At 35.0% G+C, this 72,089-nt stretch overlaps 1 protein-coding gene across 4 annotated transcripts; it reads right to left on the minus strand.

The window, feature by feature from the left end:
• Positions 1 to 29,819: 29,819 nt before the first annotated feature.
• LOC132303378 (pyruvate dehydrogenase E1 component subunit beta-1, mitochondrial-like) lies at positions 29,820 to 54,048 on the minus strand. Of its 4 annotated transcripts, none has more exons than XM_059800616.1 (15): positions 53,888 to 54,048; positions 53,421 to 53,494; positions 53,236 to 53,310; positions 42,738 to 42,818; positions 42,633 to 42,659; positions 42,434 to 42,496; positions 42,161 to 42,247; positions 40,669 to 40,794; positions 39,922 to 40,055; positions 39,757 to 39,829; positions 39,551 to 39,616; positions 33,519 to 33,557; positions 30,530 to 30,654; positions 30,289 to 30,403; positions 29,820 to 30,144 (listed from the first exon to the last, which is right to left on the minus strand). In XM_059800616.1, exons 2-15 carry the CDS (start codon positions 53,469 to 53,471, stop codon positions 30,076 to 30,078), a joined length of 1,131 nt encoding a protein of 376 aa, XP_059656599.1. In that variant the 5' UTR covers positions 53,472 to 53,494; positions 53,888 to 54,048; the 3' UTR covers positions 29,820 to 30,075. The 4 variants fall into 4 exon arrangements, with proteins under 4 accessions (XP_059656599.1, XP_059656601.1, XP_059656600.1 ...); XM_059800618.1 differs by having other exon boundaries at positions 39,569 to 39,616; positions 53,837 to 54,048; XM_059800617.1 differs by having other exon boundaries at positions 53,906 to 54,047.
• Between the last annotated feature and the right edge of the window lie 18,041 nt (positions 54,049 to 72,089).

A 72,089-nucleotide genomic window follows, 5' to 3' on the forward strand; every position in this document is an offset into this window, starting at 1 on the left:
ACTTCGTGCAAAGTTGCATTTTTTAAGTTTTTAAGCCTATTCTGATCTAGGGGCATTTTGGCCATTTCACAGTGTGTTTTTTTCATTTTATCTCACGCTGCCGGGTAGAAAATTTGATTTTAGGAAAAATTTGATTTCACAGTGGGTTTCTTTTTCATGTTTTTCCAGAAAAATTCATTTGATAACCCGTTTTTGCTCTCAGATGTGAACAAATCCTATAGCAGTTTTTTGACCTCTTGACCTCTTCTGATCTAGGGGCATTTTGGGGATTTCTCAGTGTGTTTTTTTCATTTCATTTCTCGTTGTCGGGTAGAAAATTCAATTTTAAGAGGGTTTTCTTCTTTGTTTTTTTCTACAAAAATTCGTTTCGACCTCGTTTCGGCTCTCAGTTTTGGCTTAATCTTTTTTTTTCCCCCTAGCATGTCATGGTACTTGTCAGGATGCTCGTGGTGCCCCGTCTCGACGTCGTGACATCGATTTTTGTTTTCGCTCGTTCTCCTTTGTCCGGACTCCAAATCGAGTGAACTTTTTTTTGAAACTGTCTAATTTTTTGCTATCTTTCCCACAGTTTGCTCAGTTGCACTCAGATCTTTCTAGATAATTACCAATTTACCCTTTTAGCCTTAAGTGCTCATTTCTCTTCGTCATGCCATTTCTCCTTCGTCCAGACTCCAAATGATGCGATTCTTAAGTCCATCTTGATTAGTTTTTTGTTATCTTTCCAACGGTGTGCTCTGTGGCACCTAAATCCATATTTTCAAAAATGACTATTTTACCCTTGGGGCTATTTTTATCCAGTTTTTCTTGCTTTCTGCTCCCGCTACTTTCTTTTAAGTTCCGTGACTTCCCCAAGTCACGAATATGTTTTGGGAATGATATATATTCTAGGGACGTCATTTTCATGTAAAATGACTATTTTGCCCCTGGGGGCTAAGTTGTTATTTTTCTGATCTTTTGCTTCCGCGTCAATTCTCATTGAGTTCCGTGACCTCATGGAAGGTTGTCAAAGTATCTTAGAGATGTGTTGTGCCTTAAGAGACCATTGTCTTATTTCTTGCTTTCGCATCTGGATCCGCTATCGGGTCAATCTTCGGTTCATCACAGAAGGCACTGGCTTAAAAAAATAGGGTTATTACAGGTGGTATTAGAGCGTCCAGGTTTGAATACCTTAGACGACGGGTTTTGGGTGCATATTATGCTTGTGTTACCATGCTCTACATGTTTAAATACTTCTTGATAACATGTTTTGATTTGATAACATGTCTGTTTGCTTATGTGGTAACTTGTTTTGATACTTACCTTGACTGTCTTAGCATATGATGTATGCTCGTTTACCTTAGCACATGGTACCTACTTGTTATTTTAGCATATAGTATATGCTCGTCTATCTGAGTACATTGTATACGTTTGTTCATATTGACATGATTATATACAGCATATCGTCATGCCTTACGTTCTTCTCCTATATACACTGACATACTTTATGTGATCTTACTACTTGTGTGAGTAGATAGCCTGTTGCTATGTTGCATGCTAGCTGTTTACTTTTATGTCTAGTTTGACATTGTCACTTAGGGTCTATCGTATCCCTTGGGTGTATTCTTGTTTTATAAAGTACTTCCTTGGATAGGAGAAATTCATTCTGTAAGGACCCATGTCGGGAACCTACTTGTTTGTTTTGTTGGTTGGATGTTTCAAGACCTTAGTCTGACGGCTGATGCGAGTAAAGTTCATGTGAGCGTAAAATCGCAGTACTTATATGATGGACTAAGACGCGGGTCAGTTAGGCACCGTTTCATTTCCTTTTCCTTCGTGACTTTACGACGTGGCCGGGGAGTGTCATGGGTGTTTTGTACTATAGAAGTAAATATAGCGGTGCCTATGACATTGTTGTCAGAGTTTTGGGATTAGCTACCCCAACTCTCGCAGATGCCTAGTTCCCGTAGTGCTTTTGGTAATGATCATTTTTAACATTGATGTCTTCGTATCGATAGGTTTTCCGAGTTGACCTGGTTGGGGTAGGTGATGAACTAGTGCCTTATACTGTCACGCTACCGTACCAAATTGTGTGTTGTGGGTGGGTGCTAGTAACCATCGATGTTACCTTACTAACGAGTAAGTGTAGGCAGGCGTTAGGCACTGTCATTGCTACAACACATTTGAGTATGTTGTGGGGCGGGTTATAGTCGTTGTTTGTGTTGCCTTGTCACTCTTTTCTTTTATCGTGTTTCAACGTTTCATTGTCTTGGGATTCTCTCGATGGTTAACACTGAGTTAACGTGCCGATTCGTATGAGGTGTTGTCTCAGTTCGTGGTATCGCGTTCCTTTAGTTAATCTTTAGACATATGGAGTTGTCCTTCAGTGCTTTATGAGCTGTGCTTTGGTTTGATCTTTGTTCGGTCCTTACTCTATTCTTTTCTGGTGTGTTCCTAATTTCGGTAGGTTGTAATGACCCAATCATTTTCCCTCCTTTCCTTTTTCTCAAATTTTACGGATAAATTTTTTCCATTTAATTTTCTTTTCCGAGTTCTATTTCTCATCACTAGGTATCATCTTGAGTGCTTGGAAATGGTTTCCGAGACTCTTTCGTTTGGATTGACAACTTCCTTTAAGGACCGAGTCATTTCCACATTTTCACTTTTTGGACACTATTAACTTTTTGTCTTTTTCCCCATTTGTCACTTTTTGGCACAACCTCACTTTTCGTGCTCGGAGTTGATTTCTGACTTCACGTACCTTTATCCTAAGCGATTTCCACGAAATAAGTATCTTTACTTTTGTAGAAAAGTACTCTGGTTGCTTCTGGTGTCCATAGGGGCATGGATGCATAGTTCTTCAGAAACATTTTCTTTTCTTGGGGTGTTTTTCATAAATATATTTTGAAGATATTTATCTCTGGGGTTTTTAAGAAAATATCTTTTGGAAGATATTTTCATTCTGGGCAGTTTTACAGTAAACCCTTTTGTAAGGGCCATTGTGCAATTAACGAAAGTTATTACAAAATACTTCATTTTGAGCCTAGATCCTCGTACGGGATTCATTTTCACATTTCGTTGACTCATGAACTCTTAGAATTTCCTCCCGGTCGTTTTCCCCAGTTTTAGGGATTTCTGACCCCGGTTGCCGCCGAACTTGTTCGGGGCATATCTCTCTGGTCGGGACTTGGTTTTTAATGCCATTTCTTCTATTGTTCATATTTTCTCATTTTGGTTCTTTTTCATTCATGGAGTTTCGCTGTTTGAGTGCATCTGCTCAAATTTCACTTTTCCAAACTTGGCGGGGCACTTTTAGGGTTTTACTATAAATAGAATGTCTTAAAGTGAAAAATCACGTTTTCATCATCTTCTTCCTCTCTTTGGCCGGGAGCCATGGGAGCCCAAGGGGCTGCCACCACTCTTTCTTCTTCTCCACTTGATTTCCTTTGCATTTTTGTCTTCCACCTTAACGTTTATCGTAGGCCTCGTCGTGCTTTACCTTTCCCCCTTATTAGAATCCATTTCTAACCATTTTTGCATTCGGGTTTTGAGTTCAGGTTTGGATTTTCATGGTACCTCAAAAGTTAAAGATGTTCCTCTCATTGTCCCCGACATAACCCCGTGGTATCATCGGATTCGGAGCACTTTTCTTTCGGTGGGGAATTGAGATTTTCATCTTAAATTGAGGTAGGGGATGTCTTAGGTTTATATCTTGGTTATATTGGGTGTATTTCATGCTTATACAACTTAATCACATGCCTTTGTATTAAATCTAGAAACTTTGTTATTTATTTTTCTTGTATGAGATTTAATTCTCCCAGTTGGTTATAGCTTAGTTTAAACTTGCGGCATGCTATTATATTACACATTGATATGTTTAATGACATATATTAAACTGAGAGCATTTAGACAAGTATTGAAACTTTTATTTAATATTTTTCTTGAATGAAAATTTAATTCATATAGCCTTATTTAGTTTGAAATCAATGTATGATGTCATATTATATTAGGCCCTACCATACTCTTCAACATATGTGAATTTGAGAGTATTCGAAGATGTTTTAAAATCTAAAGATAATTAATTTATTCCAAGTGTATAATTCACTCCATCAGATTTCTGACTTGATATTATTGATGTGCTAGCCATATACCTTCACATATATTAAATTGGGAGGATTTGAATAAGTATTGCAACTTTTATTTAATCTTTCACTTATATGAAAATTTAATTCACATGGTTGTAACTAGCATGGAATCAACTTGTAATATGATATTAAATTAGGCCTTAGTACGTTCTTTAACATATGTGAATTTGAGAATATTCGGAGTTGTTCTAAAATCTAGAGAAAATTTATTAATTTGGTTAATTAATTTTATTTTAAGTGTTCTACTCACTTAATTGGATTTTTAACTTGATATTGTTGATAAGCTTGGCATGTTCTATCATATACATTAAATTGAGAATAACATAATAGATTTTGAGACTTTTATTTAATTATTTTCTTTGTATGGAATTTAATTCATATGGTTGTACCTAGTTTGGAATGAACTTACAATGTGATATTAAATTAGGCTTTAATATGTTTATTAACATATATGAAAATGAGAATATTTAAATGAGTGTGGAGAACTTTAATTTAATTATTTTCTTGTATGGAGTTTAATCTACCTAGTAGTAGGTTAGGTAGAAATAACTTGTAATGTGATATTAAACTAGACCTTGTTATGACCTTTAACTTATATTAATTTTAGAATATTTGGAGTTACTTTGTAATCTTGAGAATTTAATTATTTAATTTAATTTAATTCCATTATATGCTTCCATTGAGGTAGTTAGGTATTGAAGTTGTTTCCATGCTTAACTTGTAAATTTGGAACTTGTTGTATGATTACATTATAGTATTCCATGAGTAGAAGTTATAGTTTAACTTACTTATATACACATTATACATTTGACATGTTGTATGTCATTGTAGCTTGAAGACATAGGATGAATATTGTGTGTTTTACTTGACATGTTTGTGCATGGTAGTTGACTAATATATTGTGTATATGTATTATACCTTAATGCACAACTTGTTAATTTTAGGAAAGCTTACTAGGCATTGTAATATGTTACAGTTAGGGCATGGCTCTAGTACGGGGGATAAGAACTCGCCCTATAACATTTAGTGCGCACTGGGTGATTCCCTGAGGACTAGTAACCCTAAAATACCAATATATGGTTTGATTCCAAGTTTAGTGCGCACTAGGTAGTACCTTGCGGGCTAGTAACCTGCGATCACCTTGCTTGGTCATTAAGACCGTATGTCCTTGTCTTTCCGCCACTACGTGATTTCGCATTCAATTCTAAGTTGTTTAATATAGATTATTCATAGCTTGTGATATGGTTTTTAACATTTCAATTAGGTATAGTATACATGTGCTTAGTATACTTGCATGCCTTGTTTCTTAATACAAGTTAATAGCACTAAATTGTCATAACTTGATATTTTCGTAGTTTAGATTACAAGTTGTTAACTTTGATAATCTATACCTTGATGCGTTGTATTAGAAGTTCTAATGTTAGTTAAAATTGCATTGATACTGTAATTTGGGTATTAATTGTTTAATATAGCCTAAGATGATTCCTTAGACTCATTTGAAACATAGACGTTAGGTGGTATGAACCGTTTCGGTTGTTTTTGCATTTTAGGTCATAAGTTGATAACTTTGAATACCTATGTCTTGTTACATTACACTATATGCTCCTATGTTATTAAATTGCATGAATGATGTGTTTATGCTAGAAATGCTCTAAGGTAGCTTAGGATACTCCCTGAGTCTCACTTTGACATAGACGTTAGGTGGCATGAGCCCCTTTAACATGTTTCACCTTAAGTTGATATTATTGTAAAATGTTAGGTCTATGCATGCTCATCTCCTACGAGTAGCTTTATGTTACTCACCCCAAAGTTACCCGGGACATTTTTCAGGTATGAAGACTTGGTGCGTGATGCTCATCATTCCTTGGATGGCTTGTAGTTTTTAAGTTTCCATTTCATGCAAATGTTAGCATGAAATGTTATTTTGTAGCCTTATATGTCTAAACTTGTATCTTTGATTCCATACATGTAATGTGTACATAAGTACACCTTTTACGATGTATTTGACTTGTGTGAGATGAGGCCGGAGGCCAATGACATTTATATTGCATTTTATGTAATTCTTGATTTCAAAAAATGTTATGAAAACCTTGAAAATTCATAAGCCATTGCTTCATTACTTTTACATCAGGTGTGAGAATTCCATTTTTATTCTTTCATAGAGTCTCATTAATCTTATATGAAGTATGACCAAGGGTCAAATGGTAATTTGACTCTATTTTATATTTTTAGTTCTCAAAATTCCGATTCCAAGTTCATTTTTATCATTTTTGGCCGTTAGGGGGTCGGATTTTGAGTAAGGACTTCTCGGGAGCCGCGTACCATTCCCGCACCCTTAGAATTATTTATTACACTTGCGTACACATTCATTTCAACCTAGAAATGCATTTAGGGTCAAATGCATACTTGGTGCAAAATTGCATTTTTTAAGTTTGTAAGCCATTTTATCCTGTGATACTAGGTAGAAAATTTGATTTCGGGAAGAGTTTCTTCTTCATGTTTTTTCAGAAAAATTCATTTGATAGCCCCTTTTTGCTCTCAGATGTAGACAGATCCTATAGCAGCTTTTTGCCCTCTTGACCTCTTCTGATCTGGGGGCATTTTGGGAATTTTTCAATGTGTTTTTTTTGTTTCTTTTCACGGTGTTGGGTAGAAAACTCGATTTTAAGGGGGGTTTCTTTTTTGTGTTTTTCCAGAAAAATTCATTTCGGCTCTTAGTTCTGGCTGAATCTTTTTTTTTTTTTTTCCCCTAACATGTCATGTTACTCGTGGGATGCTCGTGGTTCCCCGTCTTAACATCATGACGTCGATTTTTGTTTTTGTTCGTTCTCCTTCGTCCGGACTACAAATTGAGTGAATTTTTTTTTTAACTTGACTAATTGTTCATTGTCTTTCCAACGGTGCACTCGGTTGCACACTGAATCTCTCTGGATAATTACCAGTTTATCCTTTTAGCCTTAAATGCTCGTTTCTCTTCATTATGTCATTTCTATTTCGTCCGGACTCCGAATCATGCGATTCTTGAGTCCATCTTGATTAGTTTTTTGTTATCTTTCCAGCAGTATGCTCGGTAGCACCTGAATCCATATTTTATAAAATGACTATTTTGCCCTTGGGGCTATTTTTGTCCAGTTTTTCTTACTTTCCGCTCCCACTACTTTCTTTTGAGTTCCGTGACTTCATGGGAAGTACGGATGTATTTTGGGAATTATATACATTCTAGGGACGTCATTTTCATGTAAAATGACTATTTTACCCCTGGGGGGCTTAGTTGTTATTTTTTCGATTTTTTGCTTCCGCGTCAATTCTCATTAAGTTCCATGACCTCATGGAAGGTCATCAAAGTGTCTTAGAGGTGTGCTGTGCCTTGGGAGACCATTGTCTTGTTTCTTGCTTTCGCATCTGTGACGGTCCAAGTTTTTCAACCAGGTGCGTCAGTGATAACCCGAAAGTTGACCTAGTAACGGATCCGAAATGCGGAAATAAAAGATAAAACCATAGTCCTTTAAGATATAAATCATCTCTAAGGCACCAATGTGACATTCCATGAAGTCACGGAACTTAAAGAGAGTAAAATAGGAAACTAGAGTTAAAACGGGCAAAATCCGTTGTCAAAGGGCAAAGTGGTCAATTCACAAATTAAAAGAGAGAATTGACTCTAAACAAGTCAAACAAGGTGAAAACAACCCAATCTAATCATTTTACAACATTCTAAGAGGTTCTAAATGGTACGCTCCGACTGACCATCAGTTTGAGGATGCAATGCCGTGCTGAAATAATGCCGCATGTCAAGAGCCTCCTGAAAACTCTGCCAAAAGTGAAACGTGAACCTAGGATCCCTATCCAAAATAATGAATACCAGAACCCCGTGAAGCCTAACAATCTGCCTCACATACAGTCCACTAAGTCTCTTTGCGTTATCTATTACTGCCATAGGCAAAAAGTGAGCCGTCTTAGTCAATCTGTCAACAATGACCCAAACGGCATCATTCCTTGCCTTGGATCTCGGAAGTCCCGTCACGAAATCCATAGTGATGTGCTCCCACTTTCATTCTGCCATTGGCAGTGGTTGCAACAAACCCGCTAGTCTGATGTTTTGCCTTCACTTGCTAATAAGTAAGGCATTTAGCCACGAACTGAGAAACATCCCGTTTCATGCCTTTCCACCAAAACTATCTCCGCAAATTATGATACATCTTCATACCACCAGGATAAACTACGAGTCGAGAATGGTGAAAATCCTAAAGAACAACGTCACGACAAGACAAAGGAACAAATATTTTTCCTCTGTACCTGAGACCAATGTCTGAATGCATGGTCCAACCCTCTATATTCTTGGCGCCTGAAATCCGAACATGGATGGACTTCATCTCCCCATCCTCCTATTGTGCTTCAATAACTCTGCCAACCAGAACTGGTTGAGCCACAAGGCTAAAAAGGATAGTCGGTGAAACATCCTCATACAACTGTAAACCAAGATCTACAAGCTCTTCTAGCGTCTTCCATCTATGGACGGAAATGCTAGCAAGAGTACTCCGCAACTTCTTACTCAATGCATCAGCCACCACATTGGCCTTTCTCGGATGATACTACAACTCAAAGTCATAGTCCTCCAAGAACTCAACCCATCTGCGCTGTCTCAAATTCAAATCCTTCTGAGAGAAGAGATTTTTAAGACTCTTGTGATCGGAGAAAACTTTAAATTTCTCCCCGAACAAATAATGTCTCCACCCCTTCAGGGCAAAGATAACTGCTGCCAACTCTAAATCTTGTGTCAGATAGTTCAACTCGTGAGTCTTCAATTATCGAGACCCATAAGCAACCACCTGTTCAGTCTGCATTAGAACACAACCCAAACCTTCTCGCGAATCATCGTAATAAACCACGTAACCCAAACCACGTTCAGGTATGATCAAAACTGGAGCTGATGTCAACCTGATCTTCAACTACTGAAAAGCAAAATTACAAGCCTTATTGCATATGAACTTGACTCCCTTGCGAGTAAATCGAGTCATAGGTGCCGCTAAATGAGAGAATCCCAAACAAATCTCCTGTAATAGCCTGCTAGGCTAAGAAAACTCTGAACTTCAAACACTATCTTCGGACGTTCCCAATCCATTATAGACTCAATCTTCGATGGATCCATTGGAACACCGCCCCATAACATGACATATCCAAGGAACCTCACCTCTGGTAGCCAGAATTCGCATTTCTCGAACTTGGCATACAATCGGTTATTCCGAAGGATCTGCAAAACTGCTCTCAAATGATACTCATGTTCTTCTCTCGAAGCTGAGTACATGAAATGTCGTCAACGAACACCACCACAAATATGTCAAGATAGTCACTGAATACACGGTTCATTAAATCCATGAAAGCTGTTGGAGCATTGGTTAAACCAAATGGCATCACTAGAAACTCATAATGGTCATATCGTGTACGGAAAGTAGTTTTGGATAAATCCTCATCCTTAACCCTCAACTGATAGTATCCCGATCTCAAATCAATCTTCGAAAAGCATGTCGCTCCCTTCAATTAATCAAACAAGTCATCATTCCTAGGCAAAAGATACCTGTTCTTGATCGTAGCGTGATTCAACTTGCGATAATCGATGCAAAGTCTCAAAGACCCATCCTTCTTCTTCGCAAAAAGAACCGATGCTCCCCATGGTGAAGCATTAGGATGAATAAAGCCCTTAGCTTTCAAATCATCCAACTGACCTTTCAACTCATCAAACTCTATGGTGCTATGCGGTACGGTGCCATAGAGATGGGTGCTGTATCAGGAATGACATCAATGGCAAAAATAACTTCCCTTAAAGGAGGTAACTCTGTCAATTCCTCTGGAAAGATATCAACAAAATCCTCAACAACTGCCGGAAGAACACGGCCCAAACTGTTATCCTCGTCAACTAGCAAACTAGCCAAGTAGGATCTGTGGCGACTCCAGTCACCAATGCTGAAAACCATAGCCTGGTGAGAATTACTCCGATCCCCCATAAAATGGAAACAATCTCCCTTAGGAGTGTAAACGGACACCCTCCCTAGATGCAATCGATCATAGCCCGAAAGAATGACAACCAATCCATCCTGAGAATGACGTCAAACCCCGTCATGTTGAGAACAACGAAATCAAACTCTAAGGTCTGCCTAGCTATCCCAATAGCACAACCCCGACAAACACGATCCAAAGACACTGGACCCTCAACTGGTGTGTCAACACAAAGAAGACTATCCTAAAGTGTGACTTCCAGACCGAATAAATATGCAAATGATGCAGAAATGAAAGAATATGATGCACCTGTGTCAACAAGAACCCGTGCCCAAGAACTAAAAACTAGAAAAATACCTCGAACTGAAGAGGTGACTGCGGAAGTATCCGCCTGCGGAAGAACGTAGGCTCGTCCCTGAGTCCATGAGCCCTGCTATGAACTTCCATGATAGTCTAACTGACGTGAAGAAGCAATAGGTGTAGAGCCCCTTGCTGGATAAGAGCCAACTGGCACCACTAGCTGTGGTGCCTGAGGAACTCTGAAACCAGACTGAACCACTACAGACTATTCTAGTACCATCTGTGAATCTGCGCCACTATGTGGCTTATTCAACAACTTTAGACAATCCTTCTTAAGATGTCCTGGTTGCCTACAATAGAAGCAAGCTCCCTGCCGAGTTCTCGTAGAAGCTGAAGTCTGATTGGCCTGTGGTTGAAGCTGTGGGCAGCGAGGCTTGATATACCTCGACTGCTAACAATAGTGATAGATCACACCCCGAGTTGATCCCAAAGATACAGGAATTGTGGGTGCAGAACGATTCTGCTGTGGAACCCCCTGTGAGTGTGTACTGTTCCCTGCCTTAGCCTTCTTCCACTAAGTTTCGGAAGATGATGGAATGTCTCCTCGAGGCTGCTTGTGTGAACCCCTGATCCGTAACTGATCCCGTTCCTCTGCCTCAGCTAGGTTAGCCCTCTGGATTAACTATCTGTAAGTCCTCAAATTAAGAATTGAGACCCGTGGCCTGATGTCAAGATGTAGTCCATCCTGAAATTTCATTGCCCTGGCCTCATCTGTCGCCACCATATCCTCGGCATAACGAGAGAAAGAAGTAAATCATGTCTCATACTCAATGACACTCATAGTGCCCTGATAAAGACCTGTGAACTGTATCCTCATCTCCTGCCTCATAGCCTTCATAAAGAAACCCTCAAATAATAAATCTCTGAACTCATTCCAAGTCATCAACTCAACATTATGGGCATTGGTCATAGACCTCCACCAGATATCTGCATCGAACATAGAAGCAGTCAAGGAAATCCTCAACCTGTCCGTAGGTACTGTCATACTATCCAACTTGCAAACCATAAGGTCCAACCAAGCTTCTGAGACTAACGGATCCGAACTCCCCTTCAAATGGATTTATCTTAACCCTCTATAGTAACATAAAGTACTCTATCGCCTCATTGACTATCGGTGCCGGTGCCGGTGCCAGAATTTGTATCCCTGCCACCTACCTATATATCAATTCCTGTAAGGATTTAGCGATCCCCTGATTGATTCCCTGAGCCACTCGCTCCTCATAAGTCGGTGCCCGTGGTGGATTAGTATCCATGCCACGAACTGGAATCCTGGGCTTTCCTGGACCCCTCGTGAACTCAGTGTCAGCCACCTGCTCCTCAATGCCCTGGCGTGAAGACTCTCCACACGTGATGACCATGATGTTAAGTATATGAAAGAAATGAGGTCAACAATAACATAAGTTATTATGACTAAGTGCAACTCACACTATGAATGCACGAAACATGAAGCAAGACATGGTATGCAATATACGGTCATGCTAAAGCAATCAAAGAAAGCTATTTAAACAGTTAAACACTTAACCAATTAAGCATACATGTGAAACAAAGATGCTCCTAACCACATAGGCATATAAGCATAAAGACATGTCATACTACCAAACGTGTTATCAAGAAACACATAAACATGTTAGAATGCCAAAACATATTATCAAAGGCACGTGAATATATCAAAGTAGATCAACAAAAGCATGATATACACCCAAAACCCATCGTCCTAAGGTATTCAAACCTAAGAGCTCCGATGCCACTTGTGACAGCCCAAGTTTTTTAACCCGGTGCGTCAGTGATGACCCGAAAGTTGACCCAGTAACGGATCCGAAATGCAAAAGAAAAAGATAAAACCATAGTCCTTTGAGATATAAATCATCTCTAAGACACCAATGTCACATTCCATGAAGGCATGGAACTTAAAGAGAGTAAAAGAGGAAACTGGAGTTAAAACAGACAAAATCAGTTAATCAAATGGCAAAGTGGTCAATTCACAAATAAAAAGAGAGAATTGACTCTAAACAAATCAAACAAGGTGAAAACAACCTAATCTAATCATTTCACAACATTCCAAGAGGTTCTAACTTAAAATAAGGTGAATAACTCCCATTGTGATTTGAATCTGAGAATGGAATTGGTACCATTGGAAAGCTGACTTAAAATACTTGAGTTTAGGCTCAAGAATTACCCCATTTGGATTAGAAATGAAGAAGTTATGACCCTTTGAAGTTGGAACATTAAAGTTGAAACAAAATTTGGAAGGCTGATGAGTGAAGGCTATTTCGGACAACCGAACTGGAGTTTCGAATGACCGAACAGGACAGAAATTTTCCTGAAAACATATTTTTGAGGGGAGGCTATTTCGGTAGACCGAAAAAGAGTTTCAGTCGACCGAAATGACCCTGAACAGTGCAAAAGGCTACTGGAATGAGTGATCTACTGTACAAAGAATTTTCCAAAAGCCATCGGTCTACCGAACTAGCATTTTGGACGATCGAAATGACTCAAAAAGCTGCTGAATGACCTGTTATACTCCAAAAATGTTGAGGCTTAACACAAGCCTTGAATCCCCTCATGAATTGGTTCAAAAACAATGGTTAAAAGTTGATTTTCAAAGAGATGTGAGTATGTGAACATGTCAACAACCTTAATATGAATAATTGAATGTAAAACAATGGTTCATGGCCTCATACATGTTAATTACTAAAATTTCATATGGCAAACCTCTAAAATTGGTTTAAAATACATTTTTGAAGCAAAATTTAGTACCAAATGAATACAAGTACTAAAGTAAACATGCTTATAATGTCAAAAGTAAATATTTAAGTATCATTACACACCAAGGAAGTTACATTAGCTTCCAAAATACCATACACCCATGGTATACAAAAATATAACATCAAAGTAATGCATGCTAAACACTTGCTTGTTAATATACAAAAATGCTTTAAATTACTCATAAGCCCCTAAGGATGATGAGCATCTAAGAACATAGTCTCCTTACCTGTAAAACAACCCAAACCACTAAGGTGAGTAATCAAGTTACTCGTAGGAAGAAGCATATGTGTATACCCTAAAGTTTCAATATCATTGCAAGATCAACATAGACGAATACAATGGAGTATTCCACTTAATGTCTATATTCAAGGTGTTCTAAGGGATCATCTTAAGCTAACTTAAATGATTCTTTAACAACACATATCAATATCAATGTACTTAACAACATTAATTCGCCAATAGCAAAAATTACAAGTTACAATTAAGCATTGGTTGTCAACTTGGAATTGAATGCGAAATCAATTAGTGGAATACTTGGACATCAAATCTTGGATAGGGCCAAGAACTAAACGGTTATTCCGGGCATTAACCCGCTGGGAATACCACCCTAGTGCGCATTATAAATGGGGAGAATTCATACCTCCCGCACTAGAGCAGAACTCTAACCATGTCACGTGTAACAATGTCCCAAGAGAATCCAAAATATATCAAGCTCAAAACTTATACACAATATTAAGACATATATACCACCTTCCATGCACAAGTATTTTGAAACCACACAAACCATGTCTTAAGGTTCCAAGTCTAGAATGGCATAATAAATGACAAGTATTCACCATGATATAATGTATAAAACAATATCACCAACTTATCAATTTAAATCATGCCTCAACAATAAGCTTTATATACTAATCCTTGACAATTTAGCAATAAGCTCCTAAAACGATTACAATTAGTCATCAACAAGGATATAGAATTATCACCACTATGAATATAGCAATTTCAAGACAATAGGAATTGTACGCAACATTGATAATTCTACAAGCATTCTATATCACTACCACATGTGAAATTACTAAAATTTAGTATACTACTAAATCATATAATCCTTCTACGCATCGTACATACATATCATACATGCTTAAATCAATAAACCCTAAGTCAAGAAGTAAGGGTTTCCTATAATATGCAAGACTATCCTATGATATTATGCATCCAAGTCACTCTACCCCAATGCCAACAAGTAGCACCATGAGAATGTGACACTTGTCACATTTTTCAAAAATTACAAAAAGTCCTTTTTCAAAATATCTTCAAATTAAATTACAAAAAGGTCCCTAAGACGAAAAATAATTATTTTATATAATTACACTAAAACCCCAAAATCAAGAATAATTTCAATAAAGTATGCATCCATGCCTTTTACGAAAAAGTAAGCAACTAGAATCTATTTTCTACAAAAGTAAAAAATACAAATGTCACGGAAATCAAATATCATGAATGCAGCAAAACCGAAATCAAATCCGAGCACAAAATGTGAGGTTATGCAAAGAAAAACGATAAACAGGAAAAAGACAAAATAAGGAAAAGACAAAATAGGAAAAAGACGAAAAAAGAAAATCACTAAAAAAAAGGAAAGGGAGGAAAAATGACCGGGTCATTACAGCATCTGGATCTGCTATCGGGTCAATCTTCGGTTCATCACAGGATGCACTGGCTTGAAAAACCAGGATCGTCACATGTTGATTAAATTTGTAATTGTTTTGATGACATAATATGCAGTAAAAAATTAAAAATGTATCCTCCGTTACTGGTACTTATATAAAATTGTTAATGTGACAATATATTTATAGTTTTAAGGTTCGATACAACATTAAACCTGGGTGGAACAAATGCTCTATCTCCAAATTCATTAAAACAATATCCAAACTTGGAGAGAAAAAGAAGAAGGATGTTGCAGAAATAGGTTTCGGCTATTTGCTGAACCTACAATGTGAGCATTTATCCACCCCACTGTTTGACTACATCATTGGATATTTGGAGTTAGACAAACGTTGCACTAAACTTTATGATAATTAGTACCTCCCAATTAATGCAATTAATGTCCATAACATCCTCGGCTTACCTACTGGAATCATGGCAGTGCCTACATGTCTACAATTTGATGCCAATTGGATACATGAAGGTGGATATCGCAATGGGTTGCATGTAAATACTTTAATGGAAAAGGTAGAAGAACCCGATTTCGGCGAAGATTTCAAAAGAGCGTTTGTTTTTTGCATGTGTCGCTTTTCTAACAGCTAATGGACATTACAGTGCACATGTACAAGAATTAAAGGTTGTTGATAATGTGAATGAAATAAAGTCATACAACTGATGCACGTATGTGCTTGAAAGTTTAATGGATCACTTGGGTGAAGCTGCAGGTGAAAAAAAAAAAAAAAAAAAAAAAAAAAAAAAAAAAAAAAGGAGTATATTGATTACGTGTTTTTCCTCTAGGTAAATAACATTACCTACTTATATTTTGCAAAATACTTTATTAATTATCTCATAAATATGAATCATGACTGATTAAACATGGTGCAATTTAATTCAGCTTCTATATGTCATGAGATGTAAAGTCCAATACCCTTTTTATCCCACCACCGGCGATAAAAACAACCTTGGTTTGACACTGCCCTTGTACGCGAATGCTTAAAATGGGCACTGAAAATGGATGGTTTTGGAATGAATCAAGTATTAGAGTAAATTTAAAAAGTCTTTTCAATTTCAATATTTGTTGTACTTTATGATACAATTTCGTTGCTTACTTACATAAGCTCGAAAATATTTAAATGGAACAGTTAGTTCCTCTTAAGGGTAAAGAAGTGCATAGCAATTCCAATCTATAATCTTCGAGGAATGCGAATGTGTCCTATTTTTTGTCGTTATCGTGGTTGAGATGTGAAAATGACAATGGTAGTTGTTCAGAAAGTGAGTTTGGGGTAAAGATATATTACTTTACGGTTAGTGAGTATGTATGAAATTGTAAATATGTAATTGATTAGTGCCAACCAATTATAATTTTGTATGCAGTGTTGTGTGAAAGATCTTCGCAATGAAATGAAAAGAGAAGAAGAAAATATAAAAAGGTTGAAGAGGAAGGTGAAGGAAATGGAGAGTTTGATGAGAAAAAAGTCAAAAAGGGGTGGAACAAAAGCAAGTGTTTCTGAAGATAAGGAGGGTAGAGCAGATGGGCAAGCATCTATTAAGGAGAAAGATGTGTCACATAATTCTGAACTTGAAGTGGAGAGGGAAACCTTTTACTCCCCTGTTCACACAGGTGAGGACGAACAATTTGAACCAGAATTTGGAGATAGAGATGATGCCCGTTTTACTCCCATCAGCAATGAGTTACTAAATGAGGATAAGAGGACACAGTTGAATGATGTTGTGGGCATGGCTTTGGAGGAGCACCTAGGAGCAGTAGCAACTCCCACTTATCCAACCCCTAATATTTCCCTACAAAATTTACACACTAAAGGAAAGTATACGGTGGGAAAAGTTAGAAGAAGTACGAGGAGAAGAAACCCGGCACCATATATATTACTACTCTCCATGGGTATCTAGGGACAGTGAGCCAATTCAATTGACTAAAAAAATTATTGACTTATGCTGCTGCATGAGGGCATGATGAAGAGTAAGTGTAACCCACATGAATTTCCTAAGTATTTTTATTGTTGTTCTTTATTTTTTCCCTCAGTAATTAGTTAGTAAGAACAATTATAGTACTGCATGTATAATAATTTGATCTTTTATAATTACATTTGTCAGTCAAATTTTGGTTTGCATGTACGGTCGACATCTTTCTCGAACGGAGATAGTTGAGTTCTTTTACCCGAATTGGATCTCCAACTTGGTGCGTGGATTTACAAAACACATTTAAAATAATTGATATGTATTTATATGGTTATGATATGATGAAGCTATTACAATTTTATTTGTCAATTCAGATTGTAAATTTCTAGGCAAATGTGTTAAACCAAGAGCAAGGAAACAATTTGAATAAGTACTATTTCGAAAGTTGTGCCATCTAGTTTCTCAAAGAACACAATGTCATCAAATATGAAAGTCCAAAAAAGCGTAGGCCTCTGATTCCAAAAATGTGGGAATAATACAAGAAAGTGTGTAAACTACAAGATTCCATGGTATTCAAGAATTGTGAGTTAGTTAGTTGAATGATTTTGGAGTACTTTTTTGTGCATTACATTAAAGTAGAAAATGTATAACGTACGAATGATTGTTTTATTATGTTTCAACAATCTATTTTGTTGTCCTTAACGTTATGTTCATTACCATGTAGTTATTTTTCCCTACAATCATTGTGAAACATTGATTTTTACTCGTTGTCAATAGACCGGAGAAAATAGTGGACTACTTATGCTCATTCGAACGACCACATAGATACTCTACATTTGGCAATTGTGTGGTACACATCTATCTAATGAAAATACCCCATTTGTTAATGTTTGTTTTTTGAAAAATGTATACTATGAAGGTTGATTTGTATGATAGAAAGAGTTTGTTGAGGTTTCCCTAGAAGAAAACAAGTGGTCACCTTACAAAACAAAGCTAGACCATAAAATACCTCTGTTGGATGATGCGTATGTAAACATCACTTTCAATACAAGTATGCAATTAATTTTTTATTCATCATATCATAAATCAAATAATATCCCCTACTGAGTACATCACTTAAAAAACCTGGTTGCATATCAGGAATAGTTGTGGTTATTCTCAATGAGGTACATAGAGTTGTGGAATGGCAGTAACTTTAGTCGAAAAATTTTTGTAATTAGTCTTATTATTATTATTTCTATGTATGTGTAAAATAGATAAGGTACACCTTTTAGTATTGTTTCTTTGTAATATATATTAATTTTGCAAGTAGACTTTAAGGCAATGCATTCTGAGATTCTTATGCAACTATTGGACGATCCTAAGAATAAAGTTGGAGAGGATTTGTATAGGGTAGCCAATGTTAAAGAAAGAGATGATTGATATAAATGATGTAATTATAGGACCATTTTAGGAGTGCTCATTGGAGTTGTTTTACATGAGTTTTGTGGGTTGCAACTATTTTGATGACATAGTGTAAAAGTATTATCAATTACCTTCCTAATTTTGTCAGTAGGGAAGAATTACAGTTGGTTGATATGTAAGGTTACACAGGAAATTTAACTTGTACAAAATAATGATTGGATTGCCAAGTTATAATTTTGTTTGACAAAACATGATACTTGGCATGGTTTTAGTATTAAACTGACTATATAATAAAATCTTATGATTTAATGTGTGGAATTTTGCTGTCTTTACATTTTGATAGGGTGCAGTGTTAGACCTATATAAGTAGATAAATATATTTACAATTGTCATTCTTTTGTTAAATAAGCTCAGAAGGTAAAATCCTACGTCGATGACACCAAAAGAATGATGATGCCAAGTCTCTGATCTGTACGAACAACTGCTAATCTTGTTACTAACAAAGACCTAAAAATATATATAACAATGGTGGGTCAAAACCCACAACAAGTCCTTTCTACGACAACCCAAACAGAAACCTAAATAAATTACACATTTATAGCTAACTTATGCAATAGCTACATAGTTGACACATATAAGTATACACATTAAAGACTCTCATTGAACCAAGGCAGACTCAACCGGATAGTGAGTATCTCATGCAAATTGTACACAAAGGTGGTCACGATTCCTACACACATCCCTAAATCTAGCTACCTATCTTAACTGGCAATATACGCCTCCATCCTAACCACTGATCACAAAATCTCAAGCTTGTATCATGGTACACATAATATCCTTATAGATATAACTAACTATATCCTAACATGGTATACAAACAACAACCATACCCATATCCCAACAGTGGGCTGAAAAATATATAAAAATATATAATAGCCATATCCTAATAATGGCATGTCATCCATATCTTGACAATGGCATGATATAGAACCACATCCTAATAATGGTTCTCAACTAATTCAAACATGTGTATATATATATCTTGTTTAATACCAACAAATACAACTATGCACTTGATTAAAATCATAACATATCATAACAGTAAATAACATACAATTTTCATGTTATTAAATCATAGGAATAACTTATAATTATTTTAAGCTTCCTATATCATATATCTCCACATAATCTAAACCCTAAGCATGCTAGTATTTTATATTTACTGCTAATTAAGAGTTCCACAAACATATATCATGCTAAATATTTAATCTCAACTGTTAAAACAATTTAAAAGATTAAATCCATCAATTCATAATTAAATAAATTCCAATTGCATGCATCATTATTATCATACCTGTTTAAATTCACATATCACCTTCCCTAAGTCCTTATACATTGTTTGGGACCTTAAATCATCAAATCGGGCCTTAAAAACCCCTTTTCGCCTAAATCTACATAATAGTGCTCGAGCGCCCACAGGGCTCAAGCGCTAATCCAACAGCGCTTGAGCACTGCTACCTAGAAAACGGCGCTCGAACTGAGAGCTATTTCGAGAAACAGTTCGAGAATACCTGTTTTCAGCCCTGTTATCCATTGTTAAGTGTCCTAAAGTATGTTACTAAGTCCCATAAACATTCAAGCATGAATTTCCATCATTATAACATGTAAAAATCCATTTAAATCATATATAAGCCATGAATTTTCCAAATCATACATCAAGAACAAATATGAACATATAATCACAAAACCTATACTCTAGATTAATTTAAACATGGATGTAGATTTTATTAATCTTTTAAACATCCCTAAAGTTATGCTAGAGACATATAGATCACAGATCTAAGGGAGAAGCATTGAATAGAGGACTTGCCTTAAACTTTTGGATCGAACGCCAAACTTCTTCTTCCTTGTTCTTCTTCTCTAACTCTGGTATCCTTCGGGTTACCATTGTCCACTCCGATGATCCTTTTTCTTCTTCTTCTTCTTCCTTTTCTCTCTTTCTATTTCTCTCTCTTCCTCGCATTTTCTCTCTTTCTTGCACCCCCCTCTCTTTTCTTTTCTCTTTTCTCTTTCTAGATCTACTTTATATGTGTGTGTGTATATATATATACACACTACATATATCCTAGACCTAACATACATCTGACAATCTCAAACTAACAAAATAATTTAACATAATATATATATATATATATATATATATATATATATATATACACCTCATTATATATAACTACTAATCCCCATGGGTAGACCTGTAAATGGATTGGATTTGAACCGAATCAGGTCTGATCTGATCCAAATCCGATAAGCATTCTAGTCAATTTGATCCCATTCGATAATCCGACGGATATTTTGTAAGTTAATCCGAATCCGATTTACTAATAAACAAATATTCAATCCGATAATCCGATCCAATAAAAATGTGGTTTTTTTATAATAATAATAATATATATATATATATATATATATATATATATATATATATATAATATCAAAAGAGAATTAAAAAACAAAAAAACAATGATTATAAGAAAAAGATATAAAACAAAAGATAAGTAAAATATGAAAGGAAAAGAAAAAAAAAAAAAATTTATTTACTCTTTGTTAATGGATAAAGAGTATGATATTATTAGTACGTATACTAGGAGATTTATTAGTATGTGAATGAGAACACAACACTATTGTACATATAACATTATGATTTTTTTTTTTTTTTTTTTTTTTTGGTTTTTTGGGTTACCTCTAATACAAATCTAATAGGAGTATTGATATATATATATATACATATATGTATGTATATACATATATGTAAAATTATTGATAAATAATTATATATATAATTTTTTTAGATCGGACGAATCGGATTATTATCGGATCAGATCAGCATAATCCATATCCGATTTGTTAAGCTAACGGATTATTAGATTTTTTGTTCAATCTATATCCAGTTAATAAGATCGGATCCGAATCAAGATCCGCTCCATTGACAGGTTAGCTTAACCCAAATCAATAAACTTTTAAAATAAAATAAAAACAAAATAAACAAATCATTTAACTAACACAATTAAACATTTAAAATAATTTAATTACATAAACACGTCACATGAAATCAACTAAAATACACACACAATTAGCCAACACAAATAATTTAATTAACTCAAATAAAATAATTAAATAAAACAAATAATGAATTAATCTTATAATAAATATAAAAACAAATAATCAAATAGCCACATAATTAAATAAAAATGAAATTAAAATACTTAAATAAATATCCAGAAATTAGGGGTGTTACAACCACTAATAAACTATTATGGTGTTATAGTGGTCTTTATTTAGACCACACTCTCATAAACATGGAAACATGCTAAACCACCATTAAATCGTGACAAAGCAACATGATACGTATCCTGACCTGGCGAACCAAAAAATCGAACTAATCAAACTAGATCATCAAAATCGTGGTGATGGTTTAACTATCCCATCCCAGATTACATACCATATTAATGCATGTCTAGGACCAATAGATTGGCTTGAACTATATATATCTCCCAAATCTTTATGGCCACATGCATAGAACATCGCTAACACCCAATAGTGTAGAAATATTAGGTGGTCGATCACCTACTTGTGTCACTAACTAAGCCATATAACAAAATCCCTGAATACCAATAAAAGTAAAGCACATATAGCATAAAAAATAACACATAATCTATCTGTATCTAAGACAACGTTCATTTTAAAGAATATCTCCTCTGAAGTAAAACTTATAAAATCGATTCCCGCAAGTTTCTTTTATAACTCTGTGGTAATCGTCCAATCTCAACACAATATAGTTAAAGGCAAAAAAAAATTTGTTTGCCTACCCAAATACCAATTTCTTAACCATTAGCCTCCTTATTATAACGATGTAAGACTTTCCCTCATGGCTAAATAAAACCAATAATATGAATAACACATAATTAATCTCAGGAAACACAATAGAGATATAAAACCAAACAGTTCACTTTATTTAGAACTTCTTTAAATCATAATCGTCAAAAGAATCATTATGTATCTCTTTAGAAATAAGGTAAAACTAGTGTACTTAAATTAAAGACTACCAACCATACTAATGGTACTTCCATTACAACTAAGAATAAACATCACTTTTAAAAAAGCATTTATCCTTGTGATCCGATACCCTCTTTCTTGGATGCTCCGGTATCTCCTTCATTAGGATCTTCTTCAGAATACTCCTCTCCGTTTTTCTCTTCTTCGAGCACCACCGAAGTTTGCGTTAGGTCCACAATATGGTGGCCAATCACACACACAAGAAATCTTCCTTACCTTATACTCCAAAACTGTTCTTATCAGAATTAAACCCTCGGTCTTCAGTTCTGAGTTCTGCCTTCTTGGTTTGCTTTGGCAGAAGGATCATCGGGGTGATCTTTAACTCCTTTATGTCCTTATTTGTTTTCATCACGAACCTCACCCTCTTCCTATTGCCAACCATTCTATAATCACAGAATAAAATTGACATCAGTACGTTCTAATGGACCGAATATAGAATACAAAAAGTCCTAATGCTTAGGCTCTAAACATCAAAGACGCACCGCGGAAGTCACATAACGAAAGACACCCTAAGAACACTTAGAACCTAAAGTGCTCTAATACCAACTGTGATACTCCCGAATTTCCACGTGTAGGTTGGCCAGGCCCACACCCGAAGACCCGGGGATATAAAAAAAAATTAGGAAGTAAACGAATACATAATACAAAAAGATAAATAATAAAAGAAATAATATTGCTGAAAGGAAACTAAATAATAAGCAATCCCTGAATAAATCCGATAATTACCAAAACTCCATAATTGATGTAAACCTCCACAATACAACTAGGGAATCCATATAAAGTGGACCCCTAATAAAATAATCCAAACTGAAAATCCAAATGATAAACGATTAAGTTTGTAAAACAATAATATGAAATAGAATACTACGTCGATGACACCGAAAAAATGATGATGACTAGCCTCTGCGCGAACTAACTATAGCCTAGTACTGAGGAGGACATGAAAATATAACAACAAAGGTGGGTTAAAATCCACGAACAAGTCATTTCTACTACATCCCAAATAGAGACCCAATAAACGATACATCATAGTCAAACTCATGAAATAGCTACATAGTCGGTTACTTATATATATCCACACTAAAGACTCTCACTAAACTATAGGCCAAACTCTACGGGATAGTAGGCATCAAGCAAATCACACACAAAGTGGTCATGAGTACCATCTTCTACCAGGGCACACATAATCTTCTATATCCAGCTACCCATCTCAATCGGTAATATATGCCTCAATCCTAACCATCGATCCCGAGACCTCAAGCTCGTATCATGGTAAATAAATACATATATAGCTATATCTCAATAATGACACATCAACATAAACAATATAACAAGCAATATCCATATCCTGACAATGGCATGTCATCCATATCCTGACAATGGCCTGTCATAGAATGAGTCTAAACTTATTAGCCAGCTCACCCTTAATATACAACTATATCCTGACAATGGTGTATAATAGAACCATATCCTGACAATGGTCCCCAAATAATCAAACAGATAACGAATCATATATATAAGATCATAACACACTACCATAACATGATTAAAATCATTAAAAGCATCAATTGCAATTGTTATAACAACATAAGCATAAATAGGCATTATGTAAATAACTCACAACCCAAGTAAAGTCCATTATACCTTGAATCTTAGCATATAATTGTATATTATGCATTCTGGGATTTTATCAAGTCCATATAATTCATTTAAATCAACTAATATGAGCTACAGTAGCCTTGGGACCCACAAAACAAAATAAAAACAATAATAAACTCAGTTGCCAGCTTTTCGAGAAGGGAGCTGGCTCTGTCCACATGGGACCCAGTGTTATTTCACAAGGGAGCCGACTCTGTTCCTTCTAGGCTCCTTCTTCTCTGACTCCAACCACTATAATTTGCTCTGTTCTCCCTCATTAAGGGTCCTAAACGTGCATTCTAAGTCCCGAATGATCCCAATTAATTATTTAAAGCCTTTATGCATAATTAGAACAAGTAGAAACAAGATTTCATGCATCGAATCAAGAAATCATACAAAACATAAACACATATATATACCTTACTATTCTAATCTATTTTAACATGTAAACAGGTTCGTTTTTACTGTTCAATCATCCTAAAGCCATCCTAGGCATTTATTGAACACGAAATCAAAGGAGAATAGTAGAAGAAAAAACTTGCCTCAAGGGTTTCGGATCGAAAACTCAAACTCCTCCTTCTCTGATATGTTCTCTTCTCTGACGCCAATAGCCTTCGGGTTGTCGTCGTGCTATCTGCTGGTCTAGTTACGCACTATGAACAACCTTCTTTTCTCCTTCCCTTGGTTTGGCCTCCTTCCCTTGGCCTTGGCTCACAGTCTCTCTCTCTCTTTCTCTCTGCCGAATTCTCTCTCTTTATATATGCGGGTTCTCTAAAACCCTATATAGACCTCTTATACATATATATATAGACTGCATAAAATACAACCCTAATCCTAGTTCAACTACACGTCTAGCTTAAAGAAAAAGAAAAGGAAAATAAAAATAAAAACAATATATTATAATAATAATACAATAAGAATAAGAATATATGATATACACACACACATATATATATAACTCAATCCTTGGGCCGATACTCCATACCCAGCTAGGCTTCCATCCAAGTGGTCCACGACCCATTTAGTTGGTCCAAACCCCTGGCCCAAATCCATCTTCTTAAGATAAAATAAAAATAAATATATAATCTAACAATTAAACACTTAATAAAACACAATTACAATATACAAATAAACACATGCATAAATAATTCAATTAGCCACATAAATTCACAATAATTATTTAAATCATTAATTTAAACACATAACACATAGCCAAATAATCAAATGAAATGCAATTAAAAATAAATAAATAAATAAATGCCTTAAAAATTAGAGGTATTACAGTCTCTAAGTCCTTGGAATTGATCTAGGCCATTATGTAAGTGTCAATTGAGTTCAAGACCTTTATATAGGTTGTTTAAGGAGCAAATATGAAATGTGAATGCATATACATGATCCTTTAGAAGTGAGATAATTTTGCCCAATCCTGTTGTAAAATGGCAACTTCGAAGAACCATATCTCATTCATTTTAAATTCAAATCAGGTCAAATTTGTGTCCAAAATGAAACTCTTGAAGTCGGCTTTCCAATGGCACTAGTCTCACTCCAAATCCCAACTACAGAAAAAGTTATGGCAGTTTACAGATCCTGCATTTTTCTGGGTAGATTTTGCCTATTTGAGAGAGAGCCATTTCTCTAGCAACTAGAACCTTATTGGATGGTTTAACTAAGACCAAAGCCTATTACTAAAAGTCTAAGGGCCATTAAAATAATTTCCACAAAGAGCATTAGGTCCAAGAGTCATAAATCAACTTTAGGTAACCAAGGCCTTATAAAATGAACAATTAATTCCATGGCCTATTATTAAGTGTCCAACAACATTAATATAGTATCAATCAAATTGATTCAAGGTCCTTTTCACTTCTATAAGTGTAAATATTGAGATTTTGAAAATGTTCTAATTTAAGGACTTTCTCAATATTTGAAAAAGACTTTTCAAGATTGAAACAATTAAGTTCAAATCCTCATACACTAATTTTAGAGACCAATTCAAATGGTATGATTAAAATACATGGTCCTAGTTTTTGTAGCTCAAGTGTTGAGTTTTTCATAGCTTAAAAAAGCTTGAACTAACTCAACCTTCGCAATGGCCTCATATACTAACTTTGTCTTCAATAAAATTGATAGTCTTTTGCCAATGGTTTAAGGACATTCGAATGATATTAATAATTAGGGAGCCGAGCTTCAACTTGTTCGGGCTTGGCTCGCCAATGCCAAAAGGGTGCTCAGGCGAGCTTAGTCAAGCCAAGCTCGGGCCCGGCTCGAGCTTGCCTACATATCCAACAACATAATATATATATGTGTGTGTGTGTGTGTATGGGTGGGTGTATATATATTCAATCGAAGAGCTTCAGATCTGTATAGAATTGTATTCGAAGATGGAAAGAAATCCTTGTCCTCTCTTTCGCCAACCTCTGATCTCCGATCATCTTCTTCAAGAAGTCAACGACAATAATGATTCCATTAACACTAAAATGGGATTGAGAGACATGCAAGATATCCATGTTGAAGACTGGTTGACAAAGAGTGAGAAAGAGAAAGATCTCTAATGGAGAACCGTTGTCGGAGAGAGAAAGGAAGAGAGATCTATTGGAGAATCGTCGCCAGCGAGCAAAAGAGGGGATCTGTTAGACAAACATCGCCAACGCTGATAATATTGTCCATAAATTTAGGGTTTCCATACATACATATATATATATATATATATATATATATATATATATATATATATATATATATATATTGTTCAAGGGATCCAAAGCTGATAATGGAATTGAGCTTAATTGAATGTGTGTGAGTTTGGGCTTAATATGATGAGTAAAAGAGTCGCACTAGTGAAAGTGTGCGAATTTGGGCTAATTAATATGGAATGGGCTAAACAACTGTGCCGGGTTTTTAACGAGCTGAGTTGAGAGTTGAACTTTCAAATGAGGTTACTATTTAAACTAGCACAAACAGAAAATTATTCTACCCAATTCTTTGATCTTCATTTTCTTTAGGCTTTGTTTGGTTAGGTGGAAACAGGTAGAAAAGAAAGGAAAGAGAAAATTTTAAAATTTTCTTAGACTTTGGATAGATAGAAAGACTTAATGAAAAATTTAATTTCCCGCATTGAGTATTTTCCATCAAAAATTTTCCTGCAAAAAACAAGTGAAAATTTTATTTTCATGTGAAAGAGCGCTTATTTATTTGCATTTCCTATTTTACCCAGTAACTTAATCATGGCGCTTATTTATTTGCATTTCCTATTTTACCCAATAACTTAATCATGGAAAGTTCTCTCCAAAACAACTTTTATTCTGAGATAAGTTCTCTCCAAAACTTCTATTATGAGGTAAATTCGCAAAGCAAATTATACAATTATATATACAAAATATCAATGATAATTTGGGTAAAATTGCTCAAAATAGGTCATGCTTCTAAATAGAATTTTTTTTTTTTTATTTATTCGTCTGTTCTATGTTGCAATTCTAGCCATTCATAATCCCGTATGGATATATATATATATATATATATATATATATATATATATATATATTACATGTTGAAATATTTGATTTTTCTCCATTGCCTCTTCATCTCTAATTTTGATTTTTTAAAATTTGTTTATCTTAAACTAATAATTAGTTTTACCTAAGGAAATATTATGAAGCCTTATTCTAAATATAAATAATATAAATGAATATAAATAATTATATATTTAAATTTAATAATCCATCATTTTACTTCACAAGGGTAGTTTTAGTATACATAATAATTTTCTTTTCACTTTCATGCTATCCAAACTAAAAATAATATTTTTTTACAATTTTCTTAGATAAAATTTCATCCTAAGCAAATGCATGCTAGAAAATCTCTTTTCTTTTCATTCACTTCACTTTCTATTTCTTTTCTTTTCTAGCTTATTTCCATATAACCAAACAAAGCCTTACGAAATGAGTTAATGTCTATATCTTTCTTTTGACTTCAACAGGAGGTGCCTTAAAGCTAATTGCAATTGTTTAATCAAAGATAAAACACAACTTATAATAGTACTTATAAGCCCTTTTTTCTTGGAGCGCTTGCTTGCTATTCTCAATAAACTACAATGTGCAATTCTTAGGTATAAACTAAACATAAAGAAACTCAAAAATCAGATTGAAGATATATTCTACTATACACTCCAACAATTTTTTATTTCATCCACAATCAATAAGATGAATATCACTTCTTTAGAGTCATCCCATTTTTTTAAGACCAGTAGTCCCAACCTGCATCACATTATTCTTATTTGGCAACTTGTTTTGATTATTATTATTATTTTTTATTTATTTTTTTGACAATCTAAAAGACAAAAAACTCGAACCATCCATCTAAATTGAGAGAGAGAGGAGATACTGCTTAAACCACAAGACCCTTCATAAAAATATATATATATGATTACAATCTCAGTTTTTGAAAATGACAATAGAAAACAGAAACTAAAAATGAAAACGTTACAAAACAGGGTCGTCTTAATGTTTGTTTTGGATGTTGAGAAAAATAGGAAACATTTTTTTTTTTTTTTTTAAATCGTGACAAAAAAGTCGCAAACGTAATTTGATAAATTATATCCAACTTCCAATTAACATACTTAGTAATAATCTTAATGGTCAAAATGTGTTCATTTAAAAAAGCACTTCTAACTAGGACTGCAAGTTGGGTTGGCCCAACCCAGCCCAATCCCTCGGGTTGGGTCAACATGGGTTAGAATCATAACCCAACACGAATATTTTTGGACGGGTTGAGTCAGGTTGACGGGTTGAATTTAAAAAAAAAAAAAAAAAATTTTTGAAAATTTATATATATATATATATTATATATATATTTGATTATATTATTATTAAAAACAAATTTTATATATATATATATATATATATAATATATTTTATTTAAGAGAAATTATTTTAGCCTCCCCAATTGTCTCTCTCTAAACTTGCGCCCCCTCCCCCCTCTCTCTCTCCCTCTCTCTGCAACAACTGCAAACTACAAAATCTACAACAATCCATTCCCCCCCCCCCCCCCCCCCCCTCTCTCTGCAACAACTGCAAACTACAAAATCTACAACAATCCATTCCCCCCCCCCCCGCGCAACAACTGCAAACTACAAAATCTACAACAATCAAAACTTCAAAACCCATATATTTCAGTTTCATCTATCTGACTGCAACAATCAAAAGTTCAAAACCCATATTGGCACACACTTCATATTGTTCAAAAAATCAAAACCCAGATCTTTCAGTTTCCATCGCCCGCTGTTCCAAATCGGGTTCGCCGTTCATCGTTCGCAAGCTTCAATCGTTGTCTCTCAACCATTTCAGATTGTTCAAAAAATCAAACCCAGATCTTTCAATTTCCATCACCCGCTGTTCCAGATCACCGTTCGCCGTTCGCAAGCTTCAACCACTATCTCTCAACTCTCAAGCTTGCCCCCCCCTCTCTCTCTCTCTCTCTCTCTCTGCAACTGCAAACTTTTTTTTTTTGATGACCAACTGCTAACTTGAATGTATGGGGGCGGTAGATAGAGAAAGAGAAAGGGAAGAGAGAGAGAAAGAAGAGAGAGGAGAGAGAACGGAGAAAAAAAATATATTATTATTTTTTATTTTTATTTTTGGATTTTGAGTTGGGTTCGGGTTAACCCAAATATGTCTGGGTTTTGACAAAACCCAACTCGAACATGAACCCAATTTGTAATTTAAAAGTCCAAATTTCAAATTTTCGGGTTGGGCTTGGGGTGGGCTGGGTTTGCCCGCCCAAGTTGCAGCTCTACTTCTAACAAGTACTCTATGGTCGACTTCGTGTATTTCTTATTATGGTTCCACCCAAATAGGCAGACAAATTGTACACACATTTCCGGAAATAATTCAATCATTCACCTACTAAATCAATAATAACTTCGAAGGCAACTAAAAAACGAACTCAGCATTGCCGTGAAACAACTTCAAAACGCATCGATGTGTAATTTCAAAACGGAAAATTTACTGAATACATCTCACAGATAGACAACCTGAATTCGGAAAGGTTTGGGTTTCTGATGATAAGTTTAAGCAGTTGCAGCCATTGGTACAGATCTGTAACATGCTCTCTTTGCCGCTCGGACAATATCTTCCACCTGCACGATTTATAGCAAAGAAACTCAAGTGACCAGTTCATACAATTTGAACTTCTATATAGTTTTGTTTCTGTAGCCATAATTAATGGTAAAATATGCATGAAAACACTGCAGTTTGGAATAAAACATCAGAAGAAAATCAACCTGTGGAACAGCCATTCTCTCAAGATTAGAAGCATATGGCATAGGAACATCAGCACCGGCAATCCTCTCCACAGGAGCATCAAGATAGCCAAAGCTCTCTTCAACAATTGATGCACTATTAGAAGCAGCAGCCGCATGTTAGAAAACATAATGCATTCTAGACGAACAGTTGTGACCCACAACATATAAAACGAAATTGTATCAATATCAGTATAAGGTAATTGAATGGCAGGATGCCAACCAGATTTCAGCGCCAACACCATGCTGAGGCAACCCTTCTTCAACTGTAACCAGTCTGTTAGTTTTTCTGACTGAAGCGTTGATTGCAGGTCTATCTAGTGGCCTAATTGAGCGCAAATTTATAACCTGAGTAGGAAGGATCAGAAATTGACATCTTCAGAACTCGGGTCAAACTGCTTGTGAGTTCTCCAATATAAAAATCATAAGGAAAAATGCACTAATATCCCCTAATGATTAACAAAAATATAGGCACCTCCCTTGTGTTTTTGAAAAATTACATTGACCTCCCCTGTTAGATCAAGCTTCTTGGTTGACAGTGTTACAATTTAACCCTCGCATTTAAGTAATGCTTTTTAATATAATTACAAAGACTAAAAGACCAATGGTAAAAACCATATTTTCTTGGCCTAACATTTCATTTTTCTACCATTTTCTTCTCTAAAGAATCAAAAGTTAACATATATATCCACGGTGAACATACAAAACACACACACATACACACAATATATAATACATGTGCACCCAAATTCTTAAAACCCTCAACCTATACACCATCTCACTGCTGCGATCTCCACCTGCCATCGTCATCACCCCACCCACCACCATCACTACAGACACCATCCTTTTGTGTATATAATGTAGCTCTTGTTTAGAGGTGACAAATTTCAACACGACTCAAACACGACACAAAATTAGCGCGTTTTTGAGGCTCAATGCATTTAACTCAATTAAACCTATTTAATTATGTGTACAGTTTAACCCGTAACCTATTTTAACCTAATTATTATTATGGACATTTTTGTCATTTTAATATATACCCAATATGGTTATTGTATTGTCATTTTTTTTTTTAATTGTATTGTCCAAATTATCTTTATTTTCATCATTTTAGTCTTCTGTTTTATATATATATATATATATATATATATATATATATATATATATATATTATTATATTAGCATTTTATACTTAACAATAGGTTAATAAACGGGTTACATGACTCCATTTAATTTAATCGGCATAAACATGATATTAAAGGAATTGTACTGTGTTTTGAGTTACAAAAGTATTTATAAAACGAGTTACACAGGTCATGTCATGTTAAATATTTAATAAACAAGTCATGTTCGTGTCAAGGATTTCTGACATGATTATTAACCGGATAGTGTTCAAGTTGACCTTTATTATATACTTTTAGGTCAACATGACACAACATGTGTGAAGATGATCTTTAAATGCGCCAGTATGAAAAAGTGACATAGTCCACATTTAGGGTAATATTATGAAAAAAAGAAAACCAAAGTTAATGTGGGTAGAGTTAGTAAGGATATAATAGCATATGGATTGACATGGCCCATAAAAGAGTGGAAACATAGGTTCATGTAGCCGACCCCAAGTAGTTGGGAAAAAGGCTCGATTGTTGTTATTGTTGTTGCAACACGAATTGCCACCCCTACTCTTGTTGAATGCTTTCCCAAATTTATGAAATCAATACTGGAACCATTATATTCAGTAAACAAAAACCCTGACCAAAAACCAACATAAAAATAAATAAAAAAAGGGAAAAAAAATTATTTTTCGAAAATCACATATATACACACACATATACACCCAGTGAACATGTAGCTATATATATATATTCATCATCCCTAATGCTATGTGTGGTTGGAGGGAAGGATTGAGGAGGGATGGACAAGAGGAGAGATGGCAAGAAGCTTTTTGTGTTTGGTTGAAGGGAAGGGAAAAGAGGGAGGAAGCAAGGAGGGATGAAGCATCCCACCTTCTTTGTATTTTGTTATCCGCCCAATTTTGAGGGGAAGAGGAGAGAGAAAGTAGGATAATAACTAACAATTTTTAATTTTCATTTTTAACCTTTTCAAAAGAATTCACTTTACCCAGTGAGATGTTAATAATGAGGGTACATTGGTAAAAAACATACAAAAACTAACTTTCCCTTCCTTCCAACCAAACACAAAAAAAAAGTCATCTCATCCATCCTTTTTCTTATCCGTTCCATCCAACCAAACAAAAAGTGATGGAGACAACTTATCTTCCCTAAGGATGCCTCATCCATCCCTCCCCCTCTCTCTTCCATCTATTTTTCCATCCCTCCAACCAAAAGGAGCATAACATTTGCCACCACCACAAATTTGAAAGTTGATTTCATGAAATATCCAACAAAAGCGAGCCTTTGCTGGTGTGGTGTTGATAGAGGCGATGCTAGTGGAGAAGATAATAGAGGAGGGGATTACAATTGATGGGATTCCCGGATCGAGTGCCACTAGCAATATAAGATGTGATAGCGAGGAGGAAGCCAAAGATGATGAATTTTTTTGCAGATGCATGGTGGCAAAGGATGGCTCGAGGGCCGGTGGAAATTCAAGAATGGCAAGATTTAGAGAGAGAGAATCGAGTATCACCGAAAATCAATGGAAGCTCCGCCCATCACTGCGGATCAACAGAAGAAGCTCACCTCATTCTAAAATGCTTCACCACCCCATAATGCAACATTTTGAAAAGCATCAATAAATTTCCATTTTTAATGAAGTCAAGGAAACCAAACATGCTTGAGGATTCCTTGAGGTTTTTGTTCTATATACATATGTTATGTTTGGTCAACTTAGCAAATGGAGGACAATTTCGTCTTATAGTAGAATGTTTTACGCCTGTTTTGCCTTTTCACTTCTTTAAAGGACAAAATAGGCATTTAGAAATGTTTGGATGCTAATGTCACCATTTTTGACAGTAAAACCGTTTAACTGTCACAGCAAGGGGGTAAAAAGCGTAAAGCAAACATAGACGTTGGGAGATGTTGCTGTAATTTTTAAAACACAGGAATACACAGTATTTTTCATTTTATATTTATCATTATTTTCTTTTTTTCCTTTTCTGGGTGTGTGTGAGTGTTGGGGGGAGGGGGGTGTGGGGGAGCTTAATTTCCCAAAAACATTTACATATATATATGAAAAATAATAATTCTTTCTAATACCTCAGCATTGATTCCTTCCTTTGCAAGTATCTCAGCCGCCTGAACATCAAAGTAACACAGTTACATTCAGATGGAGGGGGAAAAAATTAATGCCAAATTGTAAAGCAGTGATAATATAAACAGAACTTTCAAAGACTGCAAAAAAAATTATTAATTTATTTATTATGCAACAGAACTGGTTCTATTTTTTATATGCCAATTGACAAAGAAAATGAATATTAACGCCGTCATATGAGCTGAATGTGAAGCATGTAAGTTCTTGTGAAACCAAAAATTGACGACCAAAATCCCCAAGAGAGAGAAAGAGAAAGACGACAAATAGATTTGTTTATTGATAGAACTCGGATGGTCTTATAAAAAGAAAAGTAGGACTCCTTTGTAATTTTTTCCAAAAAAAATATCTACACCATTTGACACAATAGACACAATGAGCCGAACCTTCTAGCAGACTTCTTAATAGGAGATGTTCCTATTTATTATACGAGGCTCAGGTTTCCAAATTTTATGGAAATTAGGCAGCGGAACAATGCCATAATGCACAGTGCAGATGATCAACAAAGCTAAAGATGATATCCACGAGTCTGCCACTCATTTGATAATTCGTCTTAGAACAATAGGTAATTTAAGCCTCAATTCCACAGTAGTGAAGGTAGTTAATCTAGAGTTGTATATACTATATACCACCAGTGTTGCCTATAATAAGGTCTTTATGGTATGCCAAAAAGGAACAGCTAATGCAATGTGGGACACTGCATACTCTTAAGTATGACAAAATAATAGTAGGGATAGAAGGAATGTGATTGGGAAGTTCTAATTGTTATAATTCTTTTCGCCAGAACAATGAGAATTAAAATGAAAATTATAAAAATTCCCAATTGAAAATTTAGGGTTTGTTTGACATGAAGATGGAAGTCCATCTTCACATGGAAGTATGGAACTCATATATGTACTTTTAAGATATAATTGATGCTTGGTGAAAGTATTTGCAGTTCCTTTAGAAACACGATCTACTTCCACTCATATAAGTGGGGAAAAAAAAAAGTCTAAATATATTCCAATTTATAACATTGACCTTAGCTTATGGACCCATATTAAATTTTTTCAGATCACTAAATTTATATAAGCAAGCAAACTATTGAGAAATTCAAACAATAGCACACATGAATCGTACTCACAAAATAATATTAATTCTAAAAAATAAATATTAGAAATGAATAGGTGTAATTAAACTTCTTTGGCTTCCCTTGATTAATGGCCCCTTCTAAAAATCTTATAAATGATAACGCACTTCTTTATAATGACGCAAAAATTCCTCACATTTTGGGAATCCAACATCAACATTATACTTACCTAGAAAACACAATATACTAATCATGTAATTCCAGTAACCATATCCTAATGGTGCTCCAACCAAATAAGTCTTCCACAGATTTATAAATAAATAGATAAATAAGAACCATAAAAACCCAATAAATGACATCTATATAAATATATGCAATTGTACATTTGTTGTAGCTTTTCCATTCAACACTCTCATATATACTAAAGTTTTGAGCCATTAATCTGAAATGATTAAACAGTTACTTTCGGTTTCATTCTTAAATAAGATGTGTTGGTCACATCTTCCTTCAGCCACTGATGTAAATGAAAAACAGGGATTGGACTCATAAAATAAGATAAGAGTATAGGCTTGAAAGCTTCTAATGCAGTGATTAACCTTATTGACTTGTGCAAAATATTGAATTTTGTTCTAATCCAAATATTGAGCACGATGAAGAGGTCGCAAAGGTTTAAAAAAAAAAAAAAAAAAAGAGGTCGCAAAGGGTTGTTATAGGACCATAGGAGCATAACAAGCTTTGTCCCAAGCATGGATGTGCAAGACAAAATTATTGTGGATTTGACAATATATTAGAAAGCCAAGTCTTTTGAGATGGCAATGGCTATTAGACAAAGATGAACCAGGGAACCAAGTAAACTAGTTAATCATTTTATAGTTCGATTAATATATTTACATATTTCGAGCTAATAAGTTATAATTGACAGCTCTTGTGGGCTTCATAAGGTTATTAATTTCAAATATGCAAGACATTGTTGTTAAAATTCTCAACATCACATGTAGTGCATCCAGTTGTGTACAAAATTGATGTTAGAACATTTAAGTTACTAAATTGTGATTAGAACTCCCCTTTATTTGCATATTAGAAAGAGAACACATCAGGGGATGTGCTTGTTTTAATTTTTTTAAGGGAAAAGTAGTCGTTGAATTGAAACTTCAGATTTTTATTTACATTTATTAGTGATATTTGAGTAGTTGCAACTTCATTTCAAGAAGAGAAACAGGTGTTCATCAAGTATAACAGGGAACTAAAGCATCATAACAATAGGCGTGACACTATTAAGATATTTATGGGAGCAATGAGTGTTGACTGGAGATATGGATAGAGGTTCAGATCTAGATGCAAAAGATGATTTATGTTTGATAATAGTTCTTTGACATAGCCTGTTTTTTTTAGTGCTGCTGGAGTTGGGGAGAATAATCCCCAAAGAGAACAATGGCTTCAACATTGTCTTCAGTATAAAATATAGATAAGGAAGAGGAGAGCCCAAAGAAGACAGAAGAGAAAGATAAAAAGGGTAATAAATCTCATAATGAGGAATATAATGATGCGATGCTTGGTGAAGAGGATGATTGCTAGGACCTTTAGGATGATTGTTTGTAAGATGGATGAAAACTTGTGCTGAGACATCCACTGCTTTAAGTTCCATGATTATTCGGTTAATCACTTCTTGTTTTCTTTTTTCTTTATATATTTATTTTCTTTTTATTTTGTTTTTTAAACCAAGTTCACTTCTTGTTTTTGGATGTACTAATTATACAGAATATGGACTTACCAAGTTACCAACAAAATTCTTTGGAGTATGGATGATATTATTTTCTTTTACATTGTTGGTATGGTGTTTGGAAAGCAGACTATGGAATATGAATGTCTGTTATTCCATTGTTCAAATTTGGAATATTCTGATGCTTGATGATTTATTAGCACGTAATATATAAGGTGCACTTGCTTCACTCAGGCTCACACCTCACCTTGCATCTAGGCTCCAAGAAACCTTGGCGCCTTGGTGTGCCTTGCGCTTTTATAACTATATAGCTGCACCGTGAGGGTAACGTAGAGCCAAAAATGAGTTGGTATTAGAGCAAGGCTTGTTGTATAGGGAGATTTTGTTGAGATCAAGGGAGTCAACACATCAACATCTGAAGATGAGGGAGTGAAATCTATCTCACCCATCCTTGAGCCAAGAAGGGGATAAAGTCGACCCTGAGGCTAAGTTCATTGAGGTAAAGAAAACCTTGGAAAGTCAAGAGATTGCCACATTTGACTATTTGAGTACAACATAAAGGGGTTGTCCGTCCAAGATCATTGGTAAGTTAGCTACAAAGAGGGATGCAACTACCGTGACTGCTTATGTGTGGCCTTTGACGACGAGGTCGAGGGGATTGACGGCTTTACCTTCAAGAGGATTGAAACCTGGGGAATTGTAAGAGCAAGTTATTGATTTGCGAGACAAGCATACTGCCTATAAAAGGAGCTAACCAAGGTTAAGGACATCGTGTTATAACCAGGGAAGAAGTAGCCCGAGCCCAAGCTATATAATAGGATCACCATGACTGCATATGTGTGGCCTTTGAGGACGAGGTCGAGGGGATTGACGGCTTTACCTTCAAGAGGATTGAAACCTTTTCTAGAAGAAAGTACAAGAAGGGGAATTGTAAGAGCAAGTTATTGATTTGCGAGACAAGCATACTGCCTATAAAAGGAGCTAACCAAGGTTAAGGACATCGTGTTACAACCAGGGAAGAAGTAGCCCGAGCCCAAGCTATATAATAGGATAAGGGGAGCAGGTGAGGATATAGGTGATGACCACACAGTAACTCTCAAGGATGACTTTAAGAGAGACCTAAACAGTTTGTTCTGCCAAAAGATTGTGAAAGACTTGACCATTATCTAAAAAGAGGGGGATCCATCAGGAATTGTGTCAAAGAATTCTCAATCCTAGTGTTACATATCCAAAAGATGGCAAAAAGGCAACGCCTTTTCTTCTTTGTTAATGGGCTACAACCTTAGGTTGCCATAAAATTGAGAAGACAAAAGCCCCATAACTTAGCATAGGTTATGGCAATAGTGGATCGACTTGATGCTTCCGAAGAAAAGTTTTTAAGGAGGGAGCATGTGAGCAATGGGGAAACTGAAAGCACGAGAAGAAGTACACCTAAGAAAGTGGATGATGAAGGAAGCAATGACTACAGGATCTAAAACACCGACACACCTGGGATGGGGGGTGTGCGAGTGTCGGACATATGTTCGAGGCTTGGACACATATCTGACTCTCCCTAGAAATGTCCCTTTTTTTCAATATATCAGACACGCTGTGACACACAAGAGGATTTTTCTTTTTTAAACACAGAGGAGGAAGATGAAGAGAGAGCCAAACCTTTCATATAGTCTGAAGAAGATGAGTTTGATATCCATGTGGGTATCATATATATCCAAATCGATTTTATGCGTGTTACACACATATATCCAAATCATATGTATATGTCCATTCAAAGAGATAAAGATCTAAAAAGAGTAAAGAAATGGAGAGGATGAAACAGGATCAGCTGAAAGAGAGAGAGCCAGAGAGACGTGTATGAAAGAGAGGGGTGGAGATGAACAGCTGGATGTCTGGTCCTTACTAAACCATGAGAATGAGGGGCACATTAGTGCGCATGGAGATGCTGAGTGCAGTGACACAAGAGTGCAAGGACAACTAAAATAGAGGAAAGAATAACCCCAAGGTGCACAATGTGACCACGAGGGATAAGGCCGTGTAAGCATTGGTGGCATGGAGTAGCCACAAAGGCACAACTTTATCAGCTGGAGGAGGTGAGTAGATTCGGCAAAGCAAACCAAGGTGAAAGGTTGACTCAAGGCTGTGAACTTTGAGGATATGCGCATTCATGTGGTTCTCAAGGCCTGGAGTTGTCACTTACCGGATGGAACACAAGAACGATTTCAAAGTAGAGACATGGATGATGATCACCAGATGATGCTCAGGTTAGACTTTATGGGCAAAACCTATGCCACATTAATGCCCTGCTCCAGAATGATGATGATGATGCTAGGAGGCAATGATTAGCCCGCAAACACAGTTCTACTGGTACAGAAAATGAGGGGTCAACTTAACAGCTTAGAGCACACAAACATGAAGACACTTATCTACGATGATCAAATCATATGATCAACAATTTCTCGTGGCCAATTGAAGGCATGATGAGGGTGTTATGTGATTGGGTAGGGAAGGATGACATGCCCCATCACATTTTAGAAGGTTATACAGACAAGATAACACAAATACTTCCTAATTCTATGGCCGTGTAGCATGTCTGCATTTGGAATATTGCACTCGTACTTCAGATAACTTATAAGTATTCCAGAAGAAACTCCTCATGAAGAGGATAGATCTCGTCCATCAATGGTCAACCGATTTTGTAAAATTAAATCTTGGTCATTCATGGAGGAGGATGATTTTATATTTGTATCCAACAATTCCTCAAGAGAGTTTGCTAGTTGTAGATAAAATAATATTAATATTCCTATTAAAAAGGCTATGAAAGTTATTTGCTTTCATCAAGCCCTCAAAAGAATTAGATGATCGTAAATCTTCTACAACGACAACGAGACTAATAATAATAATAATCCTATTGCCAATAAGAAGACTAACAAAAATGTTCAACTCGTGAAGTTTAGCATTTGCAAAATAAACTGTTCCATGTTCCGGCATGCACGTTCCAGAACATAGAATGTATGGTCTCAGCTTCTTCTGGTAGCTCTGAATACTACACAGATATTCCTGATCTCAGCTTAAGTTGACTTCTCATGTACCTTGTACTGCTAGATTCCTTTTCTCACAATTAAACAAGCAAGAGCAGATTATGCATCCAAATGAATAATTACATTGCATAAAGCTAAAGGTTATAGCAGAAAAACCTTCAGAGCATAGCCCACCATTTTTGAAAAAGCTGTAATTGTGACATCCTTGCCTTCCCTTTCTATCTGTTAATGGTAGTTAGCAGACAACATAAAATTCATAAAGTGGTGACATTATAACAAATTACAATAATAACAACATGATCATGCATAGACATAACAAAAATCACCCATTTAGGCACTTGCATAAGCTTCAGAAAAAGTACCTTAGCTTTCCCTATGGGGAGACAGAAACTGGAATCCAGAGCTTCCGCTGAAACAGGGAAAGACTCACCATATCTGAAGCACAACATTTACATTGAAATTGTTGACATTAAACATCTTAAGGAAAAAATTGACACTTCGCGAATAATTTTGCACTGAATACTCACAACAACTCATTTTCAAGGAAAACAACAGGATCAGGATCTCTGATGGCAGCTTTTAGCAGTCCGCGAGCATCTTCTGAAGAGTATGGAGCCAACACCTTCAACCCAGGGCAGGCGGCAAACCATGAAGCATAACACTGTGCATTGCAAAATCCAAACAAAAAGTCATAAAACATTCAAGCTGCTTATTTTTGTGGTGATATCATGACAGCAGATTTGATATTTGTCACATAGGAGTCAACAATGCCCATAAAGATGCTGCGTAAATTAAATATCAGTGGCAGTTCAGATCTTAATGAAGAAAAACCATAATTAATGGAAGGAAAAATAATACTCATTCATTTCTGATTTTAACTACTAATTAAAAGGAAATCATCATACAAACCACCAGACACCAGTAATCAGTGTCATTCTATGTCTTTTTCTAGGGATTATGTGAATGTGTGTTTCTACATATAAAAAAAACAATTATTCCATGACGTGAAAGGGAATTGTTCCATATTGGAATCTTTTTGACACAACACCTGCTTGCACAAGTCCAGTTTGGACACTATCTTAAGAATCTTACATAATTTTTAAACACACACAGAGCTTGCAGCCTTCCATAGTTGGTTCTATCATGAAGTTATTGGTTTCCCCACTACTTTAAAATTTGAGCCACAATGAGGCTCAATAGCACGTTACATTGTTTATGAAACGTTCAGGTGACTAAAAAGAAAACTGGTGCAAGAGAAACCCAAGGATATATACCTGGGAATGTTGGGCACCAACACCAGCAGCAGCACCATTTGGTCCTCTAAAAACAATAGGTACATTTATCTGGCCAGCAGACATGTAGTTTGATTTTGCAGCAGAATTAATGATGTGATCGATTGCCTACAACAAATGACAGAATGGAGATCACCAAAGATATTAATTATAAAGGAATTCAAGAAAGACAAGCATCAAACACTAAAAGAAATTCATATTGAACAAGTTTGACGATATTAAATCATTCATTTACTTGCATTTCAATCAAAAGCTCAAAAATAAAACCAGATAAACCACTGATAGAAAGAACCTCTGTTACATGGACTCTTCAAAAGCAGTGAAGTACCCGTGTCGGACATGTATCCCTCAGACATGGGTATGGGATATGTGTCCAACACTTTTGGTTAGACATGTACTTAAAAAGCATATCCAATCATTCAATTACATTAATATTATTACTTTAAAATGAGTTAAATGCCTATATTGAACATTGTATTTGATAAAAACATTACTTTACTCTAGAAAATAAAATAAAATAATTAATAAAATAAATATTTAGCCATGTCCGTGTGTCCTTCTGTTTGGAGATTTGACATGACCGATGCATGGATGCATACTCGTGTCCGACACCCGTACCCCAGTCCATGTAACATAGGAAAGAACAGTACCCAAAGATTTATGAATTTTTAAAATATTCAGCAAGCAATGCCCAACATTGAGTAAATGGCATGTGTGTGTGTGTGTGTGATAGAGAGAGAGAGAGAGAGAGAAAGTACTAATTTAGCCAACATGATATTAAGGATGCAACCAGGTAATAACCTTGTTACATCAAAAGGATAATAAAATATCACTCCAAATGCATTCAAATAAACAAAAAGAAAAGCTTTAAATTTTATAAGGTTCATTGTTGCTTAAATATGTGTGTGAGCATGGATATCTTTTGAAACCATTTAATGAAAGTTATCATCAACAACTGGATGATTGCTTTCCAAAAACCATAAATTGGACAGCATGGATATGGACATGGGACACATACATGATGCGATATGGCAAATCCTAATAAAGCTTTTGGAGTCTCCACTGCAATGTGTGGCTGTTCTAAATCTTCTTGTTTAATTTTTGTAATGACGTATTCATTTAACCTTTTAAAAATTCTTCTTACTGCTCCAGCTAGTAGCCTAATAGACTAATCCATTACCAGGGGAAGACCCAGGAAATTTTCTTAGGGGAACCAACCCCGTAGTATGGAAATAAAATTTTTTTTTTAAATCATATAGTCATATTTTTTTCCTTTCAATAAAAGCCCTAGCATGATCCCAAATTGGGGAGCAACCCAATTTCAACTTTTTGAACATTTTTGGGGAGCAACCTAGTCCCTTAAGTGGTGATTGGGGCAATGGACCGGGCAAACCTTGAATGGTTCTCTTACACAAGGTGATGAACAGTTCCTCTCTAAAAGCATTTTACAAATACAACATAACCTAACACCAACCTGCATAGAGAAATTAAATGTCATAAATTCCACAACAGGTTTAAGACCGTAATAAGCGGCACCAACTCCAATCCCAGTAAAGCCAGCCTGCAGAATATGCAACAAGCATATGTGTGAGATAAGTAGCCAATTATTGTTGAATGAGTTTAAGCTTCTAAAAATAGACAAGTTTAACAAAAGTAAAAGAAGAAATAGAATAACTATAACTGTTAAATCAACCGCAGGAGTGAACAGAAGCAGAAGTAAACTGACAAGTCAAGTAATAGGAATAACCTCTGTGATTGGGGTATCAAGAACCCTGTCAGGACCATACTTATCTAAGAGCCCTTTAGAAATCTATCCAACATGAAGTTTAATCCTTATTGTTAGATGACAATAGAAGATGTGTAATAGTCACAGTGAGAGGCAGGGAAGAGAGAAAGAGAGAGAGAGAGAGAGAGTTGTATATTTATCACATTAAGCAAATCTTAACCTTGTATGCACCTTGGTATTCCCCAACCTGCAATAAGAAAATGGGACATAAGAACAGAAGAAACAAAGAATGAATTTATCAATAATTCCAAATCAGATATCTTGCCTCTTCACCCATTAAAAAGACTTTAGGATCGGCCGACATTTCCTCATCAAGGGCAGAGTTTAAAGCATCTCTCACTGTAATCTGTGGGAGATTATAATTCCGATAATGTAAATTTAAGTATCTCTAAAGGAAGAGCAAGTATCACGCAGGTATGTAAATATATAAAGGAAAAAGCCTTCCGAAAACTAGAGAGAGAGACAGAGAGAATGTAAGGCTAACGGTTTTTTTTTTTTTTTTTTTTATAAGTAATGTAAGGCTAACAGTTTAAACAGGACTAAGTACCCATATATGACCATATACCAGGATTGCAGAAAAAAGAAACATAAAATTCTTTTAACAACTTCTTGCATATGTCACTTTAACAAGTGATTTGAATTCAATAACAATATCAACCTAAAGAAGTAAAACTCATGTAAACAAGGAAAAGATAGATGTGATTATTTTTCAGCACTTCATAGCATGACACTGTTGCCAAGAGAATTACCCAGACATTTCAAGTACATATATAAATACGGGTCATTCTCTAGTGTGGCCTTTGTTATTCAAGGGTGCTAGATGGGTAGATTGGACACGGACCTAACTTTTGGTACAATTATATCTACAAGTGAAATTATTTTTCAGCTTTCCTGCACTTTCAACTACAGAATTTCAGTGAACACCTAAATCCAGGGCAAAAAAAGAAAAGAAAATGAACCTCTAGCACCCATTGATTCCGGGCCAAGTATAAGCATAAGAAATTCAGGGCCCAAGCTCAGCGAATTAAAGAATAAACTTATCAATTGATTGAAAATTTGAGGTAAAGAATAATCCTCTTTACCAAATGATGTGTTCTAAGTTATTTTAGTTCTTGGAGGAAGAGTCATAAATTATTCAAACAATGAGAGTAAATAGCATTGTGGAGAGTGACGTAAGCGGAAGCGATAAATTTGTTCACAGGGAACGGGTTACTTTGAATCCACAAAGTAAGGTGTCTTGAATCCACAAAACAAGAGATAAGTTCAGAGAAAATATGATATTGTGTTGAATAATTGAATGAATGATTCTGATCTCTGCATTACATATATTTATAATGAAAGAAAACCCTAATTCATAAGGAAACTAACAGCAACACAAATCCTTATAACATAAGGAAACCTAATCCCAGAAGGATACTAATACTCGAAAATAAGCCTAAAAATAAAGTTTCTCTAAAAATTCTGAAAAAAATAGAGAAAGAAACCTAATCAAATAAAACTAAAAAGTACAAAATATGAGTGCAATCCGAGTTCGTTTAAACAACAAACAAAAATCCCGAAATATTCAACAGGCTTCCTATAGAATAGAAAAACCGCGTTTTAAGGCCCTAAACGATAGTATTTTGGCCCTAAACGATGGTATTTTGCCGAAAAACGGGTTACGTCACGGCGTAACGGTGAGTCTTGCTCGTTGAGCCGTTTCTAGTCAAAAAAACTCTCTAGTCAGGTCAAAAACGGATACTTCGATATCAACCCAGAAAATCTGTCAGCACGCCCATTTGGCCCCTTGGCGATCCAAACTATAAAGGCTTCGGCAATCAATTCTACATCAGTCTCCCCTACTTGAAAAGAACTCGTCCCTGAATTAAGACTGAAAGAGCGCGTCTCATTTAGCGGAAAGTACTCAAATAGATCTGCAACATTAAATGTATGAGAAATAGCCATGTCTTTGGGAAGCAGCGGAAGCTCAACAACATATGCATTATCATTAATCTTCTTCAAAATCTGATAAGGCCCATATTTCTTGTTCTTCAATTTGTTATAGGCACCAACAGGAAACCTCTCCTTGTGTATAAATACCATAACTAAATCTCCTTTTTGAAAGACTTTCTTCCGCCTCTTCTTGTCTGTTACTTGTTCAAGATGCTTTCGAACCTCACCCTGAATGACTTGGATGTGATTTGCCATGTGTTCAGCAACAACACTCTTTCCAAGCAGCTTCGAAAGTGGGACTAAATCCAGCGCATGCTTCGGCGGATGACAATAAACAATAGCAAAAGGCGACTTGCTTGTTGACCGATTGACCATGCTGTTGTATGCAAATTCTGTCTGTGATAACGCAAGATCCCACTGTTTTGGTTTCTCGCCAGATATATAACAAATCAAATTGCCTAAAGTCCGATTAACCACCTCTGTTTGACCATCAGATTGCGGATGACTAGTACTGCTAAAATTCAAAAATATATCAAACACATCCACAAAGTCCTTAGGAACTCCATGAAGACGAGCAACTTCCTTGAAGAACAAATTTGCAACATGTGTAGCATCAAAAGTCTTCTTACAAGCTATGAAGTGAGCCATCTTCGAATAACGATCAACAACTACAAAAACTGAATCTGCCCCTCGTTGAGTACGTGAAAGTTCTAAGATAAAGTCCATGGAAAAATCCTCCCAAGGACAATCTGGTGTAGGTAGAGGGATATAAAGACCAGCATTTTGAGACTGGTCTTTAGCAGATTGACAGATTGGACACCGTTGCACATAGCTACCATCCCTCTTGAGTTGTGGCCAATAATATCGCTCTTCGACCAAGATGTCCACCTAGACCACCACCATGTAATTCATGAATGATCTGCTCACGAAGTGAACTTCTAGGAAAACAAAGTTGATTACCACGAAAAAGAAATCCCTCATGTATGTGCATACCTTCAGCAACCTACGCAATCAGACACTTAGCCCAGAATTCCTTAAAGTCATCATCTTAGTCAAAACCCACAACTTCAGCTCAAAAAATCACCAGGAATGTTGCTCTTCGGCTAAGTGCATCAGCGACTCAGTTTACTGACCCGATTTATGCCTCAAAGATAAGGTAAATCGCTGTAGGAAAAAACCCGTCTGGTATGCATCCTGTTAATATTGTTCAGACTATTAATGAACTTCAAACCCTGATGATCAGTGTAAATAACGAACTCTCTCTGCACTAAATAATGTTACCAAACCTTAAATGCACGTACCACTTAATAGAACTCAAGCTCATAGGTAGTCCACTTCTTCCTCGCATCACTAAGCTTCTCACTACAGAACGCAATTGGTCTACCCTCTTGGGATAGAACAACACCAACTCTAACAACGGAGGCATCACACTCAACCTCAAACAATTTCTCAAAGCTTGGCAATGCTATAATAGGTGCATTGGACAGCTTTTCTTTGATCAGCTCAAAGCTCTGTTCTGCCTCTTCGCCCCAATTAAATTTGCCCTTCTTCATGCATTCTGTAATAGAAGCAACAATACTACTGAAATTCCTGATGAATCTCCGATAAAACGTTGCTAAACCATGAAAACTGCGCACATCGCCTACTATTTTTGGCGTGGGCCTTTCTCGAATTGCCCGAACCTTTTCCTCATCAACCCGAATGCCTTCAGCACTCACCACAAAACCCAGAAATAGTAAACAACATAAAAATGCACTTCTTCATATTGATGGACAACTTGTTTGCCTGCAAAACTAATAGTACCTCTCTCAAGTGCGATTGATGCTCCGTATCGGACTCACTATAAATTAGGATATCATCAAAATAGACAACAAAGAATCTGCCAATAAAATTTTTCAGTACCTGATTCATAAGCCTCATGAAAGCGCTTGGAGCATTAGACAGTCCAGACGGCATCACTAACCATTCATACAGACCCTCCTTAGTCTTGAAAGCAGTCTTCCATTCATCCCCGGGTCTAATACGAATTTGGTGGTAGCCGCTCTCAAATCAATCTTTGAAAAGAGTTTTAGGCCGCCAGCATATCCAACATATCATCTAACCGTGAAATAGGAAATTTGCACTTTAAGATGATCTTGTTGATATCTCTGTTGTCGATACACATACGCCAACTTCCATCCTTCTTTGGCACTAACAAAGTTGGAACAGCACACGGACTCGTACTCTCTCTCACCATACCCTTCTGAACCAACTCCTCAATTAATCCTGCAAAATCTGACACTCCTTTGGGCTCATGCAATAGTGCAGTAAATACAGCAGACTAGCACCAGGCACAAGATTTATGTGGTGCTGAATATCTTGCATAGGAGGTAGACCACTAGGCAACTCGTCTAGAATAATCTCCCGAAACTCTTCAAGCATGGGCTGTAACATTGCTAGAATTGTAGGAGTATCAGACACCTCTTCTCCAACCACTGCGCCAAAAACTGTCCGGACTCCTTAGCCTCCTCCGAAAACTGCTGCTCACTGCCGATTAAAAGAACTGATTTTCCCTTAACTTGTGAAACCTTGGAAAAACCGTCTTCGGTCATAGGACCCAACACAATCTTCTGTCTCCATTTATCAAACATATAAACATTATCCCTGCCCTTATGAATGGCGTTGACATCATACTGTCATGGTCTGCCCAGAATCAAGTGACAAACATCCATATCAACAACATCGCACAACGCCTCATCAATATACTTATTCCCAATAGAAAAGTGAACCCGACAGATATCTGTAACCATTGTTTCTGCCCCTCTTTTAATCCAGCCAATTTTGTAGGGACTCGGATGCTTCTCTATTTTCAGCCCTAACTTCTGGACCATCGCCCTCGACACAATATTCTCGTTGCTACCACTATCAATAATAACATCACAGGCTTTCTTATTAACAGTGCACCGTGTCCGGAATATATTGTGCCTCTGTGGATGCTCTCCGTTTTCGGGGCTAGTAACAGCCTTCGCACGACTAGAGAATGTGAGAGTAACTCCCCCTCATCTTCTCCAATCACCTCTTCCTCATCGTATAAAGGAAACCCTTCGTCAGCTTCTCTATCTTGATCTTGATCCTCCTCACCCCCAAGCTCTATTAAATTAACTTAGCAGCTTTGGGGACATTCATTAGATTGATGTCCTGGCTGCTATAACACTTAATGGGGTCTAGCCGACTATAAGGATTATTTTGGATGCATCCTGACTTGCTATGGGAGTTGTTCCGGCTTTTTTGGCTGAGTACTGGTGCTAGCCAAATTAGGTACTGCTAGAACGGAAGGCTAAGAATACATGGGCTGTTATGCTTTGTTCGTCGTTGAACGCGTCGCATCAAAATACCAGGAGCTAGCCGGTGTTTTCACTTTCTCCAAAAAGGCATCTACCCTAGTTGCCGCATTCGTGGCTTCTGCTATAGCGTAAATTATCTGTGTTGATACCCTATCATGAATGACATCACACACCATTCAGATAACAAGCAACTCGCTGCATCTCAATTTCCATCAGGTCGTTCCGAGATGTCAACCGATTGAATTCTTCCGTATAGGCTTCCCTGCTTGCAATCCTGATACTTTTGGAATAGAGTCTGCTCATAATCTATCGGTAGGAATCTACCCCTTATCAGATGCTGCATCTTCTTCCAGGAGCATACTAGTGTCTTCCCTTGTCGTGCGCAAGCATCCTGAAGTTATTCCCACCACGCAGAAGCTCCTCCCTTGAGCCTGTATGCCAAAAGTTTCACCTTCTTATCTTATTGGATATGCATGTAATCAAAGAATTTCTCAACTTCATCAATCCAGTCCAAGACATCTTCAATAATAAAACTTCCATTGAAAGTAAGTAAATCAAGTTTTACCTGAAATTCCCGATTGTTGTGTCTACCTCGATCACTAAATACGAACTCCTCATCATCGGAAGAATCATCGAAATAATCCACATAGGTTGGAGGCCTACGTGTATAAACAGGAACATAACTCATATTCGGTTGGCTGCGAGACACATCATTAGCACGAACTCAAACTGAACCACGAACTTGGTTGCCACCAATTCCAAAACCAATTGCTACAATCCGATCTTGAGTATGTATGGCTGCCCAAGGGGCCTTCGCTTTGCAATCATCGTTGGCAAAGTGGGTGCTACCAAAACGAGCAATCATCAACAACCCGGGGTAAATCAAGGCACTGATACCAACTGACGTAAGCGGAAGCGATAAATTTGTTTACAAAGAACGGGTTACTTTGAATCCACAAAGTAGGGTGTCTTGAATCCACAAAACAAGAGATAAGTTCAGAGAAAATCTGATTTGGTATTCAATAATTGAATGAATGATTCTGATCTCTGCATTACATATATTTATAATGAAAGAAAACCCTAATTCATAAGGCAACTAATTGCAACACAAATCCTTATAACATAAGGAAACCTAATCCCAAAAGGATGTTAATACTCGAAAATAATCCTAAAAATAAAGTTTCTCTAAAAATTCTGAAAAAATAGAGAAAGAAGCCTAATCAAATAAAACTACTAAATATAAAATATGAGTGCAATCCGAGTTCGTTTAGACAACGAACGAAAATCCCGAAATATTCGACAGGTTCCCTATAGGACAGAAAAACCCCATTTTGAGGCCCTAAACAATGGTACTTTGATGAAAAATGGGTCACGTCATGGCGTAGCGGTGAGTCTTGCTCGTTGGGCCGTTTCCAGTCAAAAAACTCTTCTGCCGGGTCAAAAATGGACACTTCGAGATCGGCCCACAAAATCTGTCAAGATTCCCGTTTGGCCCCTAGAGGTCCAAACGGGCCATAAAGGCTTCGACAATCAGTTCTACATCAGAGAGCCAGCCGGCATAATGTCAAGAAGATACACTTAGTTACAACGTAGTGGTGGCCTAGTTTCAACAAAGTTGGAGAATGAATACATGGGATGACATGATATTTTAATTGTAGACCATTATCTGAATAAAATTTCGTTAGAGATTTTAATTAATGGGTGATTCTTACTCATATGCATGGCTTGTTTTAATTTGAAAAACTAAACTGACTGACTTCAACAAAGCATAACTATGTGTACAATTGATCTTGGGATGAGACAAGTTGGATCAGTTAAAAGACATGACTATATTCCTGTAAAATTATTCAACTCTGGACTTGATATCCTACTTATATACTGACTTATGACTCTACAGGAAAAGGCTAGCTTTAGAAAATAATCTGAGGGGCCAACAGTAAAGGGCAAACCCAGTGCACAAAGCTCCTTCCATTGCAGAGTCTGGGGAGGGTTAGATATATGAAACATTACCTCCACGTGTGTTAGGGGCCAACAGTGTTGAACAATAATGAAAAATCTGGTTAAAAGCTTAGGAAGTTATTTTCTGAAATGTACTTGTCACTGGTATCCTATAGATAATTCTCAGTGTTTTGAAGGCCAGTAGTCAATTTGGTTAATAACCTAACAGCAAGCTTGTGACACTAAGAAAATTCTTACATAACAATAGGTCAACATGGTTAATAACCTAACAGAAAGCTTGTACATATAACAATATTACATAGAAGTTGTATGAGAACAATTGACTGTAAACCTACTTGTTACTATGTCTATACTTGCATAATATATATTATCTCTATGACTTATCAAAATATATATATATATATATATATAGTAGTGATCTCTTGCTCCCTGTGGAGTAAGAAAATTCTTCCGCACCTTTTATAGTGACCATTAGATTAAATCGAATGGTCACATTCTAAACCCACCTATATGCTTTCCTTTCAATACAAAACCATTATCACTATTTCAAGTTTCCAAATTTAATATTTACCAATACCATTAATTATAACAATAAAAGGTAAGTACTAAAAAAATAAAAATAGACATCTCTTCACCTCTCAATATCACATCTCATCACTAATCAGAATTTTATTTTCTTTAAAAAAAATTTATAAGTGTTAGAGAATTGCATCAATGACTTGATACTAAAGTTGGCATTACGTATTTGTTTGAGTGTGAAAAAGAAATTAAAAATTACACTATTGACATACAAAACATCAACTAAAAAATAATTAAAAAATTAAAAATAAAATCTGTATTTTTTTATCCACTTGATTAACTTAAGGTAACTTGTGATTTGCACAACACTTCACAATTTAAATTTTTGTATACCTCCCTCAATGCATGCTATTTAAAAATTAGAAATTCAATCTATTGTTCTCTAATCCCTTTGTCACAAATTGTTTCATCTTTCTTGTTAATTTTGTTTTATTTTATTCCAGATTTTAACTAGTTGTAAACACATTCCAATTACTCATATGTCATAATAAGTCGTACAAAATCTTTTTTTTAGTTCTACTATAATAACAAAAATTTATTGATGCTGCTATTATTATCATCTTTTTTTTTTTCACTATCATCATTTTTTTTTATAAGCAAAAAAAGTATGAAAGACTGCTCAAAGATATCAAAGAAAATAAAAATTCCGATTAGTGGCGGTGAGACGTTCCAGAGGTGAAGCGATTTATATTTTTATTTGTTTGGTACTTACCTTTTATAGTTGTAATTAGTGGTATTGGTAAATTTTAAATTTAGAAACTAGAAATAATGATAGTGGTTTTATATTAAAAGGAAAGTATATAGGTAGGTTTGGAATTTGACTATTAGATTTAATCTAATGGTTACTATAGAAAGTGCGGAAGAATTTTCTTGCTCCGTGGGGAGCAAGAGATCACTACTCATATATATACAATCTCAATGACTTGGGAAAGTTTAGTATATAAGTATAAAAAATTCGAGTGCACATAAGTAGAGTGGATATTATGACTCTAAATTTCTATGAAGATATCCCAAAAAAGAATAGACTGTAATGACCCTTCCGTGTATTATTCATTTTTGATAAATACCAGTCCATGTATTATAATTAGTATTTTAGATTAAATCAATCAACCAAAAAACACCCTTAAAGCCATTAGGCTTAGAAGTGCCGTTTGCCACTTTTTAATAGTAGAGGGGTGCTTTTTGGTTGAACTGATAGTTCATGGGAGTATTTTTACGCATAGTGACAAGTTCAGGGGGGGTTTAATGCAATTCATACTTTAAGAAAAATGTGGTAAAAACCATAATATCCATCCAAGGCTTTTCCCAGTGACTGAGGATATATCCGTATAAATCCTCACATGCAATCAAATAGTTAGCAGCTCCTGTTGTTATAATATACTAAGGGAAGATATTAGTCTTTACCATGAACAATGATTGGAACAAGTAACTGTAATAAGTTGGGGCTATTGCATGGTTCACTGGGCAAAAATTAATTGCTATATTATGAAGGTAATAGATGCTAATTACTGTTCCTGATAGAAGTATACTAATTGTTAGGAATGATTATTACTGTTCCTGATAGAAGTATATTAAACATTGGATTATTCTTAAATCCTAATATGGAACATGGTTATTTTGGGCATTATAATTGTAGTGAGGGATGTAAAATGAAGTTTTATTTAGACATGGGTATGAATCATTAATGTTTGGGTGTGTCTAGCTGTTAGTTGATAGCTATCAATAATCATGTTATCATGTGCATAGGTCAAGGTCAGAGAGGTTTTTATCAATAATCCTGTTCACATGTGTTATGTGTATATGTTAAGGTGAGGGGTTTTTGGCCTGGAGTGATATTCTGCATCATTACAGATATCCCCTATGTTACATGGACTCGGGTACAGGTGTCGGACACGAGTATGTATCCATGCATCGGACGTGTCAAATCTCCAAACAAAAGGACACACGGACACAGCTAAATATTCATTTTATTAATTATTTTATTTTATTTTCTAGAGTAAAGTAATGTTTTTATCAAATACAATATTCAATATAGGTAGTTAACTCATTTTAAAGTAATAATATTAATGTAATTGAATGATTGGGTATACTTTTTAAGTACATGTCTAACCAAAAGTATCGGACACATATCCTATACCCATGTCCGAGGGATACGCGTCCGACACGGGTACTTCAATACTTTTGAAGAGTCGATGTAACAGAGGACATCCCATAATGGGTTTATTAAGGTGGAACCAAGGGACTAGGATCTCAAAAACATAATCATAATATTAATAATATACTAATATTTGCTTTTATTTGGTTGGATTTAATATGAGAAGTTGTTAAAAGAAATAGCTACAGAATACTATTGCAAGTAGAATTAGTCTTCTTAATAGATATGACCGAAAAAGGAAAAGGGAATGCTATCTAGTACTTTATATGTGTGTATATGTACACATTGTTAAAAACAAGTAATAAAGCTGAAACCGAATAGTGCATGAAAGACAGAGGGAGGGAGAGGGGAAAGAGTGAGAAGGAACATTTAGAAGGAAAGTTGGAAGCAAATGGTTCAAGAAATAGGAAACTAAATAATAATAATATAGCACCTATCTTATTTAGATTTTGAACAGGAAGAGAAATTCTATGCCCATAGGGCTCTCCTGTACAAGTGATAATGTTGATTCATAATCTAGAGAATTCTGTAAATCAATGGTAACTCTATTTGAGTTAGGTCTTGACCAGACAAACAGTATTGCATGAAGTGGATTTGGAATTTAATCACCCCTGGACTTTGGGATGTTTTATATAGCAGGGTTCGGAGAGTCACAAAAAGTCTGCACTGCATGCCCCCATAATGAATAAAACAATAAGGCTCAGAGTTTGAACTATTTTCCCACAATTTATTAACAACTAATCCAAGTTAAAAAGGAGTATATCAAGCAATGTGAATGATCGAAAGATAACACAATTAACATAAGCCATAATTACCTCCTTGGCAGCAGATGAGTAACTTCTCAAAGCCGATACAGCAGGCCTTATCCTGTGCAATGATTGCTCTAAAATCTGAAATGGACAACGAAAACTATTCTACTTGAGATCATTATATATAATTGAATCATAAAAAGCGTAGCGAAAATTTTCTTCAACATTAAAATGAATTTTTCAAGGCCTACCCCAACAGAAGAGCCTCCAGTAACAACTTTTTGCCTCATAATCCCCCACATTTTTTCCTTTTTTTCTCAGTGCACTGTGTATCCCATATCAGAAAAAAAAATTACGCATAAATCTAATTGCAACACACCACAGAACAAAACAAATTGGAAGCAGAAGAACAGATTTTTAACATTAAAGAAAAAGAAACAAACTATGAACTGATTATACAAGCCCAAGCTACCAACTCAAATCAACGAGTAATAAAATCATCAAAATCTGAACTAATACGTAACTATTAACCACTGCTTTCGATCAATTTCATAATTTAAAGAAACAAACATCAAGTAAGTAAATATAACATACAAGTCGATCTTTCAACCAGATCGAATATATATTTGATGAAGAAATCTATGGAGTAAAATATATGTGTGCATACGATATGAAAATGTTTATATGCCGGAGAAAGTAGGTCGGAATAGAAAGCTACGGGTCGGAATCCAATCACCGGCTATATGTGAGAGCTGTGGATGCAGTTTACAACTCCTGGAATATTATGTGCCTCCGTCCCACTGTGTGTCTCTCTCTCGCTCTCTCCCCACAGATACAGTACTTTTTAGTGTTTATGCTCAATGGAAATATTAAATTTAGTGTTCACACGTCTACGATGCACCAATCATACAACATATTAAATTATGTTGGAAATATTATTAAATTAAGAATTAAACATATTTATGCAATTCTTAGATTGAGGATTTAAAAAATTATTGTATTGATAATTTAACATTTTGTTATATTAATGATTTAAAGTTATTGAATTGTTGAAAAATGCAAAGACCGAAAATTCAAAAGCTACTAAAGTGTCCTCAATTGATCCCGGACCAATCATGAAGCGATACATAAGTAATAGATTTTTACTTGTGTGTTATTTCATGATTGGCCTGGCTATATAATAACTTCTCCAAATTTAAAGCCTTGCACTATCCAAACCCTAGAGAAGAAATCAAATTTTATGTTTTGGTTGGACACCAAACACATTTTGAACACTTTGATTGTTTGGTTTTATATTTAGAAGAATGGGATTTATAGTAATTTAAAATGCAATTGTGTGTTACCTTAGTAATCGAGTTGCTTCTCGTATACGAGAGTATGTGTTTGAGCTTTACTCTCGCACTCCCCTCTAACCACTAACCCCTAATATTTTTGTATTAAAATTTTATAATTTAAAATATATTATGAGTTAATTAATAAAAATAAAATGAAATTTAAGAAAAAATATATATAACAAATGTTTTGCTCTAGCCTCAAAATTAGTGACTTCACTCTTCATTATTATATGGGCAAAATAAAATAAAAAATATTGTTATATTATTTTTATAGAATTAATGTCTTATAATTGAAAATTCTTAATTCATGGTCAAATAAGGAAACTGAAACCTCTCTGTCATAAACTCTTCAATGGTCATTGCCCTTGACTCTTCAATGGTCAGAGATGAGGATTCAATAAACAAAAAGGCAAAAATTAATAGTAATATATTTTTGAAAACATTTAAATGGTGACAGTTGTTGACTCTACACTTGGGAAAAATGATTTAAAGCCTGGTGGTTTGGCCAACGTAAGACACAGCCCAATTCCACTAGCTATTGATGAGCCCACATGGAACCGTCTCGAGTCGGTTAGGTGGACTTTATAGTAGTGTTCTTAACTTTAATAATGTAAGCTCGTACCATTCATTTGTGTCCACCCACCTGCCCACCATAGCATGGAGTATTAACGTGTTATAAAATTTAATATTGAAGAAAATTGAGGATAAAATTTAAATTAAAATTTTTTTTAATTTTAAATTTAAGATATCAATCATTAATTCAATACTCCTAAATATGACATGAGTGAATTTATTTTGTAAGTAAAAAAATAGTGCACAATATCTAGCATGGAGATTACATTTGCCTACATAAAAAATAAGGTAAAGTACACTGACACCTCCTGCGATTTGCCCTATTGATGGCTATATACAAGTTACTCATTTTTTTAACAATGATATCTCTTAAGTTTGTCGGAGTTAATAATGACACCCGTGTCGTCATGTTAGTCATCGGACACATAAATTAACCTTAATGCCTTTTGACTTGTGTGTTGATTTTTAAGTTACGAAATTGCCCTCAAAAGAACTGTAATGCAACATATAGAAACTAAACAAGATTAAATATTGATTTTAGCAAATTAGAATTAATTAACTATGTTGAACAAGGTTTGATTAACAATGTTATTAACAAATTAATAAGTATTAAAAATCGGTTAACAAATTAACATTGCTATTACTAAATCACTAATTTGTTGGTACTAAAAAAATCAGTGTTGTTAATAGATAAGTATTATAAATCAGTTAACAAATCAACAATGTTATTAGGTGTGGTGTGATAGCCCAATGGTAAGATGTTGATGCTTGTGGCCAAAGGCCCAGGTTTGAGTCCCCATCACATATATGACAGTTGCTTTAACTTCCAAAAAAAAAATTTAGATTTGTTGGTACTAAAAAAAATTAAGATTCTTAACACTAAGGGCTAGTTTGGTGCCGTGGAATGAAATATAAAGAAAGTGGAAAGGAATGATTTTTTTTTTCCATTATTGTGTTTGGTGCCTAATTTTAAACTTGGAATCATTATTCCCTACCATACTTAGAGAATGGTGATTCCATCAAAATCATTCCACCTTCTGACAAAAGAAATGACCATTCCATTCCTACTTGAAAAAAATACAAACTGAAAAAAATATTAAAAAATAAAACCTAACAAATTACAAACCCACCACAACAATCTAGCCTTCTTCCCCCACTGCCATCATCATCTCCTGTATCAACAGTAAAACATACAAGAACACACAACCCAACCCAACCCAACCCATTGTCGAACATAAATTTGGTCGTCGTTGTGGACCTCTTTGGCCGCTGTCCTTGTCCATTGTCAGCGTTTTCCAAGCATACTCAAAAGCTTCACCACAGGCAATACAACTGTCAACGCTACCATCCTTTTTGCTCGCCATCAATCTTACCAGTCCATCCTCTGTGCTAACCATCAGTTCATCGCCATCTTGCTGATGATTCAAAAGGGGTTCGATTCCCACAGACAGCGCTTCCATTTTTTTACCATTCTACGGTATCTTTTTTAATTTAATGGCTTCACCCAATCTCTTTTTCTCTCTCTGCCCCACCAGTTTTCTCTCTCGAACGCTCTTCCCAGGTATCCAAACTACAGTCTATAGAACCTTAAACCCAATAGTATTACGGAGGACTTTCCTCTTCCTGGCCTGTTCTCCCATGTATTCCAGACATCTTTCTTACCATTGGATTGAAAATTTTTCTTTCGGATGTTAATCTTTTAGTTAATTTTTTTTATTAATGATAAAGGTAATTTGGATAAAACAATATAAATTCATTCCATTTTAATTTTTAATCCAACCAAACAAGTAAATGAAAATCATTATTTTATTTTTACATATTCCATATTTACAACCAAATAAGAGAATGGGAATCATCATTCCCATTCCCATTCTATTTTCATTCCATTCCTAGTTTCATTCCCATTCCATTCCATTTCATTCTTGCACACCAAACTAGCCCTAATTAATTAAAAGAAAAAAAAAATACTTAAATCCCATCATTTTGTATGGGTTTTGAGATTGGTACCTTTTTCAAAAAAGGTTAGAGATTGGTCATAGTTTTAGACTTCTCGGTTAGTTAACAAACGGTCTACTAAGTAATGTTAACGTTAAGAGAGCATTTTTTTTTTTTTTTAGAATTTCAAAACTACCCTTATTGCTTGAACTATACTAATCACATTGATAGTCATCACTTCTTTCTAGCTTCCTCTTCTTTCTCGCTTCCTATTTCCACCGCACTTCTGTATAACAAGGAAGAGAATAGAAATCATGCTATAAGAAATGAAAACATCTTACCCCTTTCTCTCAAATTTGAAAATTATATATATATATATATATATATTGAGATCCACATGGGTTAGTCTTCCAGCAAGATGTGGCATTTAATCTACTTCTTCTCGGTCACAAATTCAATCCTTACTCACCTCCTTGCTTTTACTATAACATTTAGGATGAATGATGCAATTAATGTTAGGTTTGGTCTTTTCTTCCTCATGTGATAAATTCATGTGATTAATCCTATTAATACCCTGGAAAGTGCCATGTGAACAAGAAAGAGAAGAGTCAAAAAATTATTAATAAAAGAGATATATGGTATCTAGTTTGAAAGCAAACCCCATATGTCTTCCCCCGCTGTTTATGTGCTTTATTTATATTTGGGCAACGTCCAGTTCCCCTAAGACACGGGCTTCCTAACTGCTTTAATTTACCTTACTCGTATGCTAAGTTTGGTTGGAGGGATGGATTGAAGAGGGATAGGAGGAGGGATGGATTGAAGAGGGATAGGAGGAGGGATGGATGAATGTTTTCATGTTTGTTGGAGGGAAGGGAATAAGGGGAGGAAGTAAGGAAATTGCTTAGTCCATGGGCGAAAAACGACTAACTTTACTTCAAAAACTTGATTACACACTATTTTGTCTCTCACAATCTCAACTCTCTTTTTCTCTCTACAATTTTTTTTTCTCTCTCATACCCATCTCTATTTATAAAGTCTTCAAACTCAATTCCTTGTTGGACAAGGATCAACTTGTCTACAAGGAGTTACCATATTAGTATTTAACTCTAAAATAAAGATACAACTTCTGGCTTTCAAAACCAATTAGGAAGCTATTTCTTGTAACATCCAATAACTCATTGTCTAAGTTGAACCAGTAGACCAAGTGGCCTAGCGGTATCGGCCTCTTACTTTCCAAAGGGGGGGTCAGAGGTTTAAGTCTCATAAGAGACGTGTGTGTGAGTACCAACTAGGAAAAAAAAAAGTTGAATCGGTTCAGCCCCATTTAAACCAGTTAAACTTTGGCAGTAGCCAAAGCCAAAAAAACTACACTCCCGGGTTGAACCACTTCACCCCACTTGAATTGGTTCAACTTTTGCAATAGCCAAATATAGCCAAATCAGAAACTTTGAACACCTCCATTCTTCACGTAATCAACACGTGATCAAAATATGTCTTCAATGTACATGTTCCACCATAGCTCCACCTTAACTAAAGATTTCTCCACCTCAAATAAGGTTCTATGATGAATTTGAGAAATACTCTAACAATCTCCACCTTTTTCTCAAATTCATCATTCTTCTTCTTGTTGTTCTTCGCCGCACCACCATAGTCATCTATTCTTAGCAAATTCCAAGTTCAAAAAATTACACTTGGAATCCACTTTCGCATCACTAAATTGAATTCTTTTTGCTTTTGGAATAAAGGTCGGTACTCTTAAATTGTTAAGACTTCTTCCTTCTCTTTCTGTCCTTGATTCTTCATTCTAGTAGATCTTGAAACATGCTTTCATTCCATCTTTGCATTTGTTTCACCTAGCATAGTATTTCCCAACAAAATATAGAGATTATTGACCTTCCTTCCCAAAAGCATGACAATTCATTCTTCACTTCACACCAGCAACCTTTGGAATCCAATGCTCCCACAGAGATTACATTTCTTCTAACACTTGGAATATGGTCTACATTCATTAGAGTTCTTACCAAACCATTCGTTGTCTTGATTTTAATTGTTCCAATTCCTATAATATCACAAAAGGCATTATTCTCCATTAATACCTTACCACCTATAGGTTTGTAGGTAGCAAACCCTACACACATGAATGGAACAAGTAGAATCAAGTATCCATTCTCCCTTATTATCAATGATTGATAATGCTTCATCATTATCTTTCTCTTCTTTCGTATCTTTAAACACAACAACGGTAGCAGATACACTCTTCTTTCTTTATGGATAATACCACTGAATATGCCCTTTCTTCCACACTTGTAGCATCTTTTCTCTGACAATGACACAAGGTTTCTTGAAGCTCTAAATTTCTTCTTTTATTGAGCAATAAGAACTTGAGCTTGAGCATCATGACACTCTTCATCATTCAACTTTTCATTAGAGAATAAAACACTCTTAACTTGTTCCACCGAGATGGTATCTCTTCGATATAGCAAAGTATTGAATAAATGCTTATGGGTATAGCGTACCGACGTTAACAAAATAATTGTTTTCACCTAACTTTACATCAATGTTAGACAAATCACAAATAATTTTGTTGAACTCACCAAGATGTTCTTGTAGGCTTGCCCCTTCTTTTCCCTTGAAAGAATACAACTCTTGCTTTAAAACTAACCTATTAGTGAGATTCTTTCCCATGTATAGATTCTCCAACTTGTTCCATATGTCAGCTGCTGAATCGTATTTTATCACATCATACATAATATCATTTGCCAATGTTAATTGAATTGCACTCATTGCCTTTAAGTTGATCTTCACCCAATCTGCATCTTTCCATATTTTCTTGTTGCTTACCCAAAGCATCTTCTAGACCACGTTGAATCAGTAAATCTCGCATTCGAACTTGTCAAAGGCTGAAGTTCCTTATTCCATCAAACTTCTCTACCACGTATTTTCCATCTGTAATAGTTGTCGATATGGCTCCAATACCAGTTGTTAGGGTTTCACACACACAATTGATAAATATATCAGGTAAAACACACGCACACACACACACACAAGCAAAAATGATATTTACGTGGTTTGGCAAATTACCTAATCCACGGGGGAAGAATGACTAACTTATTTCAAAAACTTGATTACACACTTTTTTTATCTCTCACAATCTCAACTCTCTTTTCTCTCTACAATTTTTTTTTCTCTCTCATACCCATCTTTATTTATAAAGTCTTCAAACCCAATTCCGTATTGGATAAGGATCAACTTGCCTACAAGGAGTTACCATATCAGTCTTTAACTCTAAAATAGAGATACAAATTCATTACCAAATCTACCTTTTTTTTTCCAAGTCTTCTGGCTTCCAAAACTAATTAGGAAACTATTTCTCATAACTTCCAATAACTCACTGTCCAAGTTGAACTAGTTCAGCCCCATTTGAACTAATTCAACTTTGACAGTAACCAAAGCCAAAAAACTACACGCCCAGGTTGAACCGATTCACCCTACTTGAACTAGTTTAACTTTGGCAATAGCCAAAGATCAGCCAAAATCAGAAACTTTGAATACCTCAATTCTTCATGTAATCAACACGTGATCAAAATATGTCTTCACATGCATACTCCACCACAGCTCCACCTTAACTAAAGATTTCTCCACCTCAAATAAGGTACTATGATGAAATTGAGAAATACTCTAACAGAAGCATCCTTCCTTGCTATACATTTTCCTATCCACCCAAATTTGGGGGAAAAGTGGAAAGAAAAAAGGATAACTACCAAAATTTGTTATAATTTCCAATTTTATCCTTCCTAAAAATTTGCTAGTAAAACCCTACTGCGTTTATCAACTATATTGATTGTTTTGCTGGCACTATAAACTTCTTTGAAGATAGATTCTTGAAACTGCTAAACTTCGTTGAAGATAAATTCGTGAAAAGCAACTCATGTACCTTTTCTATTTTCTATGCTTATATATATATATATATATATATTTCGTAACAACCAACCCGAAGCACAAGATTTATGTGTTTATATATAGCTATTTCTTTTGCAGCTAGAGTATTATCAATTATTTGTTACCGAGTAGAGTTTCATCAATATAAAAACTTTATTAAAATGAATTTCTTCATAAATAAATCATTTTTTTTCCTAAAATTTTTCTCTACACACATTTTCTAATATTTATCTTCATTTAATTGGTCTGCTCTACTAACTTCATGTCCCAAAGACATATTTGAATTCCTCAAACATCTTTATCCACATGACACATGTATTTGGATAAAAATAGTCCTTCAATATCTTAGTCACCTCACGAGAAGGCTAAAGTGATTTCAGGCATTGATATTGGATTCTAGAAGTCCATTGATTAGCATGTTAATTGTTGCATTCAGACTGGTCTGGACTACAAAAATTCATCGCAGTTGTTTCATAGCATACAATCATTTAAATTGTTTTGTTTGATCATATCTGTTATTTATATTTTATCTTCTATGATGATCAACTAATTGGAAAAGCTTTCTCATGAATAGTTAATGGTTTTAATTGTTTATAAATGATAAAATTTTATTTCATGCTACACTTTTTCCATTATGTCAATATATGGTTTAGTGAGTTAATATATAATTATATATATATATCAATGATAATTAGCAAAAAAAATTTAGCCGACCCATTAGTGACTAATTATTTTAATTTTAATTCATTTTTCTTACTAATTATCTATTGATTACATACATTTGCTAGATGAAAATAGAAGGAGATTTAAATGAGAGTGCGAATAAGAATGAGACAAATGAACTGCAAGATTGTGAAGAAGAAACTTTCGGTGAAAATGTTATAGAATATTTAAATAGCTGGGAATGGAGATGAAAGATAGAGGTGGTTTAACTTATTTTGTTATGTTGTTCGCATCCTTTACATGATGGGAATGACATTCCATTCACACAAAGTGGATAGGGCAATAAATGATATTGATGGGGAAAAACTTAATTCACGTGAAGAACTAATGAAAAAACTTGCTTCTAATGAGAATTGTCGAGATATATTACGTATGGGACCATATGCATTTGCTAAATTGTGTAACATACATCTTTCCACCGATCGTCTCAAAGATAATAGAAATGTTTTGATTGAGAAGAAAGTAGCAAAGTTTCTTTATATCTTGTCGCATAATGTGAAGAACCGTCCCATTCAATTCTTCTTTATTCAATCTGGCGAGACCATTAGTTGCCATTTTCATGATGTGATAAAAACAATAATCAGTTTAGAAGATTTATACCTACAACAACCAAGAGGTTTCAAAGTCCCTCCACAAATACACCATAATAGCATATTTTATCCATATTTCAAGGTAAAGAATATAATTTATATGATTAATATTATCTTTCAAATATTTTCGACATATAGAATAATAATAATAAATTTTTATAAATTGTAGGATTATGTGGGAGCCATAGATGGGACTCATATTCATGTGAAAGTATCTAAAATAGATGCACCAAGATATCGAGGAAGAAAAGACTATCCAATACAAAATGTTCTATCGGTATACTTGTTTAACATGAAATTTACATATGTTTTAAGGAACGACATCTAATTCAAGGGTCATAAAAAATGCTCTTTTAGATTGAGAAGAAAAACTAATAATCCCTAAAGGTAACTTATAGTCATTTGTACCAAATTTATGATTTTATAAGTTAAAAAATAGTAATTTATAATGTTTTTATTTCTTCTAGGTAAATATTATTTAGTGGATGGAGGTTATATGTTAAGGAGTGGACTAATAACTCCATATAGAGGTGTTCGATATCATTTGAAAAAATACTCATCACATGCACTAGAAAATGCTCGAGAATTATTTAGGGTCTATTTGGTAGCTATTTATGTTTAGTGTTTATTTAAACATATTCAAGGTAAAAGCATGTTTGTTAATTTATCTTTTGTTTATAATTTATACAAACACTCATAAACAAACACTATAGTGCTAGGCTAAATTTATAAACGCCAAAAAGTTATTTATGTCATTTCTGTTTAGCTTTTTACTGTAGCGAATGCGGCAACCTCTTCTACTGTAACGCTAAATACTGTAGCAACTTATAAGCAAAGCTTGTGTCCCAAATCATACAACTCACCTTTAAACATTAGAAGCCCTAACACAGAAGTTCCAGCCGGTGTCCTCTAGTCACCTACCAACTGATCTTCTCTTCAGTTGTCCAACTCCCACTTCTTCAGATTTACACGTGAGTTTTTTTTCTTCTTCTTCATTTTTTTCCCTCCTAGATCTACTTTTTTCTTTTTCCTTTTTTTCCTTCTAAATCAACATTTTTTTGCTACATCTGCAGCTAGTTTTGATGTTGAATGATTTGTTAATATTTGTTTTGTGACTGGTGATGAGGTTTGATATTGAACTGATTTGTTTTCTTACTTGTGTATCATATAATGTAATACCCCTAATTTTAAAAGGATAGTCCTGGTATTTTGGTTAATTATTTAATTGCATTTTTAATATTTTAAATTGCTTGTTTATGTGAATATTTGAGTTTGTTGTTTATTTGCCTGATAGTAGACTTAATTGTGTATTACTTGATTTAAAATTTATTTAATTGTTTATTTGTCTATTTAATTGTTTTATTTAATTAAATTATGTGATTGTATGTTTTTATGTGGTTTATGATAATAATTGTTTATTTTAGGTAGTTAAGTTTAATAAGTTTTAAAAGTTTTAAAATACGTTCATTACTTAGGGTTGGTTTTGAAGTTACGTATTGGTAGCCGACGGAAAGTATAACTTAGGTTTCCTTTGGGCCGATTAGGATTCATTGTAGGGTTTGGATTGAATTTAGGTTTTGTATAAACCTATAAAATACGTAATAAGGTTCTACTTAGGGTTTTTAGAACCTAAACACGTCTGTGGAGGCAGAGAGAGAGAGAGAGAGCAGAGGAAGGTTTCCAGTAGTCGGAGTTCGCCGGAGAATTTAGGAAGCGACGGTGCAAGGTTTCAAACTGAGACCTAAAGGCAAGTTCTAATCCTAACTCCTTCCCTTTGCCTCGTGTTCTTTGCATGTCTAATAAAACTCCAGGGAACCATTAAAGATTAAAATTAAACTGGATTTTTTGTACCTCTGTTGATTTAAAACTGATTGTAGTTGTAACGTTGTGTAGTGCTTGTTTTAATGCTTCCTTGCGTATCTTGTGTTTTAAATTCATGTAAATTTGTGTATGAAGAGTTTATTAGATCTAAAACACATTGGGAACAATTAAAAATTAATCTGTCTCGCATGGTGAATTTACTTGAAACAGTGATGTTCCTAATTTCTTAACTTGCTCTTCTTGAAATCTTCTTGCAATAATCCATGTTTTAATCGATGCCGGAAGTTGAAAAATGAATATAATGGATTTTGGAACATGTTAAAACTTAGTTTACACATCTAAGAACCCTAGGATAGAAAAACAGTTCATCATAAACAAGCCGAACGTGAAAGAGATGAAAAACAGAAAAGAGACGGCTCAAGATTTAATAGAGCAGGCTCTTCCGGACTCTTGGAGCAGGCTCTTCTTCTAGTAGAGCCGGCTCTAGGGGTCTTGGAGCAGGCTCTTCTTCTAGTAGAGCCGGCTCCAAGATGGGAAGAGCAGGCTCTTCTTTTGGTAGAGCAGGCTATTTCCTCGGGTGTGCGTTTTTCAGTTTTTCTGTAACTGTGTGGGCTACAGAACTTGGATTTTGGAATTTTCAGTTTCTTTTGGAAGCTATATTGAGGTGTTTAGAGGTGTTCTAAGCTTGATTAAAATCCTTGAGAGAAGATTTATGTAAAATAGAGTGACTTTGTTTAATGCAACGGTAAGCAAAGGCTAAGTACATCAATTTACTTTTCTGGATGGAAGGATTTCGAATTGCTTAAAGTTTAGGATAGCAATTCTTAGTAATAAAATTTACAGTTAAATCTATCCCAGTGTTATAAAAATAAGGATGGATATATATAGTATAGTATGCTTATTTGGAACATAGTTAGTTTACGGTTTCCGGAAAGAAAGGATTTTATATTGCTTACTTTTATGATAGCAATTCTCATGGATGATTTGTTTTAAATTAAGTTCCAGTTTTATAAAAATAAGCCTGTGAACGTCTATATTCTGTTATGGTTGTTTTGAAATAATTGGTTTACATATATGACCTGTTGTATCAATTATTAGACATTGCGGAGTAGTATGGATTAAGCTTGTTAACTGACAATCATTTTATTATGCTTAATTTGGAACAATTGATGTTTGTACTTAATGTTTTATTATCAATTGTGGATTGTATGGATTAGTTGATAGATATAATTCGTATTTATTCTATCAACTGCTGGATGGATTGGATTGTATGCACCGGTATGGGACGGTGACATACCAGGAATGATTTAGTTTCAAAATATTAAATCCAACCTGTATTAGAATAAGGGAATGGATTATAAATAAATCCTACTTATATTTTTGCTAAGTCAAAGAAGCTACACAAGCTGAATGACTAGCTGGATTACTTGTTATCTATGTTGATTCAAAAAAAGCTGCATAAGCTGAATGGCCAACTGGATTTTTTATGGATGGATAGGATAGGATTTTAAATATATTTTTATGGTACCACGATATGAGCTTGAGTCTTAGAGTCGTTGGTTAGGGAGCGTTTATGCATTGAGATGAATAGCTGGCTATGATGGTTGGATGTGTACCCTGCTAGGTCTAGGTAGTCATGCCCACCTCAGGTGCGCTTTGCATGGTGCCTACTAGTCAGGTTGAGACGGGCTGTAGTCCAGCGAAAGTCCTGTAGTGTGAATATATATATATATATATATATCTATATCTACAGACTATTTAGTTATTGTTGAGTTGGTTAGCATGTATATGCGTATCAAGTCTCTGCTTGGATTGTAGTATGATAGAACTTGTTCTTGGGCCTGACCCACTCCTATTTTTCAGGTGTACGTTAGTTCCAGTCTGGAGCTTGTTCGTGCTAAGCAGAGACGGTCACTCATTCTTCCGACGACGTAGGATCTCTCTTCATGATTTAGATAGGGATTTCTTCAGTTGACATTTCAGTTTGGTTATTCTTATTAGGGGTCCACACTAGATGGATTCCCGAGTTGTTTAAACTTTCAGTGGTTTTGGACTAATGGATTTTAAGCATTATATGGTTAAGGATTTTATTTTAGAATTCCTTCCGCTTTTATTTATTTATTTTCTTAATTCGTTTTGTAATCTGTGTTCGTTAAATATTAATTGTCTAATATCCCCCGAGTTTGGGCCTGGGCCTGATCAACCCGTGTCTCGGATCTGAGGGGTATCACATATAAAAAAAGTTGAAATAATTATATAAATATATCTATTGATGAAAGGAACATGTCCATATACTTTCTGATATGGGGGAGATTCAAATATTATTATTTTATTTTATTGGGGTAAACAATGGAGGTTTATTATCTTTGACTTTAACTTTTTCCCTTTTATCTCTAATATTTTGCTAGTCCTGAATGGTAATTGTAAACTTGAAAATTGGGGATTGTTCTTTTTATGATTTTTTCCAATGCTAACTAATTACTTCAATACCGCTTAGATGGATCAAAATTATGAAAATCTCTCACAACCCAACATTGAAACATTTGAGTTTGAGGAAGAAGCTACTCAGTTAGGTAAGAATGGAAATATATTATGGAATGAACACAATGAGGAAACATTCAATCTTTTGATGGAGGATGAAGTGAAAAATAGAAATCGGAGTTCAACAACCTTCTCAATGAAAGGGTGGAATAACATACATGCATAAATGATTAAAATAACAAAATATGATTGGTTGAAGGTTCAACTTAAGAACAAATTCAACCTTATGAGGGTTGACTTTAAGATTGTCAAAAGGCTCATGCAAAAGACAGGTGTCGGGTTTAATCGAACCAACGAAATGATATTTTTAAGTGATAAAAGATTGGAAGGGTTGTCAAAGGTTAGTAACATATACTAGCAAATTGGTTAGTTTTTTTCTTTTTGTTTTTCATAATTGCTAATATATATGAACTTGTAGTTTATTAAGAACTGCAAAAAAATTCAAGAAAAAATCATACAACTACTATGACAAGCAATGTTACATCTTTGATGAGACAGTGGCAACTGGCTCCCATGCATGTCCATCTACAAGAGTTCCTTTACGTGGTGGGACTGAGAAAGACAAAGATATTCTCCATCCAAGTTACAACTTGGATGATGATGAGGAGAAGGAGGATGAGGGAAATTGGCAATAAAGCCGGTCTCCAAGAATAACTCATAGGCCCCAAAATATGGGTTTCACAACTAGCATGTCTAATACTTTGATGACTTTGTCCGAAACAAACACAAGGAAAGCTGTGGCATATGAGAAAGCATATAAGAAGACAATACTTACTCCATCTCCCATTTATGTTGGGCCTGCTCTTGTAGGGTTGAGTGGTGATAGTGAGTCTGGTTAGCAGACCGTACCTAAAACTGATGATGACATGATGCATAAATGCATACAAGCCATGGACTCCTTTGATGGGATTGATCATGTGCAGTACTCTAAATCAATTACAGTTATGATTAAGGAACCGTTGTGAAGGGGCGTATTCCTTCATCTGAATGATGACAGGAAGAAGGGTTGGATAAACACTCTTTGAACTATGTGTGTTGAACAGTATTTTATTTATGCTTTTGTTTTTTAATATTTTAACTTTATGTAGGTGAACATATATGGATGTTCTTATGTTATGTAAGGATGTTTTTTATGTTATGTGTGGATGTTTTTGCTTTGTAAACATGTTATATATTATTATTCTGTTTTCATATTAATTTTTATTTTATTTCATTTGGCATTACTTTATACATTCTTAATTGTGACTGATTTTAGCTAGACCAGGTACTTGATATGGATCATAGAACGATTGCTCTCTTATACGATAATGATGATGATGATGATGAGGAACAACTACTTCTCCTTTTTATTTTTAATAAGTATGGGAGAAGATTTATATTTAAATGACTGTGTAGGAATTCATGGTTAACTGGTGATGATTTTGTGTTGAAAATATTAAATGGTCACCCATCAAGATGTTTTGATATATTCCGAATGGAAAAACACGTCTTCATGAATTTCTACAATGAGATTAAGAAGCTAGGGTTAAAGGAAGAAAGGTATGTAGGGGTACAAGAGCAAGTTGCAATGTTTTTAATGACTATAGGTTATAACAAGAGAAATATGATGATTTGCGAGAGATTCCAACACTCTGGACAGATAGTGTCCAAATACTTTCATCGTGTTTTACAAGCAATTTAGATTTTGGGACCCAAATTATAAAACCACAACCCTTTAATGTCGTTCTTACACATATTTTGCACAATTTCAAATACTACCCTTTTTTAAGGTGCACATTTCTTATTATCCAAAGTTCAATTTTTGTGAATAATTAATATGTATCTTATTCATTATGTGATAATCAATAATTATTTATAATACGGTTGCATTAGAGCCATAGATGGAACCCATGTGAGTGTTGCTGTTCTGTTTTTTGAAGAAAATTCCTTATCGTGGTAGGAAATCAGACACGACGCAAAATGTGTTGGCGGCATATTTTTTTGACATGATGTTCACTTTTGTAATGGCGGGTTAGGAAGGTATTACCCATGACTCATACGTGTTAATGCAATGTCTAAGTGATGTTGAAAATCAATTTCTGTAACCTTCAGAAGGTAATTGAAATCTCATTAAATTCAATGTATGTAATGCAAAAATTAGACTTTGAAATCATGTTATTGTACTTTGGATGTAGATAAATATTACTTGGTTGACTTTGGTTACACTAACATGCCGGGGTTCTTATCACCATATCGTGGTGAGAGATACCATTTGCAAGAATATAGAAGAACTCGTAGAGCATCGGTGCATAGTGAGGAGCTTTTTAACTTTAGACATTCGTCTCTTCGGAATGTTATTGAACGTTGTTTTGGTATTTTAAAGGCAAGATTTTCTATATTGAAATTAATTACAGCATGCTCCTTAGATGTGCAAGCAGATATTGTGAGTGCATGTTGTGCAATTCATAATTATATTAGGATAGAAGCACGTTTAGATACTCTATTTGAAGAGTATGGAGAAGTGGACGTGGAACCTGAGGATGTGGGGGCAGTACCTCTGAAGCACCTATTGAGATCAATGTCAATCAAGTTGAACTTCGACAAATGAGTGAATTTTGTGATTCAGTTGCTGATGAAATATGGAATGACCATATAACGTTTCAATGAAAATGTTGTTATATATATGCATGCGTCTGGTAGTTTTTTTACTATGCTCTATGTCATTTTTTAATTTTTTTTGAAACGTTGCTCTATGTCATTTTTTTCGGGATCACATGTACTTGATATTTTCTATCATGAACATGGTTGTTTTGGGGTTGTGAATGAAACAAGATCTGAAAATTTTAGTTCATTTGTATCTTCCTAGTTGCTACTAGTGAATGGGATGGGATATCTTGTGGATATATATAATTATTAATCAACTTGCTTGATATAATGACTTGATCACTTATCAAAATTGATGAAAAAGTATGCCAATCAATATCCTTTATTTAATGAAAAAAGTATATTAAATTTTTTTTAAGTTATCAAATAAGTTATACATATTTGTTTTGTTTATTATGTTTGGTCTTTAAAAAGTAATTTAAGGTTAACAAACAAATTTTTAAAATTAGTTATACATTTTTATGTTATTAAACAATGTATCTGTTTATCAACAAACAAAAGTTACACATAAACACTGATTATGTTTATTCATAAGTGATAAACAATAAACAAAAATTGTTACCAAATGGGGCCTTAATCTTCGACATTCTTCCTTGCGCAATGTAATTGAAAGAGTATTTGGTATGCTTAAAAAATGATTTTTAATTATTTCAACGGGTGCAGAGGCTCATTACCTAGTTGATACAATTATAAAGATTGTTTTAGCATGTTGTATCCTACATAATTATCTAATGGGTGTAGATCCTAATGAAATGTGAAGATCGTGTCTTCTTTTTCCTTTTTCGATTTTTCCGTCATTCATTTTCCTTTTTGATATAGTATTTATTATTTATTTATTTTATTTTAATTGTTTATTTCTTTTATGCGTAACCTTAGGGTTTTGAGTTTGGATTTGATTTCCAGCATTGCATTCATTCACCTCATTTTAATTTAATGTCTATGTATGATTTAAATTTGTAGAAAAGCATGATAGCTTGTTTTACATTTTCAGGGGTATGGATGCATAGTTTATTTGGAAACATTTTCACACTTTAGGGTGCTTTGTATAATTAAGTTTTTGAGATATTTTTCTCTAGGATATTTGGAAGAAGGACCATTTTACAATTTTTGAAAAGTGTGACAAGTGTCACACTCTCATTGGACCACTTGTAGGCTTTGTAATGGACACACTTGGAAGCCTTATCTGGTAATAAGTGTTGGGTGTATATTCACCCACTTGTTGGCGTTGGATTGGGACACCTGGTGGGTTGTGATGTTGGCAAGTGTAAGGCTTAGATTAAGCCTTGTGAAAGAGCTTAGGATCTTGACAAGTGTAAACTTGAGATTGATTCTTGTGAGGGTGCTTGAGATTGTGACAAGTGGAGGGTGTGGATGAGAGTGTGTGTGTGAGAGGTTGTGTTGGTGTGTATGTGTTTGACTATTAAGTTTTGAGTTAGTGGGAAATCTTGTAACTTCATCTTCTTCCTCACATCTTTCCTTGGCCACCATTAAACCCTAGACTAAGACCTTGATTTCATACACCTTCCCCCCACTTTTTCACCTTACCATAGAAGGGTTTTTGCTTCCTTGGATCCTCACCTACAAGACCTTATTCTTGGAATTGGCTTTGCACCACCTTACTTGGATTCTAGAGATTCTATTCTCTAGCTAGGTAGGGGATGTTCTATGTTTATACCCTTAGTGGTTTAATATTTAATTTGGGGTTAATATATATTGTATGCATGCTTATAACTTCTAGGATTGCATATAAGTTGTTATTGTATATGATGAACCTAGGATTTCATATTGTTTATAGCTTGTATACAACCTATTTCATATTGTCTAAAATCTAGTGATTTTCATGTGTAGAGATTACTTTATTCTTGTGATTTTCATGTGTAGAGGTTATGGGATTCTTATATAAAACATGCCTATTAATTGTTGTAAATTAATGCTATGTTGATTTTGAAATGAGAACTTGTAACTTGCTATAGAATGAGATGGATGAATTTCATAAGTTGACAAGTTGTAGTAGCTTTGAGAATCACATTTTGGACTTGTATTCCTTATAAATGCCATGGCAATTGAAGACCCAAGGCATGTTTTGTGTGAATCTTTATGTCATTGTGCATGGAAGGTGGCTAAATGCATTTTAACTTATGTATACAAGTTGTGCATTGATTGTTGATTTCGGAAACTTGTGGCGTCGACCTTGTGAATTGGCTAGAGTACGGCTCTAGTGCGAGAGGTATGAGTTCTCCCCATATAGTGTACACTTAGGTGGTTCTTAGCGAGTTAATGCCTAAGATAACTTCATTGCGTTGGTTTGATTCGACGAAGGCGTCCGAGTATTCGATTTGTTTGATTTCGTTTTCATTTACAAGTTGACATTACTTTTGAAGTTGTAACTTGTTGAGTTCACTTGTTGTGAATTGTATATATGTGTACTTCAAATGTAGCTTTAGGATGAACTTTAGCTTCCCATTGAACTTAGACGTTAGGTGGTATGATCCTTGTGAATTCGGTTTATATTAAACTTGCAAATTCATTAAAACTTTAGGTTATACGCATATATTTTCCCTACGAGTAATGCAAGTTACTCACCCTAGTTAATTGGGTTATTTGCAAGTAAGGAGACTTTGTTTTGGGATGCGTAACATCCTTAGCTTGACTTGGTTACTTTTGGATATCTTTTGTGTACATTTACATTCAAGTGTTAGCATGTTTTTGCCTATCTTTTGTAGTTGTAAAGTATAACTTGTTTGGAGCATGGCTTGCTTATTTTTGGGTATGTAATGTAAGCTTGGATGGTATATTTTGATTTACTTCAACATATATGTAA

This window comes from Cornus florida, unplaced genomic scaffold (genome assembly GCF_030987335.1).
Source record: "Cornus florida cultivar Cherokee Brave unplaced genomic scaffold, ASM3098733v1 CherokeeBrave_3.0.0_Hap2_Chr04, whole genome shotgun sequence".
Classification (NCBI taxonomy): domain Eukaryota; kingdom Viridiplantae; phylum Streptophyta; class Magnoliopsida; order Cornales; family Cornaceae; genus Cornus; species Cornus florida.

What these genes read in the sequence shown, in the direction of transcription:
- LOC132303378 (XM_059800616.1), bottom strand. Translation starts at nt 53,471, where the DNA reads ATGTGGGGGATTATGAGGCAAAAAGTTGTTACTGGAGGCTCTTCTGTT. An exon ending in TGGTGGGCTATGCTCTGAAG is followed by an intron (nt 33,558 to 39,550) that starts GTTTTTCTGCTA and finishes TTTGATGTTCAG; the next exon opens with GCGGCTGAGATACTTGCAAA. An exon ending in GGTGTTGGCGCTGAAATCTG is followed by an intron (nt 30,404 to 30,529) that starts GTTGGCATCCTG and finishes TGCTTCTAATAG; the next exon opens with TGCATCAATTGTTGAAGAGA.